The sequence below is a fragment of the Pinus tabuliformis genome, chromosome 6 (assembly GCF_031772625.1).
Source record: "Pinus tabuliformis cultivar Carrire ecotype Pingquan chromosome 6, CPIR1, whole genome shotgun sequence".
Classification (NCBI taxonomy): domain Eukaryota; kingdom Viridiplantae; phylum Streptophyta; class Pinopsida; order Pinales; family Pinaceae; genus Pinus; species Pinus tabuliformis.
In genome coordinates, this window is record NC_142292.1 from 376,106,650 (window position 1) to 376,178,738 (window position 72,089).

The 72,089-nt window shown below is 37.2% G+C and overlaps 2 protein-coding genes across 2 annotated transcripts; both read left to right on the forward strand.

Moving 5' to 3' along the window:
* The first annotated feature begins 34,650 nt into the window (after positions 1-34,650).
* Positions 34,651-35,496, forward strand: LOC149258874 (uncharacterized). Its single transcript, XM_089439234.1, has one exon. The coding sequence runs from the start codon at positions 34,651-34,653 to the stop codon at positions 35,494-35,496; it is 846 nt and encodes a 281-aa protein (XP_089295360.1).
* Positions 35,497-37,908: 2,412 nt separating this feature from the next.
* Positions 37,909-38,412, forward strand: LOC149258875 (uncharacterized). The gene has a single exon (XM_089439313.1). It carries the CDS (start codon positions 37,909-37,911, stop codon positions 38,410-38,412), a length of 504 nt encoding a protein of 167 aa, XP_089295439.1.
* Positions 38,413-72,089: the final 33,677 nt, after the last annotated feature.

The following is a 72,089-nucleotide window of genomic DNA, read 5'->3' on the forward strand; positions in this document are numbered from 1 at the left end:
AGCTACGAAATCGATCAATTTCAGAGTACCTTATCAAGTGGAAGAACTTATCCGCTGAAGATTCCACATGGGAGGATGAGAATTTTATGCCGAAGTATCCAGAACTACTCAAGCGTTGAGGACAACACTTTTTTGACGGAGAAGAGCATGTTGGGTCCCTATAATACTAGTGATTACCCCATTACTATTGTAATTATACCCCTTATTTATATTGTTGTGCCCCCATTGCCCCCATATTGTTATTAATGTGCCCATAGAATCCCTCTATTGTTATTTTTGTGGCTTTATATTATTATTGTTAGGTCGGCTGGATTATATTGTGACTACTTAGACTCCTATATATAGAAATGAGGTTTTTTCATTTGAATCATCCAAGAATTGTTCATTCATGTAATGTAAAGGAGGTTTCCCCCTCGAAGAGGCTGAATTCTAAGGCATTGATCTATCTTTTCTATCTTTTCTTGAGCTAGTTTCATAACAGGATGATCCTGTAGGAATTACAACAGCTTGGGAATCCTAAAAGAGGTAACCCTAGAGCAAGGGGATGACCTGCCCATGTCAAAAAAGAAATTCCTACTTCACCATCTCATCACCATACCTCCCTCCACCATGATCACCCCTGCATTCATAAAAAAAAAGGGGTCAGTTTTCAAAAAATTACAGTTTTCAAGAAAAAAGCATGGAGAAAAGAGGATGAAGATAGAGGTCAAAAGGAAAACACCTGAAAGCTATTTTTCATTATTCACAAACCCTTAGACACATTCTCTACCCATGCTAATCATCCTTAGGTTCCAGCGGTAGAAAATGATTAAAATTTTTGAGGGAGAAGCAGCTACAGGACATCCTGTAGGAAATCCTGTAGCGGCCTATCCCACAAAACAGAAATCACAGGTTGAAGCCAGCTTCAAGCATGGAATATACAAAGGTATAAGAGGCTCCTCTAGAGCCTAGCAGTAGCATCAACATCATCATCATCAACACCAAGTACCTGCACATCAAAGAAAATCATCAATGGATAATGAAAAAGAAGGAGAAAAGAATGTGCATCCAACAACTTCATTTCTTCAAAAAAACTTCATCAAGGCATCATTACCATAGGTAATTATCTCACTTCCACTCTCTCATTAGCATAATGTGATCAAAAGATGTAAAATTTGTGAATGCATTGGTTTATAAGTGAAAGGTGGCCTGTTAACTTGGCCACCTTCATTCAGTAAATGAGGATAAGGTAGTAGTCCTCACACATGTGGAAGCAGTCAAGTGAAATAAAAAAAGGATGAGGTCGAAAGTAGTTAAGCTACGGATGCCCAAAGTGGGAGTTGATTACGAGGTGAGGAGAGTGATGATGTGGTAGTGGGAACAATAGTCCAAAAATAGATATCCGTATCTCGGCTACCAACACACCACCTCACTCAAATCACCCATATGAGGAAATAAATGTTGATCCCCATACATAGAAGCATTCAAATTCTTGAGGCCCACACTAGAAAAGTTGCTCTTGGCCCTCAAGCAGTCTACAGGAAGGTAAAATTTCATTTTTTTCCTGTGCTGGACCACCTGCAGGATCCTACAGGAAATCCTATAGGATCCTACATGATATATTCAAGCAGTATATAGGATTGGTAGTGAGCAGCTTCAGAAGGGAAAAACAGAGGGTGGCTTAATCAAGCAGTATTAAGAAGGTAGGCTCTACATTTCCCCACATTTTTCCAAGTGAAAGGAACATAAAAAAATCTTCTAGTTGTTGAACGCAATTGCAACATAAGGGAATTGTACACACGAAGTTTTCATTTACATTTCCTCCTTCATTAAAATTTTCATTAGACATATACAATCCTCCATCCATCAAAGAAAATGACAGGAGGTTTAATAAAAGGGGACCCATTAACACAATGAGGATTCATCAGCACCCTCCTGTGCTAGAGATATTCACAAGGCATAATTGGATGGGTTTCTTTGAGAAATTGAGGGGGTATAATGATGCAGTAGCCAAATATTTTTCTCTCCCCCTCATTCCACTAATTAGGACCCATGCCACTATTGTGGCGAGAGGCCTCTCTGTAGAGCTCGGCCCTGAAGTCATAGGCATAATTACCACACTTTCCCTTAGGAGTGCCTTGGAGAAAGGAGGACAAGGGAAATAACCAAACTGAAAAGAATAAATTCTTTTTAGAGGGAGAGGAGGCCATGGAAGACAAAAATGAAGTGAGAAGAGCAAGCCTAGCATATCCCTGGAATGAAAGTAACTACCACCTTATCAAGTATATCTCATGTGAAGATAGGTACAATGTGGTATATGGATACCACTTTGGGCATAATGGAATACATCTCTTTGTTATAAGTGGGATACTTCCGAACTATGTATGAAAGTGTCTCACTATGATATGTCACTGGATGCTTGTGTTGAGTAAGGACTGCTCCAATAGCATAGTCAGAGACATCTGTCTCGACCTCAAATGGTTGTTGCAAGTTTGGTAATGCGAGCACTGGTGCCAAGCAGAGGTGATGTTTCAACTCTATGAATGCCTTCTATTGAGATTCAGACCAAAAGAGTTTTTCTTTCACTCCTCCCTTGGTGACTTGACTCAAGGGCCAAGTGATATGGGAGAATCCCAACATGAACCTGTGGTAGAAATTGGCAAGACCCAGAAAGTTGTGGAGCTCTATTAAAGTGGTTGGAGCTGGCCAATCCCAAATGACTTAGATCTTGGCTTGATCTACATGCACCCCTGTTCATCAGTAATGTATCCCAGATACTAAACTTGGGTCATGCCAAAAGTGCATTTCTCCAAATTGGCACATAGCTTGTGTTGTTGCAGTGTTTAGAGAACCTGTCGAATGTGATGGAGGTGCTCTTCCCAACTCTGGCTGAAGATCAGGATGTCATCCAAGTATACCACTACAAATGAGTGGGTGAACAGCTGCAGGATGTCATCCATCAGCCTCATGAAGGTTGCAGGATCATTCGTCAACCTGAAAGGCATAACCAACCATTCAAAAAGGTCCCCCTTGGCTTTAAAGGCAACATTCCATAGATTGAAGGTTTTGATTGGTACCTGGTGATATCCTGACTTCAAGTATATCTTGCTGAAATATTTTCCCCCCTTCAGTTGGTCCAGAAGGTCATCAATTCATGGGATCGAGTACCTATTCTAAACAGTGATCTTGTTCAGCACTCGATAGTCAATACAGAGTCTCCAAGTCCCATTTTTCTTCTGTACCAACACGATCGGGCTCCCACAGGGCAATGAACTCGGTCGGATGTGACCTTTCTGTAGCAGTTCCTAAACCTACCTCTTGATTTCATCATTCTCTAGAACGGAGCACCGATATGTTAATCCATTGGGTAGTGGTGCACCTGGGATCAGATCGATGGAGTGCTTGACCTGCCAGTGCAGAGGCACCCCTACAGGGGAGGTGAAGATGTCCTTGTACTCCTCCATGACCTTGTCCATCTGTTGTTGTCATGCAGAGGGGACCTCTCTGGAGGTCGTGGCCACTGTCTTCTTCTTTCTTTGAGGGCATATCATCAGGAAAATAAATTTCCCAGTTTTGTAAATTACCCCACCTCATTGTTTTGCAGTAACTAAAGAGATGGCGATAGGTGGTGCTACCTTTGGTATCCTATACAACTTATTTTCCAAAGTAACAATAACATCACGAGGCCTTGACTCATACACAACATGTCGCTTCCACGAGTATGGTTGGCCAAATAATACATCACAAACATCAAGGGGAGCAACATCACACAATACCTCATCCTTGAAGAGCTTGATGTTGTATGGAAGGCAACACAGCTGGCTCACACGAAGATCCCGTCATTGGTGAAGCCACCCAATGGTGTACAGTTGTGGATGTGCTATAGTCGGTAAGCCCAACCTCTTCATGACCTGTTGTAGTTCTAACCCAAGAATATTACATATCTGATATAAAAGCATAAGATAATGCAAATAAACCCAAAGATAATATGAAATGATACTTTATTGACCAAAACCCTTATGGTAGGGCAACACCATACATTCACTCCTTAAGGAAGGAGAACACTCCACAAGCCATATGCCTGTTCATACAAGAATACTTCTCTTCATCTTCATATGTGGAGTCTCTAGCCTTTATATACGCCTCATACATACAATACCATGCATCATTACCATGGTTTCCTCATACCCTCAACTAATACCATGGGCCCATTACATTATTATTAACTACTTGTGGTCCCTTACATGACATGGGTTAACCACCTTATTTATTACTATGGCCCATCCCATTATTACATTATTACCTTGGGTACCTCCCTTGGTACCCCATATTATCCCCCCTAGGTATATAACATTCCACCCCCCCAAGCATGTTTCGTCCCCGAAAAATGGGAAGAACACAAATAATAAGATCTACTCAAAAGAGTAGTCCACTGGTACCATGCACGTGCATCTAGCCATCCAAGAAAAAGGTGAACCCTCGATCTCGCTAGTGCCTCGCTCGCTTGATATGGAAGTTGACCGTGGCAGCTCTTCTGTGTGCAGTAGGTGGATCGTCTCTCCTTTCTATCCATCATGTGACTACTTGGTTTCCATGATGGTTGTCGTGTGGGGTGATGTGGGTGATGATATGTTGAAGTTTTAACCCACGATGGCTTTTGCTTGACTTCATCTTGCTGTGGTGCCTGTTGTGGTGTCTTCTTTTTCAATATGACTTCAACCACTGAGCCCTCCTCTGATGTATCATCACCTGTAACCTTTTCTTCTGCAGCCTCTGTTTGTGTTTGATTGTCGATCATCAAAGGCTCATCATCTGATATGTCAGTCCCTTGAACATCATCTGCTTTCGCCTCCATGTGCTCTACCTGTTTATGAATGGAAATATCCTGTAATGTAATTTTCTTTTTTTTATACCATAGCTTCAGGAATTTCTTCTGCACATTAATATTGATAGTACCCACCGATTCCATCCAAGGATATCCCAAAACAACATCGATATTATCCATCTCTGAAGCATAAAAATCACCATGAAACACATACTTATCCATAGAAAGCTTCAAATCCTTATAGATTTGAACATCCTTATCATCAACCTGTGTATGTTCAATTTGTTTTGCTGGGACTTGCAATTTCTTTGTTAAGTTGATATTTATGAGATTTTGCTTGTAACTCGAATTTATATACACAATGATTTTCTCCTTCTGAATCAATCCATGAACCTGCAATAAGGAGACACCCGTAGCAATTAAACCCTTATGTGTCTCATTCTCCTTTTTTCTAGCCCGAGACCATTTGTCCAAAAAGAGTTTTTCAAATTCTGCATCTGAAATGTTGGCCATCAGCTGGTGGTGGTCAAGTGATAACCACCACTTTTTTGCCTCATCTCTCATACTACATACTATTGGAATCCTCCAATATTTCCCATGTGTAGACTTGGATCTTTGTATGAATTCTTCAATAGTAGGACCATCATCTTTCCCTGTAAAATCTAGTATCTCCATGAAGAGGGTTTGAGAAAAATTCCTCACTTGGCGAAAATTTAAAGTGGCCACAGTTTAGTCAATATTGCTTAGAATCTTTATTATAACCTGTTTTTAGAAATGGAACAACCATTCTGCATCTGCCCATGTGTTAGAAATCCTTATTCAGATGCTAGAATTTCAGATCTGCGCTGCTACTCTCCCGGCGTCACCCAAAATTTCTGCAAAAAGAGCTGATTTTAAATCAGCGATATCTCCCTCATCCAAACTCCGATTCGACTGATTTTTTTTTTGAAATCATGTGTTTTTTCACAAAGATTCCAGATCTACCATTAGATATTGCAGATATAGCACTAAGACTTCTAGATCTGTGCCACAAACTCGCTGTCCTGAAAATTGTCTGCAACCCCACTGATTTTTAAATCAGCGATATCCCCTTCATCCGGACTCCAATTCAACTGATTTTTTTTTTGAATTCGACTATTTTTGCACAAAGAATCCAGATATATAATTATTTTTTATAGATCTTGCACCAAAATGTACAGATCTGACCTGCAAAGTTGCCGCCCCCGAAACCCTGCAAAAAATAAAAAAAAATCTCCACTTTTGTGCCCAAGAAAGAGCTCCGATACCACTTGTTGTAGATCTAACCCAGAAATATTATAGATATGATATGAAAATATAATAGAATACAAAATAACCCAGAAATAATATGAAATGATTCTTTATTGATATCAAACCCTTAAGGTAGGGCAACACCATACATTCACTCCTTAAGGAAGGACAACACTTCACAAGCCATATGCATGTTCATACAATAATACTTCACTTCATCTTCATATGTGGAGTCTCTAGCCTTTATATAGGCCTCATACATACAATACCATGCATCATTACCATGGTTTCCTCATACCATCAACTAATACCATGGGCCCATTACATTATTATTAATTACTTGTGGTCCCTTACATGACATGGGTTAACCACCTTATTTATTACTATGGCCCATCCCATTATTACATTATTACCTTGGGTACCTCCCTTGGTACCCCATATTATCCCCCCTAGGTATATAACATGACCTCTGCCGAAATGAGGTTTTTTTGGCTCCCGCTGTTGACAATAAACTGTAGTGGGGAATCCTTTAACCAAATCTGGGAGTTGAAGAGGCACTCCCCCTCCTCTGGATCTTTAGGTTCCTCCTTCTAGATCTTCCTGGTGGCAACAGTGGTGTTGGGCAACACATCGATAATTTGATTCCCCTTGTCATTACCCTTATCAGGTTCTGAATCAGACTCAGAACATGCTTCTGATTCCGAAGACTTTAGCTTGGCCACCAGTGACTGCTTGCCCTGACACTTACTTATGTTGTAAGTGGAGCTCTTATGGAATGCACATCACTTTCCCGTGTTCTTCTTCAGCTTCACAGTGTTGTTCTTTCCTTGCAACTTTGGTAGGATGTCCTCGGCCACCCCGCCTTGGCTTTGTCCTTTTTTTAGCAGCTTGGGGGCACCTTTCCCTTGCTTTCGATTCTCAGACCCAAAGTCTCACTTCTTCTTTTTAAACTTCTGTTCGATCTTGATAGCGTATCGGTACGCTGTGTAGAGCGAGGAGATGTCCAAGAAATACATCTCATCTTGGATATACCTATGTAGGCAGTCGCAGTATTTGAGTACCAAATGTAGCTCAGAATCCTTGATACCCAACTTTGTGCAAAGGGTATGAAAAATATTGGTAAACTCAAACACGTCTTGGTCCCTTCCCTGCTGCAGTGCGCTCAACTTTATGTATTTATCCTCATAGCTTTTGATAGGGTAGTACTGCTCGTTGATGGAATTCCAGAATGAATTCGAAGTGTATGCCGTTGAAAACATTGAGGATGTACTTTCATCCTTCTACTTATAGTAGGTTTTCCACCAATCCTTAACGTGGGGGGTGGCTTTGAGAAGAGCAAAAGTAATCTTTTCCTGGCTGGAAAAATCATGAACAAAAAACACCCTTCTAGGAGATTTAACCATTTATCTACAATGTATACATCTATATTACCCTCAAATATGGGAATGTCAAAGTTAAATTGTACCTTAAAGGGTGTGGTGCTTCCAGAGTAGTTGATAGAAGTAGATGTGTTGCCCCTAGGTAGCCGCTGAAGGATCTGGGAAAAGTTGTCCATCATCGCGTTCCTTTGTCACTCGAGGGCCTCTTCAAGCAAAATTTTTATAGGATCTCTTGCCCCCTCGTCTTTCTTTTCATCTGCCATGGGAGGCTGTCGAGATTTACGAGGCTGGTCTTGCAAAGGTTCAACTAGTTCAAGCCCTAACTCCTTATATCCCGACCTTGTTGGGGACATGCAAAGAGAAATAGAGAAAGAGTAGACTGCTCTAATACCATTGATCCAGATTTAAACAGGAATGTAACAAATTACAGATATGACCATAAATACGAAGATGCAACAGAAATAATACTTCATTTCATTGATGTAAAATACTAAAATATGCCTACAAACAGAAATGGAAATAAACTAGCTCGGGTGATGGTAGTTTATCTCTGAGAAGATATGTGACAGTTACATGCCTCTAAACTGTCTTACAATGAGGCTCGAAGGCTGATTTATTATTGAGAAATAATGGAAAACCCTAAACATCCAAAAAAACTAACCTTAGGAGATGAAGCACCAAACTATGGGCCTCATTTTGGGTAAATTGGTACATCAACTTCCTGGGGTCGTAACTTTGGCATATGATCTCCATTTGATGTGCACAATACCTCATTATAAATATCTATCCAAGGACTACAACTTTTGAGTGAAAAGTGGCGGTCCATGGACCCATGTTGCTTCTAGTTTTCCCAAAAAACGTTGTTTAGGGTCTTAAAACGGCTCTGGAAGTTGAGGACCCAAAAAACTGCCAAAAATAGTAAATTGTGCTACAAATAAGGAAATTGAAAAACTGAAAGAAACAATGGTGGAGATCTAAGTGGAATAGGTGGGTGGCCACCAATATCAATCTCGACCAAACGACCACTCCATGTGCCCAAACCCTGAGTTAAATTTCTTTTTCATTGAAATGGATCCTGAGTCACTCTAATGAAATGAAATCCAATGAATCTAATGATGTAGTCACTCTGATGACCATGCCTCCCAGTGACTACAATCTACATTACCCCATTCTGAGCTTGTGACCCTGGAATCTGAGCCACCTTCTAAGGGTCTGACTATCAACCACTACCTAGAACTTAATGTGACATTCATAAATGATAAATTATACGAGGACAAAGCCATTGACACAAATTATACATGGACTTTGACCTAAACATGTCTAACCGTGACATTCAATCCCATGAAACACATAGTGAACATGAAATCCAGAGGCCATGAATGCATATATGAACCTTATTTGAGAATCATCAAGAAGGTCTAATTCCCTCTCATTGTAGCTAAAATAACATATATTAGGTGATGCATTCAAGATCCATTCATTTACAAATCAAAACACGATAAGATCCATAACTTGAATTTTTCATAAAACCATGCTTATAATCAACATATAACCAGAATAGTAACAATGGTAGAATAACCATTAAAGCAACATATTACAAATACATTTACTCATAATATACAAGATGAAATAGCTCTTATTAACATATGCGAAATCCAACCAAGTTAGGTACTTCCATGTACTATCCAACCATAGATTGGGTTGAACCAAATCTGTCTTTCAACCAATCACCTCCATGCCATATTCCAAGCACAAATGTGGGATTTCATGGGATAAATCAATCCATAAACAACCAAGGGAATCCAAAGGTTAAGCCACCTCCACCCTCACACTATTTTGGTCTCACTTAAACCAGTCCAGAGATCATAAAACCAAACCATGCTTGGATGCCTCATAATTCCTTCACCATCCCTTCAGGAATTTTCATGTCTTCACACACCTATTGAGGGCTTCGTAGAAAAAACCATCTCTATGCCCAACCCTTGGCAATCCAAAGCTCAACCAAGAATGAATCCCATCACAACATGGATATCTCGAAATGGAAAGGAAAGGATGTAACCACTGTGAAACCCAACAAAAACCATGACAATAGGAGTAGATGACCCAATTACACATGCATGTACCATCCATGCTAAAACTAGCGATAAAATAATACATGCAACCTACTATCTGCAAGTATTCCCGCTAAATCCACTTGATCCAACTCTTCCTTTCTTGATCCTTGTTTTCATTTGCTTTCTTGTCCTTCTTTGCTTTCCTTGTATTTCCTTTGCCTACTTGTTTTCTTTCTCCTCTTGTTGTTGTTATCCTCTCTAAATGCAATTCCAAAACTAAACTAACAAAAGCATAAACCAACAAAAGATGTGAACTAATCCTCATAAACCTTTTCTTTATCGATGCCTCTAATTTCTTCATGTTTCCTCTATTTTCCTTCAATTTCCTCCTCATATGGAACCTGTGTCATTTCACCTTCCTTTTCTCCTCTTTTCCTTTATTTTATAAATGAATGCCAATTATTGCCTCTTTTCATTTTCCAATGACTTTGCCAATTTACTTTAGTCATAAGAAACCAAAATGAACACCCACTAGGATGTTTTTCCCACCATTCAACTTGCAATATGTGCCTCATTACCTTGGTATTATTTTTCCTTTATTAAATTTATTACATGAAATTTTAACCTAGGGTTGTAACATTGCCACACCAACTTCACTTATATCAAAAACATCTATGATGAGCAGCAAACAACACATTGAAGACAACACCACACAATCAACTTTCACTTTTCTAAAGTAGCACACAACGTTCAACACATATGCACACACAATGAATCTTCTAATTTAAATGTAAGGCTCCTTTATTTAATACACATGGATCTCAACATTCCAACTCTGCTCCACATTGCACACCCTAAGACTAAAAATACATCACAGTTCGGCATTATATGATGCACATAATTACTTATCACCTAAACGGTTCAGGTTCACGAAAACAAAACTAGTTTCGGCTTTGAAATAATGGTCACATCACCTTCACATAAGGATCACGCACAAGAAGTTATAGACAACCTCAACACGATAGGAATTGTGTGGATCTAAGTCAGTTATGTAGAAAATAGTGTACACTATTTCAACACAGCACTCAATAGGTACACTACCACGCTCCACTCATGTAGGTATGGACCACTAGGGGAAAATTCTCAATCGTATTTCTAACTAGAAAACTAATTTCAATCAACCTTCTTACCACTTTATGGCTAGTAGATTACATTACTCAATGGAAACACAACCAACTCCTTCACGCTAAGTGAATCTTTCTCGGGTTGTGATCTTAGTAACAAATACAACTCGCTTGGAAAGTTCACTTTTAGATACAACTCAATACGATGAATAGATCCGAAGCTCTCAGATCACATATCACGAGGTCACAACTCGAGTTCTAAAATCACATACATGGAAAACAGATCTGTAAAAACTTGAAATTTCATAGGTTAGACAGGGTTGCATATGCCAACCAGATCAAAGAATACTCTAATCTCTACTTCCCCTTCTACAATTACTCATATCGTTACACCAAATAACCTAGACTAATCCATTAAACTCTTTGGAAAAAGTGCTCTACTGGACAGATCCTAATTTTGTTGGCTCTTCCCTAACAAAGTCATATTTTGTCGACTCTTCCTAAAAAAATAGCAACTGAGCCCTCATAACCCTCGCTCTGGTTGGAAATCTCAGTGTTTGACTAGCAGTCTCTAATGCAAAATACCAGCACTGGATGCTCCAATGGAAATTGCATGACAAGTCGACCAAGGCTCTTTTGGTGCACTTCTCCCCAGAGTGAAAAATGCATGATAGACACGACCTATGCAAAAAATCACCCAACTTTCACCTCACCTAGCTTTCACCTAATGATCTGATACCATATGAGAAAGTAACTTACAAAATAAAACACTTGTTGAATGCATTCCAACTATGTTAATTTATACATAAAGCCAATCGGAGAATCTATGGGGATTTCATGACTCTTATTTATTTTCTACCAACTCCAGTAGACTATTAGCTTCTATCAACTGTCACGGATGGCTATAGAACAATCATCCTATACTTTCGTCATCACAGGAACAATGGTCGTGATTCTTATTATGGCAAAGTTTGCAAAGTGACTGTTTGCACAATTGATTGAAAGTAATACTATTTTTTTTTCTCAATAGTCGAAAATTTAGGTTTCTTTGGCAATGAATATTAGCATCATTCCATACTGTACATATGCGATGCCATCCATAGCTCCCCTGAAAGTACCGACAATTTGGGTCATGTCAACTGCAGGGAGGACCGTTTCCCTAGGCAAGAAAGGGTGTTAACCACAACCACAACTATTTTCGTTAACAAGCAAGAAGCAACTTTCTAGCCAGCGTTTAATACACCCTTCAACTTTTGCACCTGTCCATACTTCAACTACCCTTCCCATCAGGCTTTAAATTTGATGCCCATATACCCATTTTTACCTTTTCTACCGGTTAAATACAACTTATTTTAGAATAAACACGTCATTTTGAATGGGATAATAATTTAAATAAGTGTCATAATAACTGGCATGTAATAAAATGACAAGTTCCAATTTTTTTTACATATATATATTTTATATATACGTGGTTTCACCAGTCATGTCTAATTTAATGTTTACACAGTTTGTGATTCTGTTAAGGATCTTTGTGTTGAAAACATTAAGTGTACGTTTGTCGTATCAATTATAATATTTACATGGAAATTTTGATTCTGCATATAGATTGCGTTGGCATTATTGGAAGTGTACCACGAGAGGGAAATTTGGTCATATATTAATTCACATTAATATGTATTAATGATATTTTATAAAAGTTCATGCCCTCGCACCCTAAACAACTGTGACTCTTGAATTTGTAGAAAAAATTCATATTGACTGTGATCAACTCCAAAATAGATTTAGAAAATATCACTCTACCAGACTTGAGCACCATAAGACCCTAATCTTGAACCTGAAGCACTAAAAGAAGTTGAAGGCAAAGCGTTTCCTTTACCATGGAACCATGGGAGTTGGACGCATTAAAATTTGTAGAGGTTGAGGAAAAACCTTTTGAAATTGATTGATGACCATTAGAACCAGAGCCAGAGGAATTACAACTAGCTCCACCATTACCACTACCTTGGCCATGACCATGAATTTGCAGGGAAAGAAAATTCTCTTCCTTCAACAATTTTCCATCCCTGCAGTCAACAACGTTTAGAACACACAGTGCACAAAGAACTGCAAAGAAAAACATGAATTCCATAGATGATATACACGCCATAGTAATGTTAGAAACACAAGCAACTTGAGTCACTTAAATAACTTAAACATTATGTATTTTGAACGTAGCAAGTCCCGAGCTCTACCGAAACTACCCTTGTGTTATATACTTTAAACGATACACCCATCCTCGTGGCGTGGCTACTTCTGAGTCTCTTACTATGCATAGTTTGAGGGTCTAATCTACACACAGGTAAGTATTTTACTTAGATTTCTTGTGATTAGTGTATAATCCTTCGCAATATTTCCAACATATGATCTTTGGATTACAATTGAGCACTGGAACTGCAATGTGATAGTTGGATTTATCATTGGAAATCCATTTGTCCTTTGCAATATTTCCAACATATGATTTCTAGATTGCAGTTGAGCAGTAGAGATACAATGTAATAGCTAGATTTATCATTGGAGATGCATTTGGAAAATCAGCATGTAAATCTTTATGTTTTGCTGTGTATAATTAAATGTTTTTGTGTGTATAATTAAATTCTTAACATTTTATTGAAAGTAGTTTAGTTTGTTTTCCTTATTACTAGAAAAGAAGAAGTGGATTAAATCAATCTTATTTTTAATTGATTTTAAGTTTTCTGACATGAAATTTTAAATTTTTTTACCACTCTTAGAAGATAGAAAATAAAATAAATTCAAAAATAAAAAAATCCCTAGTTTTATTCAGAGATGAATTCATAAGATAAATTTCTTAACAAACTAAAAGGCTAAGAAAACCTAGATCATGATCTTACCATCCGCTCCTACATTACAGTTGTACTCTGTATAGGGATCAACTAACACAACCACATTAATAAATGTGGTTGATAAACATCGATAGGCCCATATCAAGCACACATATCAATTATCAATAATATTAAGAATTAATGTTATTATTAATAGTATTAACATAAATATAAGAGCCATATTAATAATAATTAATATTATATTATAAATACTATATTAAATAATAATAACAATAAAAATAATAAATAAATAAATATAATAACAACAATTATATTAATAATCATCCAAATGACTAATGAAAATATGCAGGAGAGGGAGACCCTTGTGAGCTCTGGCGATTTTTGAATCATCTTCCCACGCTCACCTGTTCTTGCTCCCCAGGCCCTGCCTGGCAGGGCTGCTACTCACCTTGATCCCCTCTTGCTTTGGACTGTTCCGCTGGTCCCTGCCCCATTGGGGCCCAGCCTCTACCTCCCATCCCGCACTGGTCTCCTCACACTATCTCGCGCTGGCCATTCACCTCTTGAATGGCCAGGATCGCTCCCCCCCCTCCAGACTCTGAGAACAATGAGGAAATTTTTGCCTCCCTCTTTTCTGAATCGACTAATCCCCGACCCCGCCCCACAGTGACCAAGTTCATCAAAAAACTCGATGAAATCCCTGAGGTTAACCTTCCTCCATCCCTTCCAAGGAAGTCAACAATAATACTCGTGGAAAGAGGGCTAGTAGGCCAGTTCACTGGCCTCTGGCCCTCTCTGAGATCAATCCAGAAATGGGTAGAGCGCAACTGGAGCGCGATGTTACAAGGGAAAATAGCCATCAGATTCTGCGGAAGAGGCTATTTCACATTCCTCTTTGAAACAAAAGAAGACAAGAATCTCATCTTCAGAAACGGCCCCTACTTCATGGACTCAAGAGGTCTTTACTTGAATAGATGGACTCCGGACTTTGATCCGGAAATGGACATTCCAAATGCAGTAGCAGTTTGGGTCCGGCTCCCTCATTTTCCGCTCCATTGTTGGGGAGACGAATCAGTAAAGGCAATAGGGAACGCAGTAGGCAAATACATTGACAGATCTGAGCCAAGGGAGAACATGCACGCGTGCGCAAGGATTTGCGTGGAAGTAGACCTAGGGAAAGGTCTGTTGGAAGCTATCAAGATCAAGGTAGACCAATGGACGCATATCCAGCAGCTGGACTACGAGCAGCTTCCCTTCAAATGCAAGGTATGCCATGAGTATGGTCATTTCGCAGATAGATGTAGTAAGTCAAAAATAAATGAATCTACTGATAACGAGGAAAACCCTGAGGGTATATGGGAACCAGTAAAAAGGAAAAAATCTTCCTCCTTCCAAGGACCCAGCTCTAAACCACCTCCGGAATCCCCCCCTCCCCCTCCCCCTCCCCCTCCCAGCTCAGCTTTCCCTTCATCCTCCAACCCCTTGACCAAAGTGGTTAGCAACAATAGAAAATATTAGACAAATAGATTAGTTGAGGCCACCTGGGCCTACAATACCACCTGGAAGACCACCACTAGATTCACATCCTATGAGTTGGTCTATGGGAAGAAGGCACTACTATCCATTGAATTTGAGTACAATACATTGAGGATGGTAGCCCAACTAGATCTAGATCTCAGCAGTGCAGAAAAAGAGAGATTGCTACAGTTGAATAGGTTAGGAGACTCAAATTCAGAGGAAGATCTAGCATGACAAGAACATCAAGGAAACCCAATTTCAAGAAGGTGATTGGGCTTTGTTATATTATTCCAGATATAAAGACTTCAAGGGAAAGTTAAGTACTAGATGGCTCAAACCTTATGTCATAGAGAAATGTCATGATAATGGTTCAATGTAAATTAGAGCCATAAATGCAGGGGCCATAGAATTGTTAATGGGCACGAATTGAAAGTTTACAAGAGGCCATTGTCAAAGAAAGAGTTCATTGATGGTATCAGAAAAAAATAATGGTGGTGGAGCAAGTATCAACTCCTACCTCATCAAGTCATTGAGAAAAAGAAAAAAAAGGAAAAAAATGTTAGGAGACTCAGGTAAAAATCTCCATGAGGTGACTGAGTCCCATTGTTGGGTTGAGAACCTCTTGAGGCAGCCCAATAATGTAAAGAAAAAAAAGATAAATAAAAAATATCTCTAGGTGAAAACCTCTCTTGAGTCACCTAGGGCAAGCAACTATGATGAAAACCTCTTGGAGGCAGACTAGTTGCTTTCAACAAAAATAAAAATAAAAATAAAAAGAGAAAATAAAAATTATGAAAATGTTATTTGCAGGACAACAGGAGTACGATCAGAGTAACAAAAGAGAATCAAAAGGAACCTGTCCAGCTCATGTTTTTATTTCTCCATTCATTATCCTTCATCATTCCATCATTCCTTCCATTTTTCTGCTCATTTGCCTCAGTTTGCAAGGGTTCTGTGTTTTCTATACGATTCCCTGGAGACCTACAAGATTCCCTGAAAACCTATAGGATGTGTTGGGTCCCTATAATACTAGTGATTACCCCATTACTATTGTAGTTATACCCCTTATTTATATTGTTGTGCCCCCATTGCCCCCATATTGTTATTAATGTGCCCATAGAATCCCTCTATTGTTATTTTTGTGGCTTTATATTATTATTGTTAGGTCGGCTAGATTATATTGTGACTCCTTAGACTCCTATATATAGAAAGGAGGTTTTGTCATTTGAATCATCCAAGAATTTTTCATTTATGTAATGTAAAGGAGGTTGCCCCCTCGAAGAGGCTGAATTCTAAGGCGTTGATCTATCTTTTCTATCTTTTCTTGAGCTGGTTTCATAACATTTGGTATCAGAGCTTTGGATTCTAGGGTTTCGCTGCTCCAAACAGGTCATCGTGGCATTTTCGCTATAACTTTTTTTCTGTGACATTTCAGAAGTTGCAAAAAAAAACCCATTTGAGAAGAAATCGCGCTGAACCTTGGGTCCAAATTTCAGAGCTTTTCGTGTGATATTTTTGGAGATATGATCTGAGGAAGTTGGTCTTTTTGCAGACTCCTGAATTACATTCAAAACAGGTGACCTGGGGAAAATCGTCATAACTTTCTTTCTGAGCATCAGATTGAAATTTCGTAAGAAGGTACAGAAAGAGGACGGACTGTAGTTTTCTTTTATATATTTTTCAGAGTCAAATTTGAAACAGTGACACGTGGCACTTCATACAAGTTTGCTCTACTGAACTAGTCTATAATCAGGTCACTGTGGGAGATTGTGCATAACTCTTTCTTGGAGAATCCAATTTGGATCAGACTAGTGGCATTGGAAAGAGGACATAGAAGGCTACTACAGGTGACAATTTCAGAATTGGATGATTCGAAATTACAGAGATACATCAGATTCAATATCAGGCTTCTACAAAGTAAAAAAGGTGTGTAGTTTTTTTTTAATTTTTGCATAAGCTTGGTTTGAAGGAATTCAAAGGGCATAGTAAAGCATTATTATCGGTAACTGATGCCCCGAGGAAAGAAAATGCAAACACCTAGTAAGGAACCTGAAAGCTCTAGCATGACTCATGAAGAAGAGGAAGAAATGCTACATGATATATCAAAATTACAAGAACAAGTGCAACAAATGTCACGCTCACAAAAGCTAACAGATGCTAAGATAAATGGCGTGGAATCTAAGATAAAGGGCATGGAAGCTAAGATGGATGATTTGAAGACAGATTTGAGGACAGATTTGAAGACAGACATGGCAGATTTGAAGACAGATTTGACAAATTTTCTACAAGAAATACTTACTAATGGTGAAAAGGTTGTAAAGGAAACTCATGATGTGAACAAAAGAAATGTTAATCATGATTCCATAGACTCTAATGTTGGATCAAAGACCCACCATATTCCAAAAATCGATATGAGGAAGTTTGATGGCAAGGATCCCGCCACATGGATATTACAGATGGAGCAATTCTTCGATCTCAATAATGTGCAAAACACACAAAAGGTACGTATGGCAACTTTATATTTGGAACCAAATCAGTTTGTATGGTATCAATGGCTTTGCTCTCGTAAACAATTTATCACTTGGGCAATTTTTACGGAAGAATTGATAGCACATTATGAGGATACAAAAAGCAACACTTTTTTTAGCCAATTGATAAGTCTCAAACAAAAGGGTTCAATAATGGAGCACATTGAGGAGTTCCAAAAATTGAACATAAGGGTAAAAGATATTCCAGAGGAGCATAGGATTGATGTGTTCATAGGGTCTTTAAAGGATAATATCCAACATGATGTTCGCCTTTGGGAACCTGATTCATTAGAGAAGGCATTCAGGTTAGCAAGAAAAATGGAAAGCAAAATTATGGCAACCAGGAAGCATACCACTCACAACTATAAAGACGGAAGTGTTGTTGCCCCTAGTCTTCCACAACCTATAAGGTTGACACCACAAAAATTGGAAGAAAAAAGAGCAAAAGGGCTTTGTTACAGTTGTGATAGCAAATACACTAAAGGTCATAAGTGTGCTGAGAAGAAATTATTCTACATAGATTGTGAAGAGGAAGAAGAAAAGGAGCAAGAAAGGTCAAAAGAAGAGGATATACTCCAGGAACAAAGCCTAGATGAAGAAAAATAAATCCGACCATATCTTGTAATGCATTGGCGGGAATTACCACTCCTCAAACCATCAAGATAGAAGGACAAATCAAGAAGAAAAAGGTAATAGTGTTGATTGATTCAGGAAGCACCCACAATTTTATTCATTGTAGGGTAGCAAAAGAATTGAATTGCTTCCTATATCCAGCACCAGAGTGTCAAGTGATGATTGCAAATGGAGGAACAATAAATTGCTCTGGAAAGTGCCATAATATCAAGCTATCCATGGGAGAATATGTATTGACTAGCCCAATGCTTTCCATTCCAATGGGAGGTGCTGATGTTGTACTAGGAGTCCAATGGCTACAATCCTTGGGTACAATAGCTTTTAATTTTCAAGAACTTTTCATCAAATTTTCTATGGAAGGAAAGGAAGTTGAATTAAGGGGTATTGCAGGGAAACCAGGAAAGATAATCAGCTCTAATGGTATGACAAAGCTTCTAAAAAAGGAGCAAAGAGGTGTAATTGCACAATTATGTTCGCTAGATGTTTCCACATTGGAATCATCTATTTCTCCAGATCTCCAAAAAGTCCTGGACAATCATTCCAAGGTATTTGAGACTCCCAAAGGTCTCCCACCTATGCGTGATCATGATCATGCTATTCATCTGATTCCAGGAAGTGTTCCTCCAAACATCAGGCCGTACAGATATCCCTATGTCCAAAAAAGTGAAATTGAACGTATGGTTGCAGAAATGCTAGAGGCTGGTATAATTCAACCGAGTCAAAGTTCTTTCTCTGCTCCAGTAGTATTGGTGCACAAGAAGGATGGATCATGGCGCATGTGTCCAGATTATAGGGAGCTCAACAAGCTCACTATTAAAGATAAGTTCCCCATTCCTGTCATTGATGAATTACTGGATGAATTGCATGGATCAATTTACTTCACCAAGTTGGATCTTCGTTCAGGATATCATCAAATCAGAATGAAGATTGAAGACATTCCGAAAACAACATTTAGAACTCATGAGGGTCATTATGAATTTTTGGTCATGCCTTTTGGCCTTACCAATGCACCTTCAACATTTCAAGGTTTGATGAATTCAATTTTCAAACCATTCCTTAGAAAATTTGTGTTAGTATTTTTTGATGATATACTAATCTACAGCAAGTCTTGGAAGGATCATGTTGAACATGTTGACAGGGTGCTACAACTATTGGAGGAGAAACAATTATATGCAAAAAGATCCAAATGTTTCTTTGGAGTCCAGGAGGTGGAATATTTGGGTCATATTGTATCTCATGAAGGAGTTAAGGTAGACCCTAGCAAAATTAAAGCCATTAAGGAATGGAAAATCCCCACATCCATAAAGCATCTGCGAGGATTTCTTGGGTTGACAGGGTATTATCGCAAGTTTGTTAAGAATTATGGGAGAATAGCAGCACCTCTAACAACATTATTGAAGAAAGATGCATTTTCATGGACTCCGGAAGCAACAAAGGCCTTTGAACATCTTAAAGAGGCAATGTGCCAAGCACCGGTCTTAGCTACACCGGACTTCACAAAAACCTTTATTGTGGAATGTGATGCTTCAGGAAATGGAATTGGTGTTGTTCTAATGCAAGATGAAAGACCCATTGCTTTTGAAAGTCGTCCAATCAAGGGAAAGTTTTTAAGCAAAGCTATTTATGAGAAGGAAATGTTGGCAATACTCCATGCACTTAAGAAATGGCGACCCTACCTAATGGGAAGACACTTCAAGGTAAAAACGGATCATGATAGCCTTAAATACTTTTTAGAACAAAGATTATCCTCTGAAGAGCAACAAAAGTGGGTCACAAAGATGTTGGGTTATGACTTTGAAATCATCTACAAAAAAGGGAAGCAAAATGTGGTGGCAGATGCACTCTCAAGAAAGGATGAGGATGTGGAAGCATTGTTGTGCGCCATTTCTATTATCCAACCAGATTGGATAAATGAAGCAAGGGAGGAATGGAAGAATGACGAAGAAGTGTGGGCACTTATTCGAAAGCTACAACAAGATTCCAGTACGTCTGATACATTTAGCTGGAAAAATGATTCGTTATGGTACAAAGATCGCTTATACCTCTGTAAGAATTCCCAGCTAAAACAAAAGATTCTTATGGAATTGCACACTTCTCCCTTAGGAGGGCACTCAGGATTTTTAAAAACTTACCACAGGGTTAAGAAGGAATTTTTTTGGGATGGCCTTAAATCAGATATTCAAAAGTTTGTGGCGGAATGTTTGGTTTGCCAACAAAATAAAGTTGAAACAATTAAGACACCGGGTCTATTACAACCTTTATCCATTCCAAGCCAACGTTGGGAGGAGGTTTCAATGGATTTTATCACAGGTTTACCCAAGTCTGAGGGAAAGAGTGTCATCATGGTGGTAGTTGACAGACTTACCAAGTATGCACACTTTTGTGCATTATCACATCCATTTAAAGCCAGTACAGTTTCTACTGCATTTATGGAAACAATTCAAAAGCTACATGGAAACCCAAAGATTATTGTAAGTGACAGAGATCCCATTTTCACTGGAAATTTTTGGACAGAATTATTTTCTTGTCTTGGTACTCAGTTAGCTCATAGCTCATCTTATCATCCTCAATCTGATGGGCAAACTGAGATAGTAAACAAATGTTTGGAAGGATATCTTCGTTGCTTTGTATCTGATAAACAGACACAATGGGTCAAATGGTTGCCTCTGGCTGAATGGTGGTATAACACTTCCTTTCATACAGCAACAAAAATGACCCCATTTATGGCACTTTATGGGTATCAACCACCATCCATCACATCATATTTAAGAGAAAATTCTAAGGTTCAGGCAGTGGAACATCACATCGAACATCAACAACAAGTCCTCCAACTCTTAAAGGATAACCTCGTGTTGGCACAGAATAGAATGAAACAACAGGCAGATCAACATCGCAGTGAAAGAAGTTTTGATGTAGGTGATTGGGTATTCCTACGGCTACAACCATATAAGCAAATGTCCCTCAAGCAAGCTAAGAAGGATAATAAATTATCACCAAAGTATTATGGTCCGTACAAGGTGTTGCAAAAGATTGGTACTATGGCATACAAATTGGAGCTTCCTGCAGCTTCTCGATTGCACCCAGTTTTCCATGTTTCATGTTTAAAGAAGGTTATAGGCGACAAGCTCCCAGTTCAAACAATATTGCCAGAACTTGACGAGAAAGGAAAAATTATATTGGAACCGGAAGCAGTCATAGAAACAAGAACTCGACAGCTACGAAATCGATCAATTTCAGAGTATCTTATCAAGTGGAAGAACTTATCCGCTGAAGATTCCACATGGGAGGATGAGAATTTTATGCAGAAGTATCCAGAACTACTCAAGCATTGAGGACAACACTTTTTTGAAGGAGAGGGGCATGTTGGGTCCCTATAATACTAGTGATTACCCCATTACTATTGTAGTTATACCCCTTATTTATATTGTTGTGCCCCTATTGCCCCCATATTGTTATTAATGTGCCCATAGAATCCCTCTATTGTTATTTTTGTGGCTTTATATTATTATTGTTATGTCGACTGGATTATATTGTGACTCCTTAGACTCCTATATATAGAAAGGAGGTTTTTTCATTTGAATCATCCAAGAATTGTTCATTTATGTAATGTAAAGGAGGTTGCCCCCTCGAAGAGGATGAATTCTAAGGCGTTGATCTATCTTTTCTATCTTTTCTTGAGCTGGTTTCATAACAGGATGATCCTGTAGGAATTACAACAGCTTGGGAATCCTAAAAGAGGTAACCCTAGAGCAAGGGGATGACCTGCCCATGTCAAAAAAGAAATTCCTACTTCACCATCTCATCACCATACCTCCCTCCACCATGATCACCCTGCATTCATAAAAAAAAAAGGGTCAGTTTTCAAAAAATTACAGTTTTCAAGAAAAAATCATGGAGAAAAGAGGATGAAGATAGAGGTCAAGAGGAAAACACCTGAAAGCTATTTTTCATTATTCACAAACCCTTAGACACCTTCTCTACCCATGCTAATCATCCTTAGGTTCCAGCGGTAGAAAATGATTAAAATTTTTGAGGGAGAAGCAGCTTCAGGACATCCTGTAGGAAATCCTGTAGCGGCCTATCCCACAAAACAGAAATCACAGGTTGAAGCCAGCTTGAAGCATGGAATATAAAAAGGTATAAGAGGCTCCTCTAGAGCCTAGCAGCAGCATCAACATCATCATCATCAACACCAAGTACCCGCACATCAAAGAAAATCATCAATGGATAATGAAAAAGAAGGAGAAAAGAACGTGCATCCAACAACTTCATTTCTTCAAAAAAACTTCATCAAGGCATCATTACCATAGGTAATTATCTCACCTCCACTCTCTCATTTGCATAATGTGATCAAAATATGTAAAATTTGTGAACGCATTGGTTTATAAGCAAAAGGTGGCCTGTTAACTTGGCCACATTCATTCAGTAAATGAGGATAAGGTAGTAGTCCTCACACATGTGGAAGCAGTCAAGTGAAATAAAAAAAGGATGAGGTCAAAGTAGTTAAGCTACAGATGCCCAAAGTGGGAGTTGATTACGAGGTGAGGAGAATGATGATGTGGTAGTGGGACCAATAGTCCAAAAATAGATATCCGTATCTCGGCTACCAACACACCACCTCACTCAAATCACCCATATGAGGAAATAAACGTTGATCCCCATACATAGAAGCATTCAAATTCTTGAGGCCCACACTAGAAAAGTTTCTCTTGGCCCTCAAGCAGTCTACAGGAAGGTAAAATTTCATTTTTTTCCTGTGCTGGACCAACTGCAGGATCCTACAGGAAATCCTATAGGATCCTACATGATATATTCAAGCAGTATATAGGATTGGTAGTGAGCAGCTTCAGAAGGGAAAAACAGAGGGTGGCTTCATCAAGCAGTATTAAGAAGGTAGGCTCTACATTTCCCCACATTTTTCCATGTGAAAGGAACATAAAAAAATCTTCTAGTTGTTGAACGCAATTGCAACATAAGGGAATTTTACACACGAAGTTTTCATTTACATTTCCTCCTTCATTAAAATTTTCATTAGACATATACAATCCTCCATCCATCAAAGAAAATGACAGGAGGTTTAATAAAAGGGGACCCATTAACACAATGAGGATTCATCAGCACCCTCCTGTGCTAGAGATATTCAGAAGGCATAATTGGATGGGTTTCTTTGAGAAATTGAGGGGGTATAATGATGAAGTAGCCAAATATTTTTCTCTCCCCTTCATTCCACTAATTACGACCCATGCCACTATTGTGGTGAGAGGCCTCTCTGTAGAGCTCGGCCCTGAAGTCATAGGCATAATTACCACACTTTCCCTTAGGAGTGCCTTGGAGAAAGGAGGACAAGGGAAATAACCAAACTGAAAAGAATAAATTCTTTTTAGAGGGAAAGGAGGCCATGGAAGACAAAAATGAAGTGAGAAGAGCAAGCCTAGCATATCCCTGGAATGAAATTAACTACCACCTTATCAAGTATATCCCATGTGAAGATAGGTACAATGTGGTATATGGATACCACTTTGGGCATAATGGAATACATCTCTTTTGTCATAAGTGGGACACTTCCGAACTATGTATGAAAGTGTCTCACTATGATATGCCACTGGATGCCTGTGTTGAGTAAGGACTGCTCCAATAGCATAGTCAGAGACATCTGTCTCGACCTCAAATGGTTGTTGCAAGTCTGGTAATGCGAGCACTGTTGCCAAGCAGAGGTGATGTTTCAACTCTATGAATGCCTTCTATTGAGATTCAGACCAAAAGAGTTTTTCTTTCACTCCTCCCTTGGTGACTTGACTCAAGGGCCAAGTGAAATGGGAGAATCCCAACACGAACCTGTGGTAGAAATTGGCAAGACCCAGAAAGTTGTGGAGCTCTATTAAAGTGGTTGGAGCTAGCTAATCCCAAATGACTTAGATCTTGGCTTGATCTACATGCACCCCTGTTCATCAGTAATGTATCCCAGATACTAAAATTGGGTCATGCCAAAAGTTCATTTCTCCAAATTGGCACATAGCTTGTGTTGTTGTAGTGTTTAGAGAACCTGTCGAATGTGATGGAGGTGCTCTTCCCAACTCTGGCTGAAGATCAGGATGTCATCCAAGTATACCACTACAAATGAGTGGGTGAACAGCTGCAAGATGTCGTCCATCAGCCTCATGAAGGTTGCGGGATCATTCGTCAACCTGAAAGGCATAACCAACCATTCAAAAAGGTCCCCCTTGGCTTTAAAGGCAACATTCCATAGATCGAAGGTTTTGATTGGTACCTGGTGATATCCTGACTTCAAGTCTATCTTGCTGAAATATTTCCCCCCTTCAGTTGGTCCAGAAGGTCATCAATTCATGGGATCGAGTACCTATTCTAAACAGTGATCTTGTTCAACACTCGATATTCAATACAGAGTCTCCAAGTCCCATTGTTCTTCTATACCAACACGATCGGGCTCCCACAGGGCAATGAACTCGGTCAGATGTGACCTTTCTGTAGTAGTTCCTAAACCTACCTCTTGATTTCATCGTTCTCTAGAACGGAGCACGGATATGTTAATCCATTGGGTAGTGGTGCACCTGGGATCAGATCGATGGAGTGCTTGACCTGCCAGTGCAGAGGCACCCCTACAGGGGAGGTGAAGATGTCCTTGTACTCCTCCATGACCTTGTCCATCTGTTGTTGTCATGCAGAGGGGACCTCTCTGGAGGTCGTGGCCACTGTCTTCTTCTTTCTTTGAGGGCGTATCATCAGGAAAATAAATTTCCCAGTTTTGTAAATTACCCCACCTCATTGTTTTGCAGTAACTAAAGAGATGGCGATAGGTGGTGCTACCTTCGGTATCCTATAAAACTTATTTCCCAAAGTAACAATAACATCACGAGGCCTTAACTCATACACAACATGTCGCCTCCATGAGTATGGTTGGCCAAATAATACATCACAAACATCAAGGGGAGCAACATCACACAATAACTCATCCTTGAAGGGCTTGATGTTGTATGGAAGGCGACACTGTTGGCTCACACGAAGATCCCGTCATTAGTGATGCCACCCAATGGTGTACAGTTGTGGATGTGCTATGGTCGGTAAGCCCAACTGCTTCATGACCTCTGCCGAAATGAGGATTTTTTGGCTCCCGCTGTTGACAATAAACTGTAGTGGGGAATCCTTTAACCACATCTAGGAGTTGAAGAGGCACTCCCCCTCCTCTGGATCTTTAGGTTCGTCCTTCTAGATCTTCGTGGTGGCAACAGTGGTGTTGGGAACCACATCGATAATCTGATTCCCCTTGTCATTATCCTTATCAGGTTCTGAATCAGAATCAGAACATGCTTCTAATTCCGAAGACTTTAGCTTGGCTACCAGTGACTGCTTGCCCTGACACTTACTTATGTTGTGAGTGGAGCTCTTATGGAATGCACATCACTTTCCCGTGTTCTTCTTTAGCTTCACAGTGTTGTTCTTTCCTTACGGCTTTGGTAGGTTGTCCTGGGCCACCCCGCCTTGGCTTTGTCCTTTTTTTAGCAGCTTGGGGGCACCTTTCCCTTGCTTTGGATTCTCAGACCCAAAGTCTCACTTCTTCTTTTTAAACTTTTGTTCGATTTTGATAGCGTATCGGTACGCCGTGTAGAGCGAGGAGATGTCCAGGAAATCCATCTCATCTTGGATATACCTATGTAGGCAGCCAGAGTATTTGAGTACCAAATGTAGCTCAAAATCCTTGATACCCAACTTCGTGCGAAGGGTATGAAAAATATTGGTAAACTCAAACACGTCTTGGTCCCTTCCCTGCTGCAGTGCGCTCCACTTTATGTATTTATCCTCATAGCTTCTGATAGGGTAGTACTGCTCATTGATGGAATTCCAGAATGAATTCCAAGTGTATGCCACTGAAAACATTGAGGATGTACTTTCATCCTTCTACTTATAGTAGGTTTTCCACCAATCCTTAATGTGGGGGGTGGCTTTGAGAAGAGCAAAAGTAATCTTTTCCTCGCTGGAAAAATCATGAACAGAAAAACACCCTTTTAGGAGATTTAACCATTTATCTACAATGTATACATCTATATTACCCTCAAATATGGGAATGTCAAAGTTAAATTGTACCTTAAAGGGTGTGGTGCTTCCAGAGTAGTTGCTAGAAGTAGATGTGTTGCCCCTAGGTAGCCGCTGAAGGATCTGGGAAAAGTTGTCCATCATTGCGTTCCTTTGTCACTCGAGGGCCTCTTCAAGCAAAATTTTTATAGGATCTCTTTCCCCCTCGTCTTTCTTTTCATCTTGCATGGGAGGCTATCGAGATTTGCGAGGCTGGTCTTGCAAAGGTTCAACTAGTTCAAGCACTAACTCCTTATATCCCGACCTTGTTGGGGACATGCAAAGAGAAATAGAGAAAGAGTAGACTGCTCTAATACCACTGATCCAGATTTAAACAGGAATGTAACAAATTACATATATGACCATAAATATAAAGATGCAACAGAAATAATACTTCATTTCATTGATGTAAAATACTAAAATATGCTTACAAACATAAATGGAAATAAACTAGGTCGGGCGATGGTAGTTTATCTCTGAGAAGATATGTGGCAGTTACATGCCTCTAAACTGTCTTACAATGAGGCTCGAAGGCTGATTTATTATTGAGAAATAATGGAAAACCCTAACCATCCAAAAAAACTAACCTTAGGAGATGAAGCACCAAACTATGGGCCTCATTTTGGGTAAATTGGTACATCAACTTCCCGGGGTCGTAACTTTGGCATATGATCTCCATTTGATGTGCACAATACCTCATTAGAAATATCTGTCCAAGGACTACAACTTTTGAGTGAAAAGTGTCAGTCCATGGACCCATGTTGCTCCTAGTTTTCCCAAAAAACGTTTTTTAGGGTCTTAAAACGGCTCCGGAAGTTGAGGACCCAAAAAACGGCCAAAAATAGTAAATTGTGCTACAAATAAGGAAATTGAAAAACTGAAAGAAACAATGGTGGAGATCTAAGTGGAATAGGTGGGTGGCCACCAATATCAATCTCGACCAAACGACCACTCCATGTGCCCAAACCCTGAGTTAAATTTCTTTTTCATTGAAATGGATCCCGAGTCACTCTAATGAAATGAAATCCAATGAATCTAATGATGTAGTCACTCTGATGACCATGCCTCCCAGTGACTGCAATCTACATTACCCCATTCTGAGCTTGTGACCCTAGAATCTGAGCCACCTTCTAAGGGTCTGACTATCAACCACTACCTAGAACTTAATGTGACATTCATAAATGATAAATTATACGAGGACAAAGCCATTGACACAAATTATACATGGACTTTGACCTAAACATGTCTAACCGTGACATTCAATCCCATGAAACACATAGTGAACATGAAATCCAGAGGCCATGAATGCATATATGAACCTTATTTGAGAATCATCAAGAAGGTCTAATTCCCTCTCATTGTAGCTAAAATAACATATATTAGGTGTTGCATTCAAGATCCATTCATTTACAAATCAAAACATGATAAGATCCATAACTTGAATTTTTCATAAAACCATGCTTATAATCAACATATAACCAGAATAGTAACAATGGTAGAATAACCATTAAAGCAACATATTACAAATACATTTACTCATAATATACAAGATGAAATAGCTCTTATTAACATATGCGAAATCCAACCAAGTTAGGTACTTCCATGTACCATCCAACCATAGATTGGGTTGAACCAAATCTGTCTTTCAACCAATCACCTCCATGCCATATTCCAAGCACAAATGTGGGATTTCATGGGATAAATCAATCCATAAACAACCAAGGGAATCCAAAGGTTAAGCCACCTCCACCCTCACACTATTTTGGTCTCACTTAAACCAGTCCAGAGATCATAAAACCAAACCATGCTTGGATGCCTCATAATTCCTTCACCATCCCTTGAGGAATTTTCATGTCTTCACACACCTATTGAGGGCTTCGTAGAAAAAACCATCTCTACGCCCAACCCTTGGCAATCCAAAGCTCAACCAAGAATGAATCCCATCACAACATGGATATCTCGAAATGGAAAGGAAAGGATGAAACCACTGTGAAACCTAAGAAAAACAATGACAATAGGAGTAGATGACCCAATTACACATGCATGTACCATCCATGCTAAAACTAGAGATAAAATAATACATGCAACCTACAACCTGCAAGTATTCCCGCTAAATCCACTTGATCCAACTCTTCCTTTCTTGATCCTTGTTTTCATTTGCTTTCTTGTCCTTCTTTGCTTTCCTTGTATTTCCTTTGCCTACTTGTTTTCTTTCTCCTCTTGGTGTTGTTATCCTCTCTAAATGCAATTCCAAAACTAAACTGACAAAAGCATAAACCAGCAAAAGATGTGAACTAATCCTCATAAACCTTTTCTTTATCGATGCCTCTAATTTCTTCATGTTTCCTCTATTTTCCTTCAATTTCCTCCTCATATGGAACCTGTGTCATTTCACCTTCCTTTTCTCCTCTTTTCCTTTATTTTATAAATGAATGCCAATTATTGCCTCTTTTCATTTTCCAATGACTTTGCCAATTTACTTTAGTCATAAGAAACCAAAATGAACACCCACTAGGATGTTTTTCCCACCATTCAACTTGCAATATGTGCCTCATTACCTTGGTATTATTTTTCCTTTATTAAATTTATTACATGAAATTTTAACCTAGGGTTGTTACATTGCCACACCAACTTCACTTATATAAAAAACATCTATGATGAGCAGCAAACAACGCATTGAAGACAGCACCACACAATCAACTTTCACTTTTCTAAAGTAGCACACAACGTTCAACACATATGCACACACAATGAATCTTCTAATTTAAATGTAAGGCTCCTTTATTTAGTACACATGGATCTCAACATTCCAACTCTGCTCCACATTGCACACCCTAACACTAAAAATACATCACAGTTCGGCATTATATGATGCACATAATTACTTATCACCTAAATGGTTCAGGTTCACGAAAACAAAACTAGTTTCGGCTTTGAAATAATGGTCACATCACCTTCACATAAGGATCACACACAAGAAGTTATAGACAACCTCAACATGATAGGAATTGTGTGGATCTAAGTCAGTTATGTAGAAAATAGTGTACACTATTTCAACACAGCGCTCAATAGGTACACTACCACGCTCCACTCATGTAGGTATGGACCACTAGGGGAAAATTCTCAATCGTATTTCTAACTAGAAAACTAATTTCAATCAACCTTCTTACCACTTTATGGCTAGTAGATTCCATTACTCAATGGAAACAGAACCAACTCCTTCACGCTAAGTGAATCTTTCTCGGGTTGTGATCTTAGTAACAAATACAACTCGCTTGGAAAGTTCGCTTTTAGATACAGCTCAATACGATGAATAGATCCGAAGCTCTCAGATCACATATCACGAGGTCACAACTCGAGTTCTAAAATCACATACATGGAAAACAGATCTGTAAAAACTTGAAATTTCATCGGTTAGACAGGGTTGCATATGCCAACCAAGATCAAAGAATACTCTAATCTCTACTTCCCCTTCTACAATTACACATATCGTTACACCAGATAACCTAGACTAATCCATTCAACTCTTTGGAACAAGTGCTCTACTGGACAGATCCTGATTTTGTTGGCTCTTCCCTAACAAAGTCATATTTTGTCGACTCTTCCTAAAAAAATAGCAACTGAGCCCTCATAACCCTCGCTCTGGTTGGAAATCTCAGTGTTTGACTAGCAGTCTCTAATGCAAAATACCAGCACTGGATGCTCCAATGGAAATTGCATGAGAAGTCGACCAAGGCTCTTTTGGTGCACTTCTCCCAAGAGTGAAAAATGCATGATAGACACGACCTATGCAAAAAATCACCCAACTTTCACCTCACCTAGCTTTCACCTAATGATCTGATACCTTATGAGAAAGTAACGTACAAAATAAAACACTTGTTGAATGCATTCCAACTATGTTAATTTATACATAAAGCCAACCAGAGAATCTATGGGGATTTCATGACTCTTATTTATTTTCTACCAACTCCAGTAGAATGTTAGCTTCTATCAACTGTCACGGATGGCTATAGAACAATCATCCTATACTTTCATCATCACATGAACAATGGTCGTGATTCTTATTATGGAAAAGTTTGCAAAGTGACTCTTTGCACAATTGCTTGAAAGTAATACTATTTTTTTTTCTCAATAGTGGAAAATTTAGGTTTCTTTGGCAATGAATATTAGCATCATTCCATACTGTACATATGCGATGCCATCCATAGCTCCCCTGAAAGTACCGACAATTTGGGTCATGTCAACTGCAAGGAGGACTGTTTCCCTAGGCAAGAAAGAGTGTTAACCACAACCACAACTATTTTCCTTAACAAGCAAGAAGCAACTTTCTAGCCAACGTTTAATACACCCTTCGACTTTCGCACCTGTCCATACTTCAACTACCCTTCCCATCAGGCTTTAAATTTGATGCCCATATACCCATTTTTACCTTTTCTACCGGTTAAATACAACTTATTTTAGAATAAACACGTCATTTTGAATGGACTAATAATTTAAATAACTGTCATAATAACTGGCATGTAATAAAATGACAAGTTCCAATTTTTTTTACATATATATATTTTATATATACGTGGTTTCACCAGTCATGTCTAATTTAATGTTTACACAGTTTGTGATTCTGTTAAGGATCTTTGTGTTGAAAACATTAAGTGTACGTTTGTCGTATCAATTATAATATTTACATGGAAATTTTGATTCTGCATATAGATTGTGTTGGCATTATTGGAAGTCTACCATGAGAGGGAAATTTGGTCATATATTAATTCACATTAATATGTATTAATGATATTTTATAAAAGTTCGTGCCCTCGCACCCTAAACAACTGTGACTCTTGAATTTGTAGAAAAATTTCATATTGACTGTGATCAACTCCAAAATAGATTTAGAAAATATCACTCTAGCAGCCTTGAGCACCATAAGACCCTAATCTTGAACCTGAAGCACTAAAGGAAGCTGAAGGCAAAGCGTTTCGTTTACCATGGAACCATGGGAGTTGGAGGCATTACAATTTGTAGAGGTTGAGGAGAAACCTTTTGAAATTGATTGATGACCATTAGAACCAGAGCCAGAGGAATTACAACTAGCTCCACCATTACCACTACCTTGGCCACAACCATGAATTTGCAGGGAAAGAAAATTCTCTTCCTTCAACAATTTTCCATCCCTACAGTCAACAACGTTTAGAACACACAGTGCACAAAGAACTGCAAAGAAAAACATGAATTCCATAGATGATATACATGCCATAGTAATGTTAGAAACACAAGCAACTACCTCGGCCACGACCATGAATTTGCAGGGAAAGAAAATTCTCTTCCTTCAACAATTTTCCATCCTTGCAGTCAACAACGTTTAGAACACACAATGCACAAAGAACTGCAAAGAAAAACATGAATTCCATAGATGATATACACACCATAGTAATGTTAGAAACACAAGCAACTTGAGTCACTTAAATAACTTAAACATTATGTATTTTGGACGTAGCAAGTCCCGAGCTCTACCGAAACTACCCTTGTGTTATATACTTTAAACGCTACACCCATCCTCGTGGTGTGGCTACTTCTGAGTCTCTTACTATGCATAGTTTGAGGGTCTAATCTACACACAGGTAAGTATTTTACTTAGATTTCCTGTGATTAGTGTATAATCCTTCACAATATTTCCAACATATGATTTTTGGATTACAATTGAGCACTAGAACTGCAATGTGATAGTTGGATTTATCATTGGAAATCCATTTGTCCTTTGCAATATTTCCAACATATGATTTCTAGATTGCAGTTGAGCAGTAGAGCTACAATGTAATCGCTAGATTTATCATTGGAGATCCATTTGGAAAATCAACATGTAAATCTTTATGTTTTACTGTGTATAATTAAATGTTTTAGTGTGTATAATTAAATTCTTAACATTTTATTGAAAGTAGTTTAGTTTGTTTTCCTTATTAACAGACAAGAAGAAGTGGATTAAATCAATCTTATTTTTGATTGATTTTAAGTTTTCTGACATGAAATTTTAAATTTTTTTACCACTCTTAGAAGATAGAAAATAAAATAAATTCAAAAATAAAAAAAGCCCTAGTTTTATTCAGAGATGAATTCATAAGATAAATTTCTTAACAAACTAAAAGGCTAAGAAAACCTAGATCATGATCTTACCATCCGCTCCTACATTACAGTTGTACTCTGTATAGGGATCAACTAACACAACCACATTAATAAATGTGGTTGATAAACATCAATAGGCCCATATCAAGCACACATATCAATTATCAATAATATTAAGAATTAATGTTATTATTAATAATATTAACATAAATACAAGAGCCATATTAATAATAATTAATATTATATTATAACTACTATATTAAATAATAATAATAACAATAACAATAATAAATAAATAAATATAATAACAACAATTATATTAATAATCATCCAAATGACTAATGAAAATATGCAGGAGAGGGAGACCCTTGTGAGCTCTGGCGATTTTTGAATCATCTTCCCGCGCTTGCCTGTTCCTGCTCCCCAGGCCCTACCTGGCAGGGCTGCTGCTCACCTCGATCCCCTCTTGCTTTGGACTGTTCCGCTGGTCCCTGCCCCGTTGGGGCCTAGCCTCTACCTCCCGTCCCGCACTGGTCTCCTCACGCTATCTCCCGCTAGCCATTCACCTCTTGAATGGCCAGGCTCGCTCCCCCCTTACAGACTCTAAGAACAATGAGGAAATTCTCGCCTCCCTCTTTTCTGAATCGACTAATCCCCGACCCCACCCCACAGTGACCAAGTTCATCAAAAAACTCGATGAAATCCCTGAGGTTAACCTTCCTCCATCCCTTCCAAGGAAGTCAACAATAATACTCACTGAAAGAGGGCTAGTAGGCCAGTTCACTGGCCTCTGGCCCTCTACGAGATCAGTCCAAAAATGGGTAGAGTGCAACTGAAGCGCGATGTTACAAGGGAAAATAGCCATCAGATTCTGCGGAAGAGGCTATTTCACATTCCTCTTTGAAACAAAAGAAGACAAGAATCTCATCTTCAGAAACGGCCCCTACTTCATGGACTCAAGAGGTCTTTACTTGAATAGATGGACTCCGAACTTTGATCCGGAAATGGACATTCCAAATGCAGTACCAGTTTGGGTCCGGCTCCCTCATTTTCCGCTCCATTGTTGGGGAGACGAATCAGTAAAGGCAATAGGGAACGCAGTAGGCAAATACATCGACAGATCTGAGCCAAGGGAGAACATGCACGCGTGCGCCAAGATTTGCGTGGAAGTAGACCTAGGGAAAGGTCTGCCGAAAGCTATCAAGATCAAGGTAGACCAATGGATGCATATCCAGCAATTGGACTATGAGCAGCTTCCCTTCAAATGCAAGGTATGCCATGAGTATGGTCATTTCGCAAATAGATGTAGTAAGTCAAAAATAAATGAATCTACTGATAACGAGGAAAACCCTGAGGGTACATGGGAACCAGTAAAAAGGGAAAAACCTTCCTCCTCCCAAGGACCCAGCTCTAAACCCCCTCCAGAATCTCCCCCTCCCCCTCCCCCTCCCCCTACCAGCTCAACTTTCCCTTCATCCTCCAACCCCTTCGAATCTCTGTCCGTTGAAGAACCTTCTTCCCCCCCCTCTTCCCCCCGAGCAGCTACCTCTCCCTCCCTTGTGATCCCCCTCCCTTCCCCCCCTCCAACCATAGAGAGAATCCTCACCAGAAACAAATCGAAAGAAGCTAGTCAATCCACAGACCCCCCGAGAAAAGCTTGCCGAAAGTCAAACAAAGAGCTCAGAGATGAAACAGCGGCAAAAGAGATGGCAACGGGAGCGCAGCAACCAATGTACTCATATCTAGGCAAACTAAAAGGAAGCGGAGAAAAAGCAAAGGAGAGGAGTGGACCTCACCCAACAATTGGTAAATAATGATCTTGGTCTCTTGGAATTGTAGGGGGATGGGCTCTCCCTTAAAAATAAAAGCAATCAGGGATTTATTAAAACAGGAGCAGCCAGACCTTCTTCTCATCCAGGAGACCAAAATTTCTGAACAAGACTTTCAAAATCAAATCCAAAGCTTCAAAAACTTCACAGGAGTATCAACAGGCTCAGAAGGTGCCTCAGGAGGAATAGGAACAATATGGAATAAGAATAAATGGGATATCACTAATTCACAATTTTGCAACTGGTGGGTAAGAACAGATCTAAAAAACAAAGGATCTCAGGAAATCTACTCTATATACAACATATACGCCCCAAACCATTATAGGGACAAAGGCCGCTGTTGGGACACCATATCCTCAGATCTTCAGTCCGTGCAAAACAGGAATATAATTCTGGGAGGAGACTTGAATGTAATAAGAAACGTGGAAGAAAAGTTAGGAGGAAACTACCACGCAGACCCTTCAAGAGACATGCTGGAATCCATAATACAGACACACAATCTGATTGATATTCCCCTATCCAACGGGAAATATACATGGAGTAACAAAAGAACTGGCTCCTACAATATTAAAGAGAGATTGGACAGATTTCTACTTCAGGAAAGAATTGCAACAAGTTTCCAGTCTATTAAGAGCAAATTAATTCATGCTTCAGCCTCCGATCACAAACCTGTGGTTTTAAATCTGGACAAAGGCAGAAACCTGGGGCCTCTCCCCTTCAAATATAACAAAACATGGGATCTCAAAGAAGAATTTCACACTCTCATCCAAAATCAGTGGGCCAAGGAAGTATATGGATCGCCCTATTACATTTGGGAAACAAAGTTAAAATCTCTAAGAGCAGTCATCAAACAGTGGGCAAAGGAAGCAGCAATTTTGGAAAATAAAAAAAAATCAGATCTGCTCACGAAGATGGAGCAGTGGAATAAGGTTAAAGAGAACATTCAATATACAAGTGAAGACTTAGATTATGAAAAAGAAATGTACAGGGAACTCTTTAGACAAAATAGAGTAGAGGAAGAGGATCAAAGACAAAAATCCCGATGTCTTTGGCTGAAAGCCGGAGACAAAAATACATCCTTTTTCCATAACAATATAAAGCTCAGGCGAGCTGGAAATCAGATAGACAAAATAGAGGCTGAAGGAAAAGAGATTAGTGACCAAGAAGAAATTAAAGAAGCAGCATATAACCACTTCAAATCTCTTCTATCTGCTGCTCCTCAGCAAATGGACAGCTCCGACTTTCTTAGTGCAGTAGAGAGAAAAATATCAGATTCTCAAAATAAGGAGTTGGATCAGGACATTTTAGAAGAGTAAATCCGAGCAGCAACCTTCAGTATGCAGCAGGACAAGGCCCCGGGTCCGGATGGGTTCACGGTCGCCTTCTACCGAAATCATTGGGAAACAATCAAAAAATACTTTGTGCGGATGGTAAAGAATGTATTCAAAAATCACAAGATGGGAGAAAATACTAAGTCCTCTCACATAGCTCTCATCCCTAAGGAAGCGAATCCTCTCTCTTTTGACCGGTTCCGCCCCATATCCCTATGTAATGTATCTTATAAGATTGTAACCAAAATTCTAGCCAACAGGCTCAAAAAACTTCTTCCTCACTTAGTCTCTGAGAACGAGGGAGGTTTTGTCCTGAGCAAGCAAATAACAGACAATGTCATTTTGATCCAAGAAGCTATCCAGAGCAGTTTCAATAGAAGAGAAAGAGGAATGATAATTAAACTCGACATGGCAAATGCTTTTGATAGAGTCGACCATCCCTTTTTAATAGCAGTTCTCAAAAAATTCGGGATCTCAAAAAACTTCATAAGCATTATCAATGGGTGCATCTCCAACCCTTGGACCGCTCCCTTGATTAATGGTCGCCCGGGCAAATATCTCAGAAGCTCTAGGGGGTTGAGACAAGTCTGTCCTCTCTCTCCCTTCTTATACATCATAATTGCGGAGACTTTGAGCATTCACCTAGAAAACCTCCGTAGGCAAAAGGAGATCACTAGAATACGGATAGAAAGAGGGACCAAAGAGATCAATCATTCACTCTTCACGGATGACACCCTACTCATTGGGGGAGCTTCAAGCTTAATGGCAAAAAGATTCAAGAAAGTGTTGGATGCATTTCTAGCAGTCTCAGGAGGGAAGTTGAACAACAGAAAATGCAAGATCTATACCTGGAATGTCCCTCTCCAAATCCGGCAAACAATATCCTTGATACTAGACATTCCAGTGCAAAGGAACTGGAGATTCTTCTCTTATTTAGGTCTGCCATTAGCCAAAGAAACAGTCAAGGCTGAGATTTGGGTCAAACACATAGAAAAGATGAGAGGCCTCCTGCAGAGTTGGGGAGTGTCTTGGCTAAACTTGGCAGGCAGATCGATTCTTATTAAGGCCATCCTCTCTGCTCTTCCAATTTATCAATATGCGGTCACTATGGCCCCGGCCAGCATTCATAAACACATGGAACTCATCTTGCGAAGTTTCCTCTGGCAGGGAGGAAAACAGGAGACCAAGAAATTTAGCCTTGTCAAATGGGATCAGGTAACCCTACCATATGAAAAGGGAGGGCTATCCATCAAAATTCCGAGCCTCTTCAATCGGGCTTTGGGTTTTAAGTTGATCTGGAGAATCCTTACTGGCAAAGGATCGTGGTGGGTGGAGGTCATAAAAAGGAAATATCTCAGAGGCCCGAACTCTAATCTTCTCTCTGAACCAATAGCCGAAAGACCTTGCACCCCGGTGTGGAAACTCATTAAAAAAGTGCTCCCCCAATTCAGAGAAAACACATCCAAACTCCCTGGAAACGGCAAGGATATTAACATTTGGTCAGACAGAATTATGGGCTCTAAGCCGAGAAATCTACTCCAAGCTCTCCGACCTCTGCAGATCTGGATGGATGAAAGAAATTTAACCACCTTGTTTGATATATCAATATGGAATCATAACAATTGGCAAGACTGGAAGGACCTTCAAATCCCCAACGATCTTAGAGATCTCTGGTCCAATCTCAAGTCCTCTCTCTCTGGTTCTGCGCCCACTAATATAGGGGTTGAAGACAGGTATATCTGGGATCCCAGTGGAGGAAAATTCACGGTAAAAGAGGGGTACAAAGCACTACAGGCCACTACCCAAACAACAAACTGGAACCTTTCCACAACTGTCTGGAATTCAGAGTGTCTCCCAAAGATCAAACACTTCAATTGGACTCTTCTTAAAGGTAAGACCCTTACTGCTGAGAATTTAAGGAAAAGAGGAATTTTGGGCCCATCAATGTGTTGCTTCTATCGAGCAGAGGAGGAAAGCATTCAGCACATTTTCTTACTCTGTCCCTTTGCCCAAAGCTGCTGGAAGCAGGTGATAAGCCCCATGGAAATTGGTGAAAATTTTGACCAGATCTCCTCTCTTCAAAAAAATTGGAGGAAATGCTATCCCTTCCCCAAGAAAGGCAATCGTAATATCAACAGATTGTGGAAATGCATCCCAGCCACCCTATGCTGGCAAATTTGGCTAGCAAGGAATAACTACGTCTTCAACAATAAAAAGCCCAATCCGGCCATTATTCTAGCTAAAACAATAGTCATCATCTCAGAAACAATAAGCACAATTCTCATCGCCCTCCCAGATCAGTCAAGCTGGCATCAAGAAGAGATGGATTGGTACAATAAATTTAGCCTCAGTTATACCAACAACTACCATTCCCAAACAAAAGCACACAAGAAAAGGATGCACTGGAAACTCAGAGGATCCAAGGAAGAAGTTAATCAGTGGATCTTAGAACAGAAGCACCCTACTCTGCACTTCGATGGCGCTTCTAAGAACAACCCAGGGAACGCTGGAGCAGGGGGTATCATAAAAGACCATCTTGGGAAAACTATCGTAAGCTATGAATGGGGTCTGGGGAAAGTATCTAACAATGTGGCTGAAGCGTATAGCCTCCTTCTAGGCACCACCATTCTGAATAGGCTGGGAATCAGAAATCCAATCATTTTGGGGGACTCGGCCATCATTATAGCAGCCTTGGTCTCGGGAGCAGAATTCAACAAAGCAGCCCTTAGCAACATAAAGTTCAGGATACAGGATAACCTCAGAAACATGGGAGACACGACATTCAAGCACGTTTTAAGAGAAAACAACATCGAAGCGGACTTTTACGCCTCTAAGGCCACCAGCAGACAGAGTGGACAAATCAGAGAAAATGAGCACATCTATGTCAAAGCAATCCCATAGCCGACCAAGTTGTCCATCAAAGTCTTTGAACAACAACATCAGCACGCTTCTGAAACCAAGTCACTTCAGTCATCATTCATATCTAGATTTTCTCTGCCTCAATCTGGGCAAGCTGATCTCAATCCACCCCCTCGAGAATTGTGTTCCATCTCTCTCCTAGTCTGCACTCTGGCTCGCACTAGAGATCCGATCACACCAAGTTTCACGTGATCTCACCACTCGGAATTTTGGTTTGTGTCCCTTCATAATCCTTATCGACTGCATCACTGATACTAGGTATGATTTAGAGCCTGCCCAAATCCATGAGCATATCCTGTACCACCTGCTCACTCAGCCTACCTTGATGTGTTATTTATTCCTCACTCCCCTCGCTCATCCCAGATCTCTTTCGCCCTCTCAGAAGAAAATCAGAGGAGCAGTGTTTGGTTCTCTGCTCCCGGAAGCCCGCAGCAATAGTAGTGGACAGTAGTCCTGTTCCTCTAAGTTTCAAATCTCTCCCCTCTTTGCCCATCTCAGATTCACTCCTCCTCTTCACCAGCAAAGGAAAGAAACAGCCCCTGGCATTCATCCTCAGGAGTTGGGCAGCAACAGTGGTCGATTCCAGCACATCTCTTCAGCGAAATCATCATCTGCAATCCTTAAAGGTATACTCAGCATTTCACATCTTTGGTTGCTTTATCATAACCAGTCTTGTATTTTGGTTCTTTTCGCAGATTGGCCGAACTCTCCTAGCGCCGATTCCTGCCTTCATCCCCTCTGCTCTCCCATTTCTCGTTTTCCTCTCTCTCTCAGAGCTCCTTCTCTTCGTTCCTCTTCTCTTAACATCACCTCTGAGATGGCTTCAAATCCGGAAAATGATGAACATGCCGAGAATCCCTTGGACAGAGTAATCACGAACAGCTCCTGTATGCTCTGTAAGGCTCATTGCTTTATGATAGCCCGGTTTGTGAAACATTTCAACGAGCTCAAAGAAGATTTTCAGGCTGACTGTAGATCTAAGAGAAAGAAATTGGAAAAACAAAAAGCGGAAATTGAAGAATTAAAGGAAAAATGTAAACACATGGAGGAGGCAATCACCCACATCAAAACGCTCACTCAAAGTATGCAAGCGGAGAATTCTACCAGAGCCAGCGCAAAGAAAGAACTGCAGTATGATGACTCGGTCAACCAGCATGAGTAATTTGTCTAATGTCTTGTAAATTTTGTCTATTAGCAGGCTCATATGTAAGGCAATATAGCCGTTTTCTTTTCAATCTGTATTTCAACTCAAGCAACAAGGAGCCAGGGTCTGCGAACCCATTTTGGAATCCTCCTTCTTCTCTTGCTCTTCTCTTCCCAGATGTAACAGGACTTGGTCCCATCAGTTTTTTATAATATATGAGTATCCGATCATGTTAAAAAAAAATAATCATCTAATAAATTTTAATGAAGTAATTATGAGATAAACATTTAATAAATATCAAACAACAATTTAAATGTGGTTAATAGAAAATTGAACTTTAAACACTCCTCGAGGACACAATTATTAAATGCTAGCCTCTTCCAAAACGCACTAAGACTGATGACAAAAGTTGCATCAATTCAAATCAACAAGATAATGATCATGACCATTAATGCTTTTCAACCAATCCCTTCTCGCACTGTCTTGCATTTTTGCATAATGTTGAAAACAAAAAGTAGCTAAAATCTGCAAACCATCTATTAATTTCACTCTTGATATAACTGTAAATGTCATATCTTACCTCTCTTTATCTCCAATATCTACATTGGCTTGTTGCAAGGGTCTCATATTAAACCCAAGGGATAAATATTATAAACCCAAGTTATAAAAACCCTAAGATAGATATTATAAACCCTAAAATAAATATTCTTGACCATGGTTTATGATCATTGATTTTTGTATTGAGACAATGTTTGTCACAATGTGACATTGGACCATGGTTGATCATGGTTGATTTTCATATTGAGACAATATTTGGCACATTGTGACATTGGACCATCATTGATCATGGATGACCATGATTGTAAGTCCAAGCGATTTATATTAAACCCTAGGATTAATATTGTGAACCCTATGAATAATATTATACCCTAGGACTATGAACCAAATAAACCCAAGGGATTGATATTATAAACCCAAGGGATTAATTCTAAAACCTAAAAATATTATAAACCTAAGGGAATAATATTAAGCCCAAAGGATTAATAATATAAATTCAAGGTATACAAAACCTTAAAGGGATTGATATTATAAACCCAAGAAAATAATAAACACAAGGGATTAATACAAAAAACCCAATGGATTGATAATATAAACCCAAGGGAATAATATTAAACCCAAGGGATTAATATTATAAACCCTAAGATAAATATTATAAACCCAAGGAATATGAACCCTAAGATAAAAAAAATTCACAATGCAACATTGGAATATGGTAGACCATAATTGATTTTCATATCAAGACAATGTTTGTCACAATACGACATTAGACAATGACTGGCCATCGTTGACAATGGTTGATCTCCATATTGAGATAATATTTGTCAACATGTGATGTTGGAACATGCTTGACCATGGATGACCATCGTTGTGACAATGTGATGTTGGACCAAGAGGTAGTCTTTGTCACAATGTGAACATGGTTGACCATGATTGAACCCAAAGGTATTATGAACCCAGAGGAATAATATTAAACCCAACATATTAATTGATCCACGTGGATATTGGTGGTCACCCGCCTATTCCACTTGGACCCCCATCATTGTTTCTTTTAGTTTTTCAGTTTCCTTATTTGTAGCGCAATTTACTACTTTTGGTAGTTTTTCGGGTCCTCAACTTCGAGAGCCATTTTGAGTCCTTGGACAATGTTTTTTTGGGAAACCTGAGGCCAGCAATGATTTTTCATCAACGTTGGCCATTCAAAATTTGTATTCGTCTTCTATATATTTCTAACAAGGTATTGTACACGTCAAACAGAGATTGTATGCCAAAGTTACGACCCCAAGAAGTTGATGTACCAATTTACCCAAACGGGGCCCATATTTTGGCGCTTCATCTCCCAAGGTTACGTTTTTGGATGTTTAAGGTTTTCCATTCTTTCTGAATAATAAATAGGCCTTTGAACGTCATTGCAATAGAGTGGAGAGACATGTAGTCACCAAATCTCTTCTCATAGATAAGCTACCATCACCCAAGCTAGTCTTATTTCCATTATGTTTGTAAGCATATTTCAGTATTTCATATTAATGAAATGAAATGTTATTTCTACCGCATCTCTGTATTCATGGTTATATCTATAGCTTTTTGTGTTCCTGTTTAAATTCAGATCATTAATATTATAAACACAAGGTATATAAACCCTAAGATAAATATTATAAACCCAAGGGAGTAATAAACCCAAGGGATTGTAAACCCAAGTGAACAATATTAAACCCAAGGGATAAATATTATAAACCCAAGGAGTATAAATCCTAAGATAAATATTATAAATTCTAACATAAATATTTGTGACAGTGCGGCACTAGAATATGGTTGACCATGATTGATTTTGATATTGAGACAAATAAACCCTAAACTAAACATGGCTGACCATGATTTACCATCATTGATTGTCATACTGAGATAATATTTGTCACAATCTGACGTTGGATCATGGTTGATCATGGTTGATTTTCATATTGAGAGAATCTTTGGCACATTGTGACATTAGACCATCATTTACTATGGGTGACCATGATTGTAAACCCAAAGAATTTATATTAAACCATATGATTAATATTATAAACCCTATGAATAATATTATACCCTAGGAATATGAACCAAATAAACCCCAAGGGAATGATATTATAAATCGAAGAGAATAATAAACCCATTGGATTAATTCTAAAACCCAAAGTTATTATAAACCCAAGGGAATAATAAACCTATTGGATTAATGCTAAAAACCTAAGGGATTAAAAACCAAATGGATTTATAATATAAACACAATGGAATAATATTAAACCCAAGGGATTGATATTATAAACCCAAGGTATATAAACCCTAAGATAAATATTATAAACCCAAGGTAATAATAAAACCAAGGGATTATAAAAGCAAGGGAATAATATTAAACCCAAGGGATAAAAGTTATAAACACAAGGAATATAAACCCTAAGTTAAATATTTATCACAATGTGACATTGGAATATCATTGACTGTGATTCATTTTGATATTGAGACAACATTTGTGGCAATGTGACATTGGACAATGGATGACCATAATTGACCATGGTTTATCTCATTGAGACAATCTTTATCACATTGCAACGTTGGACCATGGTTGACCATGGATGACCATGGTTGTGACAATGTGATGTTGGACCAAGAGATAGTCTTTGTCACAATGTGACCATGGTTGACCATGATTGAACCCAAAGGTATTATAAACCCAAGAGAATAATATTAAACTGAAGGGATTAATATTATAAATGAAATGTATATAAACCGTAAAGTGATTGATATTATAAACCTAAGGTATTAATACTAAAAACACAAGTGATTAAAAACCCAACCCAAGGGAATAATATTAAACCCACACAAGTAATATTAAACTCAAGGGATTAATCCTATAAAATCAAGGTATATAAACCTTAAGATAAATATTATAAACCCAAGGGAATAATATTAAACCGAAGGGATAAATATTATAAACCCAAGGAATATAAACCCTAAGGAAAATATTATAAACCTAAGATAAATATTTGTCACAATGCGGAATTGGAATATGGTTGACTATGATTGATTTTCATGTTGAGACAACATTTGTCACAATGCGATGTTGGACAATGGTTGACCATAAGTGACCATGGTTGAACTCCATATTGAGACAATATGTGTCACAATGTGATGTTTGACCATAGATGACCATGGTTGTGACAGTATGACATTGGACCAAGAGGTGGCATTTGTCATAATGTGACCTTGGTTATTGACCATGGTTGACCATGATTGACCAAGTTTGACCATGGTTGAGACAACCTTTGTCACAATGCAATGCTAAAACATGGTTGACCATACTTGATTTTCATATTAAGATAATCCTTGTCACAATGCGACATTGGTTTGTTTTCATATTAAGAAAATCTTTATTACAACGTGATATTAGACCATGGTTGACCATGATTATAAACCAAACGGGTTTATATTAAACCTAAAGATTAATATTATAAACCCTATGAATAATATTATACCCTAGGAATATGAAGCCTTAGATTAATAAACCTTATAAATTATTATTTTATAGGTTTTTTTAATGAAAAAATAATCAAAATATAGTGCAAAATCTTAAAAACAAATTAATAATACATAATGATTTTTTCAAAACAAAAAATCATATTAAATAAAATGAAAATGAAATAAGCATTTGTAAATTGATAAATTGATTTACTATAGTCTCACTTGAATATATTAAATTTTAAAAAATATATATCATGTGAAACATTATTGATTCAATTTTATATCTATAAATTTATAATTTTTTATTGTATGACATATTTCAAAAAATGATAATTAAATTAAATAAAAATAAAAAATAAAACCCAATTCTATATTTTTACTTCGTCTATTTTACTTATAATCAATTTACAATATAACAAATTTCAAATTTTATAAATATACATTTTAAAACGGCAATCATAATTTCTAAATTTCATAGTTTGTTAATCATGGAGGAACTTATCATGAAATTTATTAATATAAACAATGTACTTAATAAGTAAAATATTTCAATGTCACATTAAGTAAAATATTTCGATGTCAACTAATATGTACAATGAAAATAAATATTTTTTCATGGTTAAAGCATTTTAAAGCATTTCAAGTAATGTTGTTATTTTATAATTGGGCTATATTTTTTGTTGATTTTATCTTTGAGATGCAAACATTTTTTTCTAAATTTTGCAATTTAAAAAAATTTGCACAAGAACAAATTATATCACTCCAAACACTTCTTAGATTTGTGATTAAAATAAATGGATATTGATCTTTAAAGAAAAAACTAATAAGAACAACTTGCAATTTGAAAATTTGTTATTGAATGGTTTCTAATTAATTTTAGAGTGCAAATTCATTCATGCTACTTTACCTAATTCTACACTAATCCTACACTAAAAACCTAGGACAGACCAAATTCATAGTTGAGCTACTTTTATACATTTGTATTTGAAAAGTAAAGTAGACTTCCATAGAACACTCCTTCAAATCATTAACATCTAAACCACACTTACTTACTAAATTTATAGAAGACACATAATTCCCCTCGTGGATATTCGTGGTATAAGATAATCAAACCTTGTACTCATTTGTGCGGTGACACATATTCCTCTCTAGAGTGAAGGTCTCGTAAGTCGACCTCATGATCCAATAGAAAATTCCCAAACTCATATAGATTGTCCACGTTAAATTTTCCACTATCAGACAGTTATGGCAAAGTACAAATATATGTATGTTCATCTACTGGTAAAGAAGACATGGAAATAAGTTGTTTCCACAATTATAGGAAAATACCTTATTATATATGGTATAGAAAAAAAATTATTAATCGAATAATACATAGAATTCACAACTTGTAGCCCACATTCTTATAGTGTGAGTAGAAAATTGGAGTAGGCAATATGATCTTTGAACAAATTGAGGGACACCTTAACGACATAATGGATGGAATTTATTTGCACCATAGTGAAGACGTAGGAAAATAAATTGTTATATATTTGTTTTATATAAATGAACACTGTAAATAATAATAAGGAACATATCATGGAGGAACTTATTAGAATTGGAGTAATTTCATATCCCTGGGAAATTGGTGGGTGGGGAGCCACGTGACACGAATATGTTTTTTTTTAATTTATTAAAAGTAATGGATCATTTTTCTAAATAAAATTTTCTTATATATAAATGAATATAAAAATAATAATGAGGAACTTACTAGAATTGGAATAATTTCAACATGGAGGAACTTATTACAATTGAAATAATCCCAAATCCCTAGGAAATTGGTGGACAGTGAGCCATGTGGCACAAATCTAATTTTTTAAATTTATTAAAAGTAATGGACCATTTTGCTAAATAAAATTTTCTTATATATAAAGTAATATAATAAATCATTTTGAGGAACTTATTAGAATTGGGATAGTATCAACATGGAGATCTTATTATAATTGGAATAATCTCAAATTCCTATGAAACTCATTGGTGGGGAGGCACCTGGCATGAATATAATTTTTTAAATTTATTAAAAGTAATGATATATTTTGCTAAATAAAATTTGCTTATATATAAATGAATATTGAGGAACTTAATAGAATTGAAATAGTCTCAACATGGAGGAACTTATTAGAATTGGAACAATCTCAAATTCCAAGGAAATTGGTGGGTGCGGAGCAACGTGTCATAAATATAATTTTTTTAATTTATTAAAAGCAATGGACCATTTTGCTAAATAAAATTTGCTTATATATAAATGAATGTTATAAATAATAACAAGGAACTTATTAGAATTGAAATAATCTCAACATGGAAGAACTTATTAGAATTGAAATAATCTCAAATCCTTAGGAAATTGGTGGGTGGGAAGCCATGTGGCACAAATCTAATTTTTTAAATTTATTAAAAGTAATGGACCATTTTGCTAAATAAAATTTTCTTATATATAAAGGAATGTTATAAATAATATTGAGGAAATTATTAAAATTGGATTGATGTCATGGAAGTACTTATTAGAATTGGAATAATCTCAAATCCTTAGGAAACTAGTGAGTGGGGAGCCACGAATCTAATTTTTTAAATTTATTAAAAGTAATGGTATATTTTGCTAAATAAAGTTTCCTGGTATATAAATGAATGTTATAAATAATAATGAGGAACTTAACAGAATTGGAATAATTTCAACATTGAGGAACTTATTAGGATTGGAATAATCTCTAATCCCTAATAAATTGGTGGGTGGGGAGACTGTGGCACAAATCTAATTTTTTAAATTTATTAAAAGTAATGGACCATTTTGCTAAATAAAATTTACTTATATATAAATGAATGTTAAAAATAATAATGAGGAACTTATTAAAATTAGAATAATCACAAATTAAAAAAATATAATTATATATATAACATAGCATTTCACATTTATTCATAGTAACTAGTAATATTTCTTTAGTATTATATCATACTACATACACCTCATCACGATTAATTTTTGGAAAAAACACACAACCTACATTCCCACAACTAGCAAATAAATACACTATCAAATAAATCTCAGTATATATAAACAATAGTTTGAAAATTAAAAAAATATAACAATAATTAATGTCATTATTTATGTTGTAAATAAGGGTAGTTCAGTCCATTATACCTTAACTAAAATGAGCATGGGCATGGTGCAACAATATCAGTGCTAGCACTGAAATAAAGGTGTAGTACTTTAAACTATTAAATGGATTTCAAAATGGCTGAACATTGAATAGGAGCTTGGGATTTAACCGCCAAGGGATCAAATCACCTGGCAAGAGCTCACTATCAATAAACTATTTATTAAAACCCGTTACTCATGACCAATGACCAGCAAAAATAAATATTAAAAGCTATGTGAAAGGTAATTTAAAACTAAAACCGTCACAAATTTTTTTATTGATGGGCAGGAAACCGTCAAATTTAAACCCTTCCCATCTCCAGCAACGTCGCCATTAGCACATGTTCTATAGTAACCAATGGCACCCATCATATATGGGGCATCATGCATAATTAACCATGGTAATGCATATTCTGACATATCAGTATGTATGTATGATCGTACATGTACATATCCATCATATTTCTGGCAGGGTCTGCTTCAAATTTGGTGGCTCATCTTCTGACTCACGCAACGTCATAATTTACAGACATTCTATGCCACCTCCTCGTTTGCAATTTCAAATTGACAATGGCGGCACGTTAATGTTTTCAAATGAATTAAAATCGTTGAAATCCATGTAGTAGCACTCTTCAGCTACACAGAGGCCAAAGAGACGAGCTCTGGTGCGAAAATAATGGAAGGCAAGCCGGTATCCCATTAGTTGGCGTTAAGCTTAACTGAGTGACTCAGATTTAGATAAAGTGCATTGCCTTCATTTAGATGCAGCCAACCAAAAACTTAGCATCATAGAACATTGACTATCATAAATCTCAGAAACTTGTTCTGTATATTCACCACATCCTTAAGTATTTGAAAACTAAACTCATGAACTTCATTATCTCGGAGGAGAAACCAGTCCGAGAAGACTTGGATGTCAAAGTTATCAGAACTAAATCACCATACCCACCCTTGCTCGAGTTGGAAGACTTTACTTTGGATAATCGAAGGAGTTTCGAGATAAACAAAAGCAAGGGAATCGAGCTGCTACCTATCTTAAAATGAATTCTTCTTCTGATGCATCTGACATGCGCGCTGCTAAAACTTTTGATCCGAACATGGAAGCGTCCTTGAACATACGAACTTTAGCGTTATGTTTGCATAATTAAACTACAATGAGATCCGACAATAACACATCATGATGAGTTATACGGTATAAGGTATGGTGTTTTGATACAAGCGAGGTAGCCATGTTTCTGTGTTTTTCAGGAAATCCTCAGCCACCCACTGATTGATATTATATACAGAGAAGTAACATTTTACATACCATAGATGCGACATCAGTATAGATAATCATTTGGCACACAAACGCGTAGCATTCTTTTTTTTCTCTTTAAATTGCTATGTTTTTCAGATATTTAGATTGAGGTTTTTGTTCTTGTAAACACGAAGCAACCCTCATGGAATTATACATTTACTATACATTCTTCTGCATGTAATTAACATTATTTACTCTTATATTTAAGGTGCTCACATTTCATATGTAAATCCAGCAATTGCTGAAAGTTCGAATAAGATTGACTGTAAATCATTTATACTTTGGATTTACTATACACTCTTCTGCATGTAATTAACATTATTTACTCATCCTCACATTTCTTATGTTTAATGTATTCACATTTCATATGTAAATCCAGCCATCTTTGGAAATTGGAATGAGATTGACTTTTAAATAATTTATGGTTTGCGAAAGCTTTAGTAAATTTCAATTTTCACGCCTTATTTTCAATTTTTTTGTTGCTATAATAATAACAACATTAGTGCAATAAGAATGAAAATATAATAAAAATATTAAATATACAATAATTTTATTTTTGCAGTTGTCTATAACGCGACTTTTTGAAAGCTTTTCCGGCCGGTTTTTCGGGTCGAAATCTGGCAGGAATTTATTGGAATCGCAAGTTTGATAGTTAGTTTATGCACAATGAAAGCATCCCAGGGGTTTTCCAGGGTGCTGAATCCAAATATGCACCTAAAAAACCATTTTAACTGCAACAAATCAAGATTTAACCTCAATTTCTTCTGCCGAATTCCGTCATCGGAATCTCCAAAAAGTCGCATTATAGACAACTCCTTTATTTTTTGGTAAAGTTTTCAATAATGATGAACCACACTTGTTGGTTTGGAACTCGTTAAAAATTTCTCTTATATGATTTCTACCGAAAAACTTTGCTTAATTCATTATGGATCATAAAACCTGAATACATAAATTTTATTTTTATTAATAAAATTATAAACAATTGAAAAAAATCATAATATATATATTACTTTAAAATAAATTTGATAACATGAGATGTAGATTAGTTGAGTTGTTTGGGGTTTAGTTACTACCAAGTTAGAGGTTCAAATCTCATGGGAGGGGTTTGGGATAAGAGCCTCTTGAGGGAATAACATGAGATGTAGATTAGTTGAGTTGTGTGGGGTTTAGTTACTACCAAGTTAGAGGTTCAAATCTCATGGGAGGGGTTCGGGATAAGAGCCTCTTGAGGGAATAACATGAGATGTAGATTAGTTGAGTTGTGTGGGGTTTAGTTACTACCAAGTCAGAGGTTCAAATCTCATGGGAGGGGTTCGGGATAAGAGCCTCTTGAGGGAACTAAACGATCCTAAGATGGATAATAGGGATTTAAGATTAACATAATATTCCACTATATGTTTAGGAGTATTCACTCTATAGGGATTTAAGATTAACATAATATTCGACAATATGTTTAGGAGTATTCACTGTCCAGAAATTGAGATTTAAGCCATGTCATTATAACAAAGTATATTTACGGGTTAGTAATATCCATTATAAAGTGGTGGTGTGGTGATGAATCTCTATGGTTAAGAATCTTCACTCTTCACAAATTTAGATATGTTTAACTCATATTTTTTCATTTTATAATTAATAATAATAATTTAAAATAAACTTGCTTAAAGAGGTAGGATCTAATGGTGGAAAGCAAGGTCTTGTTCACCATTTGACAAGGTTCAACTTTTATGAGAGATTCCCTAAAGCCATGGGAAACTTTGGATCTACTACCCAGGCTTTGAGAAATTTGATAATTCTTATAAAATTAAATTTTGAAATTAAAGAATTTAAATTTTATTTATACATCTAAAAATAAATTATTAAAACACAATTTTATTAGAAAATTTATCAATTAATTTTTTTTCTTTTGTGAAAAGGTAAACTTTTCCTTTTTATATGACTATCATCATATCCATTGTGAGTGGCTTTGGGTAAAAATTTATTCCAAAATTTTCCTCCAAATTCCAAGGCCTTTATGAAGGATTAGATACTTACATTTTCTTCTTCTACAAGTAATGTATCACTGACACACTTTCTAGATGCTGATTTCTAATTATATCTTCTTCTTTTTGTGTTTTCTAAGAGAATTTTGTTTTAATGTTAAGTTGTTTTGGGTGAAAAAATGTTTCAAAATTTTTCCTCCAAATTCTGAGGGATGTAATGATGGTTGCAGAGTGCTTTATGAATGGTTAGATACTTATATCTTCTTTTTGTGTAAGGAATGTGTTACATGTACATTAGTTAGATGCTAATTTCAAATTTCATGTTCCTTTATTTTGGTGTTTTTAAAGAGGACTTTGTTTTAATTTGATCATTTAAATTATTATTTTGTTAATTAATAATTTTATTGTCTTAAAATTACAATTTAAGTATGATAGATTAATTAGGGTAAACTTGATTTGGTCACAAAGTTAATTTAATTTGTTCGTTAAAGAGTTTGTTGGTTTTCTCATTGGTATTTTCATGTAATGTATACATTATGAGTTGCCTTTGGACCATTGTACGGGCATCAATGTGGAGACTATAAAATAGTCCAAGAGTTTGAGGATGTCTTAATAAAAGAGTTTGGATTGATAATTTCTTAGGGGAAGCCAGCCATATTTAGCCTAGCTATTTCTTAGTAGATGTAGCCCATACTTACACTAACAATTTTTTTTCTAGATATAGATTTGTTTCTCCATATTTGTTATGGTTTATATTTACAAGTGCTTATTATATTTTAATCCTTCTCTTCCTCTTTATAACAATTGAAAGTACTGATGACAAAGGGAGAAAGCAAAGCAAGTAAGGAGATGGTAGGACTGAGCGACAAGGGTTTTGAATAGGAGGCAACAGAAGCGAGCTGGTAATTATGGAGGGGCATGGAGGAGGGAGCTCCACTCCCTCCTACAATAAAATTGTTTCAAACAAAAGCAAAGGGTCAAGTCTGAACAATTTCCGGAAACCAACAGAGGTAAGGACAAGGATAACCGGTACTCAAAAGCTGAAAAGCAGCAAATCCCTAGAAAAGGAAGGGACCCATAAGGAGGCTAGGAGGGAAATGAAATCTACAGACAACAGTCATAGAATGGAGAATATATCTACAACGGGACCCTGTAAGCCCAAGTCTAACATCAAACCCCAAGTAGTCTTAAATGATCCTGCACTACAGGTGCACAGAGATCACATGGCAACTTATGTGGTCATATGCAAGTTTATGGGTATATGGCCCACAGAAAAAGCATTGTACACATGGATAAGAAACAACTGGAAACCAAAGGGAGAAATAAATCTACATCTTGGGTCCAAGGGTTTTTTCACAGTTGTTTTCACTAACCTGGAGGACAAAGATAGAGTTTTTCAAGGAGAACCCTACTTCTATGCTACTGCTGGCCTTTACATGCAAACTTGGATGATGAACTTTATTTTGGAGCGAGAAACATTCACATCCGTCCTGGTATGGATTAGATTATACTCCTTACCTTTAGATTATTAGCTGTTGAAATCCTTAAAGGCTATAGGTAATAAATTAGGGCATTTTATAAAGATATTAGAGGTGACTCTGCGATGTATATACACCTCCTTCACCTGCATATGTGTAGAAATGGACTTATCGAGAGCACTCCCGAATGAATTCATCCTAGAAGTATATGATGAGGAATGGGTACAGGCAGTCGACTATGAACACATCCCATTCAGATGCCATAAATGTCATGAACATGGGCACCTCTTTAGAGACTTCCCACTCAACAAAAGGGAGAACAACCTAAAAACCAACACAGGAAAAGACCCTGAAGGTTTCACCAAAGTTGGAGGCAGAGGGAAAGGAGGGGGAAAAGGTACCAAAAGAAACCTAGCGAGAACAAGCTACCAAGTCATAATAGTTTCGAGATTTCAAAATAAGAGGGGGGAAAAATGGAACGAATAAGGAACTGGAGGATATTCATATAGAGAAAGAAAAAGAGGATAGCATGGAAATCATACAAAAATACAATGAACAAAAGGAGGACCCACCAAGCACTATGGAACTTGGCAGGGACCATGAGATGACCCCAAGTGAAGGAGGTACAGAGGACCAAGACCTACAAGAGATTCTGGAGAGGGAGAACCTTGAATTAGAAAAGTTTCTAGAGCAGGGAACCAACAAAGGGATTGACTCTCTGCCACAAGAGGAGTTTGATAGAGTACAACAGCTATTCCTCCAAAGGTCTCAAACAAAGGTTGCAGGAGTCAAAAGGAACTATGATAGCCAAGGAAAATATAGGGGTTAAATCTATGGAGATTACATCAGGACACTACACCAAAAACCTAGGCAAGAAAAGAGGAAGAAATAGACAGAATGAACTTCTGTCAGAGTGTGGGAAACTCATGATTAATTTAGGTAAGATGAAAGATATCACCAGTTACTCTTTCACAAACTCATCATTATGAAGCTTACAGACTAGAATATTAGAGGACTAGGAAGTAAAAGAAAGCAAAGAAATCTCAGTAACAGAATAAAAGAAGAAAAAATAGACATGGTGTTTATACAGGAAACAAAATGCTTAGTAGACAAGATCAGAGAAATACATAGCAAATGGCTTATCAAATATGAGTACCTAGAAGTCAAAGCAAATAATACAGCAGGGGGAATTCTTACTCTATGGAATCCTCAGAAATTTGATATCCTAGATGTTGAGGCATCCAGAAACCACCTTTCAATGGTTATACAACCTTTAGGGGACAAGGATTGTTACATGATCACAAATGTCTATGGTCCTCAACTTCTTAAAGACAAACTCATGCTCCTCACCTCTTTGGAGGAGTCGAGAGAGAGACACCTAGTAATCCCCTGAATTCTGGGAGGGGATTTTAACATGATCAGATCTCTCACAGAGAAGAAAGGAGGGACCAGAACGCTTGGACGAGACTCAATTGCCTTCCAGAACTTCTTAAACAACATGAGGCTTGTGAATATGGACACAATAAATGGTACCTTCACATAGAATAACAAGAGAGGAGGAACTTCCCAAGTTGCCTCAAAATTAGACAAATTCATAATCTCAAAGGATCTCCTTCTCTCCAGTCATATCATGACATCTTTTATCCTTCCTTTTGGATGCTCGTACCACTGGCCCATCTAGTTGGAAGCTTCATTTATTGGCACCCCAAGGAACATACCTTTCAGGTTCGAAAATGTCTGGCTCACTCACCCTGACTTCATCACTAATATTGGAAAATGGTGGGTGGAAGACATGCCCACCCAAGGCACAAAAATGTTCCTCCTACAATAGAGACTCAAACACATCAAGCTAAGGCTCAAAGAATGGAACAAAAATGAGTTTGGCAATATTTTTGAAGCCAAAAGAGAAGTGGAGAAAAAATTACAGGAAACTAATCAAATTCTCATCACAGAAGGCTTCATAGAGGAAAGGAAAATGCAAGCGGACTCTCTTCAACAAGAATGGGACAATAGATGCCAGCAGGAGGAAATCTTCTAGAGACAGAAATCAAGAGTACAATGGATTAAAGAAGGGGAGAGAAATACTAGGTTCTTTCACAAGTCTACCATGAAACACAGGGCAAATAATCAAATCACAAAACTCATAGATCCTCAAGGGAAAGAGCTAAATACTCACAAGGAAATGGAATCTGTTCTAGTACAACATTTTCAAAACATAGCAGAGGAGACCATTGCAGATAGATCTCAATTCACTAAGAGCTTCACTCAGCATATTCCAAAACTGGTAACCAGGGAAGATAATTATAATCTCAACAAGCCAGTAACAGAAGAAGAGGTCAAGGAAGTTATCAAAGAGATGCACAATGGGAAAGCTCTAGGCCTGGATGGTTTCAATGTAGACTTCTTCAAAACATGCTGGGAAACTATCAAACAAGACATTCTTGATGTGGTGGAGGACTCGAGAAAATCAAGAACAGTTTTGAGAGTGCTTAATGATTCCTTCATAGCTTTAATCCCTAAACAGGAAAACGCCATGACACTAGATAGATTTAGACCCATAGCTTTGCCCAATGTGGTGTACAAAATCATTTCCAAAGTTATTTCTAATAGACTCAAACCTCTTCTTCCAACACTCGTGTCAGAGGAGTAGACTGGATATGTGGAAGGTAGACAGATTCTCAATAATATCATTCAAGCTCATGAAGTGGTTCATTCCCTCAAGGCCAATAAGAAAGCATGTATGATAATACAAATGGACATAGCAAAAGCTTATGATAAGCTAAGATGGTCTTACATCAGGGAAGTTATTAAAGATTATGGCTTTGACCACAACTGGATAAAGTGGGTCATGGCCCTGGTTACCATAGCTAGTTGTTCAATCCTTCTTAATGGCTCTCCATCAAGAACCTTCAGGCCATCGAGAGGCCTCAGGTAAGGAGTTACTCTCTCCCCATTCCTCTTCATTCTCATGATGGAAGGATTGGGCAAAGAGATCAATTCAACCAAGTAGGAAGGAAGAATCAAGGGACTCAAACTTACTCAGAATGGGGACACATTGACTCATCAACAATTTGTGGATGACACTATGCTACACGGCATACCCACGGTAAAGGAAGAAAAAGCTTTCAGACAAATCTTTCATGATTTCGCAATGGCTGCTGGCACTAAGGTAAGCCTCACAAAATCAAAAGTTTTCTTTTTCAATATTGATATTTCTATTCAAAGAAATCTCTCCACAATTCTTAGCTTTCAAAAGGATGATCTTCCCTCCAAATATCTAGGAATGCCTCTCATTGATAAACCTCTGAGTAAGGAAGTTTGAGAGTCAGTTACAAATAAACTAAAGCACAAAGTCAACCACTAGACTAGAAGATCCTTGAATTTAGTAGGAAGGCTAATTCTTACAAAGGCCGTACTACAAACCATTCCAATTTTCATGTTTTCAGCCTTTCCTGTCTCAATAGGAGTTTTACAGCAAATCAAGAATATCCAAAGAACCTTTCATTGGGGTAAAGGGGAAGAGAAAAAGAAATGGACTCTGGTAGCATGGGACAAGCTCTGCAAACCTAAAACCCATGGTGGTTTGGGTCTCCACAACCCAAACACTCTAAGCAAAGTTTTAGGGGCAAAACTTTGGTGGAGATGGCTAAAGGAAATGAAAAACCCTTGTGCTAAGCTTTGGAAACAAAAATATGCAATGGACTGGCAGGAAAATGACCACATTTGAATGACAGGAAACATCAGGGGTTCCCATATTTGGAACAATTCTTGGGAGAATAGAGCCTTAGTTCAAAAACATAGTTTCTGGGAGACCAGAAATGGGAATCTAACCTGGTTCTGGGAGGACAATTGGTAGCAGGAACATAACCTTTGTAGAGAAGGACTGGACATCATCCAAAATGATACCATTAATAAAGGACTGAAAAGGGCAAGTGACTTTTGGGATCAATCAAGAGACATAGGTAAATGGAGAATTTGGAAGGTACCAGATTACAGTGAAGAGACCCCTTTGAAGGCCCAAGCTAAAGTTCTTGAAGCGATTTTGGAAAAGAGGCAAATTTTGACTTCAACCTCAAATGATCTACTAAGATGGGGGAGAAACAATGAGGGCATCTTCAACCTCAAAGAAGCCAAAAGAATAGTCACTGGACTTAACTATCCAAGCCCTGACAAGACTTGGAAAGACCTTTGGAACAACCCACACTGGATGAAGATGAAACTGTTCATGTGGCAGGTACAACATAAAAATATTCTGACTTGGGAAAATCTCAGAAGGAGAGGTTTTGCTAGTCCATCAATATGCCAGTCATGTGATCTACAGGAGGAAACTATGGATCACCTTCCCAACCTTTTCTCTTCCACCTCCACCTTATGTAATTGGGTGGCCTCTATCTTTAACCAAACAGTCAGGAATGAAAATGAAATTACTAAAACTTTAAAGAATTAGAGGAAAGACTTCTTGGATAATGAGACAGTCAATTTAGCATAGACTCTAATTCCAGGATTTTTGATCTGGGATGTTTGGAAAGAACACAACAACAAGACCTTCAAAGCTAAATCTGGTTCAACACAAAGCATCATGGCTCAGATCCTAAAACAACTCAAAGAAACAGTTAATTCCCTTCTGAAGCAACCTCCTGAGAAACCCCCTGGTCAATGGGAGGCTCACATTCTCGAACTGTTGGGGCTCCAGTCACATGTCCGTTAGGGCATAAAAATTAAATCAAGGCACATATCAGAAGGAAAGGCTTTCTGGCAACCCCCTCCCCTTGGCTTTTTGAAATTCAACATAGATGGAGCCTCAAAAGGAAACCCTGGGGATGCTGGTTATGGAGGAGTCATAAGAGATGAAGAGGGCAATATAAAAGTCATATTTCACAGTCATTTGGGCAGGGCAACTAACAATATGGTGGAACTCATGGCCATTGAGTAAGGCTTAGAAATTCTAATTGATCATAATTTACATAACACAATCATAGAATCAGACTCGAAAAGAACATCTAATTTGGTCAAAAGGATAGGCATTGACACAACACTACACAAAGTTTTGAACCACTGGAGACTTTCGCAGGTCTATCACCGAATTCAATCTCACCTAAGAATACTTAGAACACTTAGCTTTGTTCATGTGCAAAGAGACGCCAACAGAGTGGCGGATCGGCTAGCTAATGACGGGATTCTATGCACAAGAGACAACAAGCTCTGCTCGTGGGAGTTGGTTCTTGCAGGACAATAGCGTGAGGACTACTACACTCTGGCTCACGCAGACAGCGAGCAATATCAGTACATGAAGGGGAAACAACCAATTGAAAATTAAGAAGATGGATGTTAAGGGTTTAACAAACAGGCAACTCGAGAATTGGTATATTCGGGTCCTGGAGATGGATGGAAGGCAAAGGAGAAAGAGAGCGAAACCAAAAGGTGGCACCAACAACTTTGCTACAGTACAAGGTGGTTTTGCTACGATTACAATGGTTATCAGGTGTCACATAACCATAAGTGGTTTTATAGAAATGCTTTCGATGGCACTAACCATTCAACATGTGGCTCAAGGAGGAGAGAGAATACCGCCTTCATCAGGCGGGTATTCCTCACTCTTATTTCGAGCCGGATATCCTTCATAGCTATACGATCCAGTGGTAGCATATCTATGGCTGAGGTTTGTTGTGCTTGTTGGTGGGACTGGAGTATCTTCCTTGCACATTCCGGCTTAGGAGCGGGTGAGGGGAATTTTGTGCGGAACAACTACTCGATGGTTATCTACCTTGCGAAACCGAAATATTTTCACCGCGGTCTCTATTTCCTCTTCAGGTCCGCTTATTGACTTTTTGATTTCACTTGGTTTGGTTTAGAAGGTTGTTTGGTTTTGTGGGCACTTAGCTAGGTTCTTGAGTAGTTGGCTCAATTCCCAAAGCACAGGGCGCCAGCTACCTCTTTGGCATTTTGTTCCTTTGGGGGTGTTGTATTTTATGTAACCAATTTTTTAGCTTCATATGAATAGAAGTTCCGATTCTTGCTTCAGCAAAAAAAAACATTGGAAGCACTCTAGATTATGAAGTCAATGATAGTGTGTTGAATTTTTGTAAATATCAATGGGTCTTGATAGCAGAGTCTAAGGACACGAGTGGGAAATGTTCCAATTATGCTAGGTTCACAGAGGAGAAAGTACTAGGTGAGGTGAATCGAAGGCATTGAAACTGTGGAGAGTTTAAGGGATTGTATGAATCCTCATGGATACCAAGTTAGACCATACTCAACTACAATGCGCATGGATAATTAGGAGTCATTTAATGGATCTACAATAATTTGTTGAAGAGAAGGTATGCAAAGGAAGAGGGTACTAGTGAAAATATGTAGAGGAGTGTAGTGGAAGACAAGGATTAAATGAGGTGTGTGTACAAGAGTGTACTGGAAAACAGGTTACTATTTCAATAGGATACCATACCATATTTAAAAATAAACTCTCCTTAAAGAGTAGAGTGACAATTAAGAAATAAAGGAAAAAAATTTAACCAAACTATAGCCAGCATACTAGCCTAAATGCCCCAGTACAAAGAAACTAAAAAATAAGCTAACATAAACCATGATCAAGACAATGACAAGCTGATGGATCTAAATCTAATCCTCCAATTGGGATGGGTGCATTTGGATCCTCTTATGCTCACATATAGCTAGGAGAATTTCAAGATGCTTCTTAATCCTTTCCAATCCCCCATCTAGATCGTCCACATGCTTGTGTAGGTGTTTCAAGGAGTGTAGGCTGTCCATGTGTGACTCATGCATGTCTAGAATAGTCCACCCTAACAGAAAAATTCATCTTCCAATATAAATATATCATCTACATACATTGCTTCAACCTTCCCCTCTTATGCTCAATATGCTCCCATTCACTCAGTAAAATGTTTGGTACTAGAGAGGTGGTTGCTATGGGAAGATGCTTCCCCCTCTACCTATGAAATATCTTCATGAATATGGCTAGGTGTGAGCTCCTCATAAAGAGGAATTAAATCCTCTATCTGGTTGTGCATATGAGTGTTCCCTTATTGGTCATGATCTTGATAATAAGTGACCCCTCCTCACCCATGCCCACCCATGTGGAATGATTGAGACAACCACTAGATATCTAAGTTGAAAACTCTATCGAGTCTAATTAATAAACAAATTGTAATCGCATGCCACTAAAATCTACTAGAAATCAAAGTCCCCACTAATAAGAGGACTAATTTAACCAAGCACCGAGAGAGGGTGGACACAATACATGTAGTTTCCAAACACTTTTCCTCAGCCAATCCAAAACGTTATACTCAACCCACTTAAAACTCCAAGTTCCCAATACCAGCAAACCAAAATAGAAATGAAGAACTTGAATAACATAAAGGAAGAGAGATGCATTACCCAAGACAAGGTTGAATTTCCCCTGCTTTTTAATTACAATGCAACTTCCATTCTTAGCTTTTGAACCCACTCTTAGCCAATATGCACAGGGACTAAAACATGATATTTAATATAAGACAGGACCAACATCAATGAATGCACAAAGAAGACACATGATTAACCAAATCCAAATGTCCTTTGCCCCTAGTTCCTTGACCTCCAAAAAATAATATGGAGCCTATCAAACCTCCCAAATGCCAAAGCGACTCAATATCACATCCAAACAAACTTAAAGTAATAGGCCCCGTAAGATGGTAATAACATGCACCACCAAAGACAAGTAACAGGGCCCAAGACTAGGATCAAAAACCACCAAACCTAAAGTAGGGATAGCTCTTACAAAATAAACTGAGAAGTAATAAAAAACACTAGATGTTAATCATATCGTAATTCCCAATTAATTTTACCATCACTAATAAAACCAAGGGCCGTGACTGAAATGAGGACTGACCACACAAATAAGAAGGGTAAGCCATAAGCGTGATCCAAATCACTATAAAGAGGCTAAATAGTCAAATTCTAGTGGATTTCATTGAAACCAAGACCAAATTGAAGAGCTTGTCCTCCTAATTCCAATGGTGTAGAGAACACCTAAATATTACTTCGTGTGTGCAAGTTATTGACAGTCAAATTTTCAAGGCAAAGAGGCAGGACTTTTATCACCCAATAAATTTAAAGGCTCATGAAATTTGGAAGTTTGGATAGATCTGGAAGAATAGACTAAATTTGGCAGAAACTAATCGAGTAATAATTTAGCACTAAACAGTAGTAGAAACTAGTCAATTTGTTTGTTGTTTAAATTTTCCAGTTGCATTTAAAAAATGTGGTGGACAATTATTCTATTTGTATTTAAAAATAAAAATAAAATAAGATAGGGGTGGTGGGCCACCACCCGCACAAACCCAAACCAACGAATATATTAAATATATATTGGTCCCAACAACCATGCCATGTTATGTTGGATGGACAAGATTTGAACACGTGCTGGCTAGGCCAAGCTTGCAACGATGGTCCCAATTTAAAAAAAAAAAAAACTAAAATGTATGTTATAAAGGGGAGTCTAGGGGGCTATTGAACCAAAAACTTCCACCTGGTCATGTGACTTAACAAAAACAAACTTGACACCTTCCAAACAATTGAAACTTTAATTATAATGATGCCAATTTCTTATATAAACTCGTATTTTTTTCTCCATTCGAAACAAGGTCATGGAGTGGAACCATAATTTTGGAACCAGAGCACTCAAACCGTGAAGCTAGGGTGGAACCATGAATGGTGGAGCTATGACCCAATGGAAACTTGAAATAAGAGAATAATAGAAGAATATTTTAGATTCCTCGGAGGCCCAAAATTGATAGTGACAAAATGGGGTCAACTTTACACTCAGATTGCTCTGAATTTCACTAAGAAATTGATAGTGTAGACAATTCTTTTATCTGAGTAGCCAATTTTCTAGAGGAAGTACCTTGAGTATAGAACCTTGAGGTGGAACCTTGACACAAGAATCTATGAGGAATCTTTTAGATTCCCTAGAGGCCCAGACTTGGTAGTTTTACAATGGGGTCAAATTTAAACTCAAATTTCATGATTTTTAGCAATGATGATGATGGTGCAGTCTGTTTCTCCATTTTCTTAGTTGATTTTCAAGCCATTATCAGATTGGGAGGTATAATTATGAATTTAGAAAATTTTCTTGTTTTTGTTTTAGTGAAAGTATGGATTTATGTAGTAGGTTTTAGTGATATTTTTATGTCGCGGTAGGATAGTGAGATCTGAATATTTAAAGGAAATTCATCATTTTAGTCTTTTCATGAAAACTGAGATGGAGTAGTGGAGAAAGAGGACCACATTGACACTTTGTCAGAAAGTAGTCATGTTTATAGCCATTGGTATTTGAATTTTGAGATTATTATGATTATGACGAGTATTACTTGAATATGATTAGCAGATTCAAGAAGACTGCTTTATGCCATTTATGTGTGAGTGTCCATTTATGCCATTTTTGTAAGAGATTGTTCCTTCATCATGTTGAAGGAGATTGCCTTGTGAGTGACAGTTCTTTGTAGATGAACATATCCTTGGAGAGACATGCCACTAAAGATAAGAGTTTCATATTTTTTTTTATAGAGATTTTTTTTATGTACTCATCTTCTTCTTGTAGAGGTTAATGAGGCAGCTCCCCAATATTGACCCAGGGCCAAAAGACGTAGTCCACATTGGGCGTACTTCGTTATCATGTGTTGTGTTATGATTTCTTCATTATTATTTACTTCTTGTTTATGTTGATGGATTGGTGAAGTATTTCTTAGAGAAAGTATTTCTATTTTTCACATGAAAATATAGGTGTGAGTAAAAGGTCCTTCATAATGAAGATTTTTGTTGAAGAGTATTCACATTTTTTTTTGGATCAAGTGGTATCAAAGTGTTTTGACCATTTTTCCAGGGATTTTGAATTTAATCATGGGCAAAGGATTGAAGGGAGTAAGACATCAATAATTGGAGGAGATTAATCAATGTATTCAAGTAGAGAATGTAGAGCTTAGAAGTATTCTACAAGATGGAGAGGAAGAGAAGAAGAAATTGAGGCTCATGTTAGAGTAGGATTTGTAGGAACAAATGGGAGAATTTTCCACTACGAAATAAGAGTTGGCCAAAGAATATGACACTTTATAACTGATAAAATTGAAGGTAAACGAAAATCCATCTTCTTACAATGTTTTTAATATTGGAAGCATTGAGATACCTATTTCAGGAACCAACATGAGACTCCTCAGCAAGATGGCGTATAAAGGAGGACTTGGTATTAATAACTAATCAATTACTTAGCCATTTTAGATTTTGCAAAGGCCTTGATTTGCAGCATTGAGGTACAATGAAGGAGAATGTTTAAAGTCAGTAGAATAAAGGGATTCCTCAAACAAAGAATCCAAGCCATTCCAAAAACCATGGAGGAAACAGGATTTTGAGAGCACATCACAAATTTCTCGTGATAGTGAGCATTGTAGAGGAAGAGCTAAGGTAAGTACATATCACCTAATTTTCTCAAGAGAAAACCTAGAAAGGTATTAAAATTCTTCATATTATAATTTTCCTTTTGATTATAAGTAGATTGATAATGATAAGAAAAAATGAATGGCATAAAAAGCCATGTGCATTTTGTAGATTGAATAACCATGTTGTTGTGAAATGTTGGAAATGAATGATAGTGAGGAAGAGGCTATTAAAATAATTCCCTTCTCCACATCAAGGTAGAAGGAAGGTCAATAACATTTGGGAAAGAAAAAAAAATTGCAGTTGTTGCAACAATGGTGGACATAAGAGAGCCATGTGTTGGAAGCTCCATCTAGAGCAATGACCAAAGAAGGAAAGGAAGCATGTGAAGAAACATGTGAAAGAACTAGTTAGGGAAGCAGTTCAACAAGAGAATCAACAATGAGGAATTCCCATTCACTTGGCTGGGTGAATGATGGTTTCATCAAAAAATTTAAAGTAGTTGAGCATGACCACATTTGTAAATCACACATTGCGAAAATATTTGTAAAAGTGGTGAAGATTTTTCCATCACTTATGAATGAAACATGGCGATATTTTTGGCCTTTTAGTTGATATTCTGGGATATGGTTTATGTTATAATTATATTGTAAACCTGAACATGAGTGTGTTATAAACGCTTGGAAAGCATGGGTTTTTCTTAGGCATTTTCTTTTGTTACACAACCAAATCCAAAAATAGAAGAAAAAATAGATCACTGACTTGAAAATTATCCTCTTCAATGGGGAGACCTCCTTTACTTGAAATAAATGAACCATTCTTGGATGATTCAAATGAAAATAACTCCTTGGTATATAAAGGAGTATATGGTGTCACAATCTAATCAGGTCCTACATAACAATAATAATGTAAGGGAACAACAATAACAATAGTGGGATTCTATGGGGCAGAACAATAATAATAAGGGATCTACACTAGTATTATAGGGACGTAACATGCCCCTCTCCTTCAAAAAAATGGTTTTCCTCAACATTTGAGTAGTTCTAGATGATTTTGTATAAAATTATCATCCTCCCATGTGGAATATTCAGTGGGTAAGTTCTTACAGTTCATGAGATACTCTGAAATTGATTAATTTTGTAGTTGTCAGGTTCTTGTTTCTGTGATTGCTTCAGGCGCCAATATTATTTTTCCTTCTTTCTCAAGTTCTAGCAATATTGTTTGAACTGGAAGCTTGTGACCGATAACCTTTTTTAAGCATGATAGATGGAAAATTCGATGCATTGAGGAAGATTCAGGTGTTCCCCATTTGTGTGCCATATTACCAATCTTCTGCAACACCTTGTAAGGACTATAGTACTTGGGTGATAATTTATTATCCTTCTTAGATTTATTGAGGAAAATTTGATTTTATGGTTGTAGTCAGAAAAATACCCAATTTCCTATGTCAAAACTTCTTTCACTATGATGTTGATCTACCTAGTGTTTCATTTGATTCTACGCATGAGAGATCTTATCCTTTAAGAGTTGGAGAACTTGTTTTTGATGCTCGATGTGATCTTCCATTTCTTGAACCTTAGAATTTTCTCTTAAAGGTGATGTGATGGATGATGATTTATATCTATAAAGTGCCATAAATTGGGTCATTTTTTCTCCAATATGGAAGGAAGTTTAATACCAACATTCAGCCATAGGTATCCACTTCATCCATTGTGATTGTTTATCATATACAAAGCAATGAAGATATCCTTCCAAACATTTGTTCCATATATTAGTTTTCACATTAGATTGAGGATGAGAAGATGAACTATGAATTAATTGAGTACCAAGACAAGAAAATAATTCCATCCAAAATTTTCCAATGAAAATGGGATATCCATCACTTACAATAATCTTTTGGTTTCCGTGTAGCTTTTTAATTGTTTCCATAAATGCAGTAGAAATTGTAATGCCTTTAAAAGGATGAGATGATGCACAAAAGTGTGCATAATCAGTAATTCTATAAACTACCACCATGATTACATGCTTTCTTTTGGTCTTGTGTAAACCTGTGATCAAATCCATTGAGACCTCCTCCCAACATTGACATAAATTTTGTACTAGACCTGAGGTCTTAATTATCTCAACTTTATTTTGTTGGAAAACTAAACATTATGCCACAAACATCTGAATATCAGATTTAAGGCTACCCAAAAAGTTTCATTCTTGACCTTATGGTATTCATTTAAGAATATTGAGTTCCCTCCTAAGGGGGAGTTGTGTAATTCCAAAAGAATATTTTGTTTGAGTTGGGAATGATTACATAGATATTAGTCGTATTTGTACCATATTAATGAATCATTTTTCCAAATAAATGTATCCTATGTACTGGTACTTGGCTTCAAGTTTCAAATGAGTGTCCACACCTCTTCATTATTCTTCCATTCCAACCTTGCTTTAGTTATCCAATCAGGTTGCATAATAGAAATGCCACATAGAAATGCTTCCACATCCTCATCCTTTCTTGAGAGTGCATCTGTGACAACATTTTACTTCCCTTTTCTGTAGATGATTTCAAAGTCATAACCCAACATCTTTGTGACCCATTTTTTCTTCTTCTCTGAAGATAATATTTGTTCTAGAAATTATTTAAGACTATCACTATCTATTTTTACCTTGAAGTGTCTTCCCATTAGGTAAGGTTGCCATTGCTTTACTGCATGTAGTATTGCCAACATTTCCTTCTCATAAATAGGTTTGTGTAAATAATTTTCCTTCATTGGACGACTTTCAAAAGAAATGGGTATTCCTTCTATCATTAAAACAACACCAATTCCATTTCATGGGGCATCACATGCCACAATAAATGCTTTTGTGAAGTCTGGTGTAGCCAGGACGGGTTCTTGGCACATTGCCTCTCTAATTTGTTCAAAGGTCTTAGTTGTTTCTGTAGTCTAAGAAAATTCATCTTTCTTCAATAATGTCATTAAAAGTGTTGCAATTCTCCCATAATTATTAACAAACACCCAATAACACCATGACAACACGATAAATCCTCAAAGTTGCATTAGGTTTGTGGGGATTTTCCATTCCTTAATGGATTTAGATTTGTTAGGGCCTACCTTAACACCCTTATGAGATATAATATGACCCAAATATTCGACCTCTTGTACTCAAAATAAATATTTGGAGGATTTTTCATATACTTGTTTCTCCTCCAATAGTTTGAGCACCCTATCAATATGTTGAACATGATCCTTCCAATACTTGTTGTGGATTAGTATATCATCAAAAGATAATAACAAAAAAATTCTAAGGAAGGATTTGAAAATTGAATTCATCAAACCTTGAAATATGGAAGGTACATTAGTAAGGCCAAACGGCATGACCAAAAAATTGTAGTGACCTTCATAAGTTCTGAATGATGTTTTCAGAATGCCTTCAGTCTTCATTCTAATTTGATGATATCCTGAACGAAGATTTAGCTTAGTCAAGAAAATTTCCCCATGTAATTCATCCAATAATTTATCAATGACAAGAATGGTAAATTTATCTTGAATAGTGAGCTTGTTGATCTCCCTATAATCTAGACACATATTCCATGATCCATTCTTATTGTGCACCAATACTACTAGATCAGAGAAATAACTTTCGTCAGGTTGAATTATACTGACCTCTAACATTTATGCAACCATACGTTCAATTTAATGCTTTTTGGAATAGGGATATTTGTAAGGCCTGATGTTTGGTGGAAAACCTCCTAGAATCAAGTAAATAGCTTGATCATAATGACAAATAGGTGGGAGGCCTTTGCGAGTCTCAAATAACTTGGAATGATCACTAGTAGAAAATGATGAAATTAATGACTAGGTGACTAAAAAATTTAGTCGCCACAATTCTTTCAAGTAAATTACTACTAAATTTGAGCAATTTTAAGTGACCAAAATAAAAATGACTAATTTAGACTACGGATAAAATATACGACTAACTAATAAGTGACTAAACTAAAAGTGACTAAGTTAAATTACCAATTTAGTCTAGGATTAAAATATATGACTAGATAATAAGTGACAACATTATTTCATGACGAGACTACCCTACAAACCACCAAATTTATATCATATCCATGAGGTCAACAACAATTTGTGGTTCAAGATATAGCTAATTTGGAACAAACTTAGCTCTAGAACCTAGGATTTTTTTCTGCCTCTAATGTTTATAGACAAAGAGATCAATTTCTAAATCATGTGGGAGCCAAACTATCACCTTTCCCATGTTGACTCCCTCTATTGAACATCATGGAAAATATCCATAGATTAGTTATCCTTACTAAAACAAACATTTCATTGGAAATGATCATTAATCTTATGAAATTACTACTTCACTTGACCACACAAAGCTTATTTTGATGTCTACCCTTCTTATTTTATGACAATACTACCCTACAAGCCACCAAATTTCTATCATATCCATGAGGTCAACACCAATTTGTGGTTCAAGATATAACTAAGTTGGAACAAACTTAGCTCTAGAAGCTATGCTATTTTTCCACCCCTAATGTTTATGGATAAATAGATATCAATTTTCTAAAACATGTGAGACAAATTATTACCTTTCCCATGTTGACTTCCCCTATTAAACATCATCTCAACCAGGGCAAAACCGTTATTTAAATGAAGGAATATTCCTTTAAAGTTTTTTTACTATTATATATGTAAGAAGAAAGGCAATCGAGCTACAAATTTCCCAAAAAATCCAAAATCCAAATATCAACAAAAGATCGTGGAAAATTTCACCAATTGATATGAGCCTACTCAAATATGGGAAGAAATTTCCCAATACAGATCTGATGGAGCAAAAGTTATAGTAACTGGCCTCTTTGAAATTGAAGCAAAATAACTTTAGTACTAACTAGCCCAAGCTCAATTATCTTCTTCATTTGCTGATACTCAAGAAATTTTCTTTCATATCGTTTTATTGTTTTCTAATATTATTTTTATTCAATAGTCTCTTTTCCTTTTATAATGTTTCCAATGCTTTCTCACCATTGGATATTTTGTTATGCACCACCACTACCAAATCTCTCTCACCATTGAATTATCCTTATTAAACCAAACATTTAATTGGAAATAGTGATTGATCATTACCATAACATTAGTACTTTTCTTCACTTTTTAACCACACAAAACTTGTTTTGATATCAATTGATATTTAGTGACGCAAAAACCTAATTTTTTCATAAATTAATAATTATTTATAATAAAAAATACCCCCCCATTAAACAAAAGAAAAGACTCAACCTTTTATTTATTAAATAAACTATAAAATGATCCTTAATTTTATATAAATATGTAAAAATAATCATTTGTATGTGTAATCAATGAAGAAGAGACATAATTTCATATTAAACACCCTCTAACAATTCTAGGGCATATTAACACGCATGTTACCTTGCAGCTCTACCTTCCCCTCTAACAGAAAGTCTTGAGAAACAACAACCACGATTTCCATGAAAAATGGCAAGGAGAACTGAAGTTCTGGAAGGTGCATTGAAGCTTTGCTGAGAATTAAAGTTGGTATCCTTTTCAGTTTATATATCTTTCTCTTTAGATCTGGCTTATCTCTTTAGATTTGGCCTAGGAGATCTAGAGCCTCATTGGACATTGAGCTTGTGTAGCTCTGAGGTTTTGTTTGTCGTTAAATCTTTATTCTAGAAAAAAAAATCATGAACATCTGTTTATCTAATAAGTATCAAGAAAAATTAATATTTATTTATTTAGAAAAATTAATATTTATATGTTTGTTTTTCAAATGTCTAACAAAATTATCTTTTGGTAGACTCAACCTTTTATTTAATTCGCTTGATAAATAGAAGAGCATTTCATTTAATTTTCATTAAGGTTTCATGGATTTGCTTCTTTCAAATATTAAAATGTTTTATTTCCATCCATTTGAAAGTTTTGTCCAAATATCAAAATGGTTTATTTCCCTCCATTTGAAAGGTTTGTCCATGAGGAAGAAGGAGAAGGAAGGGCGCATTCGGAAGGATCGAGGGTCGATGCCACTTTCGGCTTAGCATGCCCGCCAGATTTTAGATCTATTCTCCAGGAGCTTCATTTTCTTCGGAAGACCAATTATTTACTCCATACAATATTTTCTCAAATTGCACCCAGAATTATTGTTATTATTAATAATTATTGTTAGCACTTCTAATAGTATTATTTTAAAATATTACCTCTACCACTAGCATTACCATAACTACATGGTATTAAAACCACTGCTCTATTGCTATTACTACTAGATACTACTACTATTGTTATTACTATTGTTACCTTTTCTAGTAACCCACTGTATTTTCTTCTGCTTCACTGCATTTTTTGTGCAGTTTGCTTTATTACATCACTTGTGCACTTTGGTACCACTCTCTACCGCATGTGCCTGAACACTCCTAATATGCACTAAGGTCATCCTTTTCACAGTCCCATTGGTCAACTTTGGCCACTATTGGAAACTAAATTAAATTTTAATATATTGTTATTATTATGTACTGCCATAAAATTTTCCCTAAATTTGTATTCTCCATATCTCTTATACCTTCATATTGTATTAATAACTTACTATACAATTTACTCCTCTTATTTCAAAAGTAATATTTGGCATGGGCTCTACATTTTTTAATCTAGTTGATAGAGGCTTAATGCTCTCTAGCTCTAGTTCTTGAACAAATTTCTTCTAGTTCATCTCCAAAATCAAAGTATTGTTGCCTGGATTAAGAGATTTTATGTTGAACATTGACACTTCCGCGCTAATTTCTTCCTCTGATAACTCCTCGGAGTTAATGAATTAGATTCACTTGTCCTACAATTGTAGGAGCTAGAGCAAATGATACTTGTGGTACTCACCATGAATGGCTTATGAACTAGATCAAACATTTATTTCACAGTTTTCTCAAGGGGCTGATCAAAATTCTACCTCCAGTCTTGATCATCATCATCTTGTACAGGGCTAGGAAATTGAGCCACATTATTAGAAACATACTGAAGAACATGTTTTCTTACCTCAGGCCTCTATAAACTACTAGTTTTTGTTGGACCAAGTTGGGTTCTCTCTAATTTCTCCATAGATTGCCTATTGTAATTCTTCTTTTCAGGTTGCCTAGAACAGTGATATATTTGCAGAGCTTCATGATCTTCTAAGCTCTCACAGCTCCATATATTATCATTTGTGACCTCCTTGTTTTCCACACTGAGCTGACAGTAGTTCAACAGTTGCAACCAGCAGAGATTCTTGAGTCAATCAATGTAGTTGATCTACACTTGCTAGCTATCTCCTTCTTCCCCTTGTTTTTTCTCTTGGATTCATTCATCTGCTGATCAACTTCATTTCTCTGCTTTTCTTGCTCTAGAAATGGATTTTCTATGGTGCAAATTATTTACACACGCAAACACTTGCCAATATCATTCTTTCACAATTGGGATCTCATTATCAACAATGATAAATTGGAGCAGTTTCACTTCTATTCACTTTGTGAAATGTAAGAATTTGGGTTTGTTGAGCTGAGTGAGAATAGATGATCTTTTATATGTGCATTTGAAACTTTGAAATATGTTTTGTTGGAAATGGACTGTATATTAAGGCCTGCTAGCTATGTCATAATGCATGAATCACCCCATTTTGCAAATAGTGTCATAATAGGTTTTCATCTTCTTGGTAGTATGAGGCTCTCCAGAGATATCAAATCTTATTCCCTTCATTTTGAGCTCTTGAATACATCTACTCATAGCCCTAGGAGTAACCCTCTAATTACCATTTTTACATTCTACAATGAACTTGGAATTATCCTTTATCTAAAGAAAGTTTATACCTCTTTCAACAACAATTTTTAGCATCAACAAAGTGCAAATATCTCTACTCTATTATTAGTATCAACCTCGACTACTACCTTTAAAGCAACAACATGGTTGTCTCCAATAATTATATTGCATCCTCCTCCATATTTTCCAGGAATACCTTAACAAACTCCATCAAAATACCTCCATGCCTTTAATTTATCAATCTCATAGTTTTTCAAATATCATTAGTTGTTCGTATTTATAGGTTTTCAAATACCTCGACATGCATATCTGAGATGATGAACTCATGATACCTAACTAATACATGATATTCATGATATCCACTCAGATATCTCCTCTTTCTAGCACAAAAAAATTCCTATTCTATTTTCCTAAACACTATAGCAAAGAACACACATCTAGCATTCTACCACCTGATTCTTCTCAAATGCAAATTTGAGCCTTGAGGAAAATTTGGCTACAACATGTAACTTCATTCAATCTTCAATGAAGCATGACTAGAAACAAAATGTACTTATCAATACAAAGAAAGCATATGAGATAATTGTCATGTAGCCAAAGTACATAATACCATAGAGCAGGTTCGTAATCTCCACCTTGGTGAAGAAGTAGAATGTAGCATACAAGAATAGATAAAGTGCAGATGAGCCTCAAGTTAGATAAGCTCTCGACCACCAGTGGTAGTCCTCACTACACAACTGAAAATAGAAGAGGACAATAGTAATCTCTACACAAGTAACAATAAGGATAACAAAGACAATGAACATAAATCCAAAAATGTAATAAAATTGATGCAGTCAAATAGATGTTTAGATGGAGAATAATTCAATGAAAACTGCATCAAAGGGTAATATTCCTCCAATGAGTACTGAGAAAACTAGCTACATGTACCATGCCTACTTTGGAATCTACTTGGGAATATTATTTGGCTTAACATGATCTTCAATTATAGGTTTCTTGTAGCCAAATTAACTACCAACAAAGACCAAAGGAACAGATATCACAAACCATAAAAATACCAAAGTATCCACTGTCCCAATTGGTACGACACCAGAGGGATCTTTACCCTAAAACAGTGCATTGAGGACAAAGAAAATTCCAAAAAACAATGCCAAGGAAGATGAATGCAGTCTTCAGCGTGTTTGTTTTACATTTTGTTCCCTTGAACATCTTATACAGATGACCAAAATAGTAACCAACAAACAAACCCATGAACACCCACAAGAGAACCATAGGTGTCATAAGTCCACCATGATGGGATGGTGAAAGAAATCCAAGCATGGAAAATATCATTGTGACAAGTGTCGTCCATTTTCTTCTTGGGCTTCATCGCATGTCTCCAACTGATTGTACTTTGAGATTGTAAGATAATCCTCACTTACCTAAACTCCGCATAAGGTCAGTTCCTGGATTGACATGATCTATTGTTGCTAATTTAAGGTCTTCATCAACCTTTCCATGCCTCACAAAGGTTAGTCATTAATGTCTTACCTAACCTTGTAATATTTTCCATTAATTTCCTCTTGAAATGGGATTGTAGAGAGCTTCATCCACAAGCTTTCACCTTGTTATGACTGACATAATAGGTCTATATTATGTGTGCCCTCATTCTGACATGTATAAGCCAATCAACTTCTATTCGATCAAATCTACTCTAGCATATGTTGCTTTGATCAATCTCCCAACTACTTTTGTCTAGTGTAACGTTTGACTCAGGTTTGAATTTGAAAGCAGATGCATAGGCTTCTTGAGGCATATTCAGGAATGTTAACATAATTATCCTTTTTGTAACCCTGTTCTATTCCCCTATTTAACATGTGATACATCCATCTATCTCGCAAAGTATTATGAAGGCAGGGGATATGTGAGGGATGTATGTGACATACTCAAGAAAAGGCAACAAACTACCTTTAGTTTTACATGAAAATAGAGAGATGTACAACATTTCTTATTGTTGCAAGTGCTACCATGGTGGTTACATATTTCTCAATACGATGATGTATTCAACTTTGGCATGAGACTGTTTGCTGCAACACTACTTTATACCTGTGCATTAGCATAGTGGTCCTATACATTAGTCAATGTTGTGTGTCAACAGTTCCATGTGCTGCAATAATACATTATGTGTTGGGTAACACATTAATGGACTACAACAGGTGTCTATGGAAACCATTTTAACACAAAAATTGGTATACCACCATTACCTTATGTTCCAACAAAACTCTTTTTACTACTAGCGAGTGTTTATACAATAGTGAGGACATACATACACTCTG

Bases quoted from the DNA above. Each gene is read 5' to 3' on its own strand.
- LOC149258874 (XM_089439234.1), top strand. From the start codon at position 34,651: ATGCTGGAATCCATAATACAGACACACAATCTGATTGATATTCCCCTA.
- LOC149258875 (XM_089439313.1), top strand. From the start codon at position 37,909: ATGCACTGGAAACTCAGAGGATCCAAGGAAGAAGTTAATCAGTGGATC.